Consider the following 72,089-nt stretch of genomic DNA (forward strand, 5'->3'; position numbering starts at 1 on the left):
TCCCTACAGCTTTCAAGACAACGCTCTCGAAGAATTCTTTTCACTTTTTGACCACCTCTTAATTTGGCAGGCCAATGCAACTGCAGTAATAACAGTGTGCTGCTGCCATTTAGTGGATCAATTTCAGTAGAATCCGGTTTCAATTGAAAATCCATGTTTCTGGCCAGTGGGTTTAAACCAGTGAAAATCAGTTGAAACTGAAACCCAGACATTCTATTTATCATACTTCTTATGATATGAGATGCTATCAATGTGCTTACTATGGCTTCCATAGTTAGGAAATCACCAAGAGTAATGCAGTTAAAAATGCAGGAAGGTAGGTAATGTTCAACGTAGGTCCTTGTTTTGGATCTCTCATCTATCAGACTTGGCTGGAAGGCAGCCATGGGGTCAGGCCCCTAAGAGCCCCTGTGGCCCCAACCAGGCCATAGTTATACCTGGGTTAGAATAACCAGACGACAATGGGGTCCCAATTACCTTGCTCCTACTAATCTGGAGCAAGGCTACCGCCTTTCTTGTATTATCTGCTCACCGAGTGACAAAGGGGAACAGCAGAGAAAAGACACACAACCTCCTGGAGCCTCAGCTAGGCTCAGAATTCTAAACACTGAGTTACATAAAGGAAAATATATGTATTTCAAACTTTATTTAAGTACAAAACTTCACCTATGACATAGGCATGATACATTTTGCACCACCCATGTAGGTGTGGTAAATGACCTGCATTTTGAATTCCGCCCAGACCTAAAAGCCAAGCCAATGTTACATACACATTAAAATCCAACTGAAGTGTAATGCCTAGCAGAAAACCTATTGTAAGTACACTACCCACAGCTTTACAAGGCGTGATTACAACTTTAAGAAGCGTTCCTTTAGGGAAAATGGGGTAGTCCTGGAAAATACAGTAGAATCCCCCAAGCCCTATTATTAAAACACTAGTACCTCTAACTTCGATACATCTTGGCTTCAGACGTGCAACTTATCATCATCTTAACATTTTTAGAGTGTGGCTAAACTCTACTACTTAATTTGAGAGCGAAACCTGATGACACAACCTGACTTTGAGCCAAAGGACAACCACATTTGGCTCTGAGAGAGTCCAGTTCTGCTTTTCGAACGGACTGGATCGGATCCAGAACAACTAGAGAGGCAGGAGCGGAGGACGCTGAGAGACCCGCTCCGCCGGAAAAACGCCGGATAAACGCCGAAAAAGGCTCTGAAAGCCCCAGCCGCCCAGCCACTTACACGCCAAACTCCGAGCATTGGGGGTCTGCACCGGCTCGCCAACAGCCGCAAATAGTTTTTTTAAAGCTGCACGGGTCGCTCTAACGCGCTTTAACGCAGCGGGACCCGTGAATCGTGCGGCTGACGCAGCGTGTGTCTTGGCAGCTGGAGTATGTGACTGTGGTAGTGGCAGAGGCAGGGGCAGGGAGGGGATCTGCAGAGGAATCGCAGAGGATCGGCAGCGGTGGAGCGGAAGTGTGCTGTGCAGGTGCGCTGTGTTTACCGGGCTTCTGGAGACCTACTGACTTGACGGAGTGAAGTTGTGAGATCCGGCAAGCCCGAGTGTCCAAGGTTGTGTGGTAGAAGTAGCTGGAGACTGTGGAGGACTGCCGCAGTGAGAGCTAAAAACTGAAGGTATTCTCCCACCAACCCCTTTTTTTCATTGAGGCAGGTTGTGGCAGCAGCGTTTGGGGTGTGGTTTTTGGAGCAAGCCAGTCTTCCACAGACTCCCTTTGAATTTATTAGAGGTCGTGACAGCACAAGCAGCGATTGGGGAGCAAGTAAGTCCACCGTGTTGGGATTGGCAGTAGTGAGTGTGAGTGTGTTTAACAGAGGCTGGTGGCCGTGCACGGCTTTGTACTGAAAACTCACTCAAAGTTACTCAAGGTTACTGCAGGATCCAAGGTACAGTGGGAGCAGCCTAACAGGTGATAAAAAGCTGTGAGTTACAGTTGTATTAGCTAAACGGAATTACAGCGCCGCTTGTTTGTTACACCGTAATATCTGTTGATCTTGCCCCAGTTATAATAGGAAACAAATTATTGGGGACTGGAGTAAGTAATCAAGGATTATGAGATCAGGAAAAACGCAACAAACACCTCAGAGGAAACCTAAAAAGAGACTGTTAAAAGCAGATCTAAATTCTACTGCAGACACAAAGAGAAGGAAAGAAAACTTTTCATCTCAAAAGGAAAAGTTGGTTTCTGTTTTAACACCAATAAGCAATTTTTTTAAATTTGGAGGAAAAAACGAGACCCAGAGATTTCAATTTCTTAAGGATCCAATGGCCGCAATCTATACCACAGATGGGGCTTATGGACTGCTGAGCCCAATAACACCAAAAACACAGGTTAATAAAAGCCAACAGTGGTCAGGATGCCCAAGTACAAACACTAACATAACACAACCCAGCACTGTAACAGAAATATCTGAACATATAAGAATGAGGGATCATGAAATAAATAAATGTAAAGATAACTTAACCAAGGTAAATAAAGATGTTAAAAGTGAGACGGCCAGAATGGATGTTCCACCAAATAAAGTTTTGATAACAACTATAGCGCAGGTGCACCCGTCCAAGGCCCAACTCAAAGATCAGCTCGAACAGCCTATTCAAAATAAAGATGGGAAATTTGAAGAATATCTAAAGGATAAAGGAGACCTCGGAGTAGCAAAAAATAAAGAATATAATAAAGTTCAATCCGATGAATGGTTTCGTTCCTTCTCCATATCAGACGATATGGACCTCATTAAATCATTGAACTTCAACATACAATTAAATGAGGATGTAGTTACTCAAGAAGGGGTTAAGTGTTCAGCTATAGGTACACCTCAGGTTCAAAAAATTGGGGAGGGGGGAGGAGGGAGGGGCAGCCTCCGCCCCAATAAAACAATTAGTATGTACCGACAAACAGGAGGAGAAAAACATCATGCTAAACTCTAGTCCTACGGGTAGTAAACCCTTCCGGTCACCCCCAATTACAATCTCTTGAGTGAGTGGAATCGATCTAATTTCAGAACTCCCGTCGCAATCGACTAACTCAGTAAAATGGAGTGACAATCTACTGAGATCTTTACAGCGAGTCATAGATGTATTACATTTCCAATCGGACAAACTTGACGTTCAAATTGAGTTAATGAATTTGATAGCAACTTATATTGCAGGGATTAACACCAAACTGGATTCATTAACCGGATTGTTCAGTAAGGACAATCAGAGTAAAGCTCCCTGTAGTGGATTCCTAGTTAACTCAAATTGTGGATGCAGCCAGATAATAGATAAATTGGCATCCCTTCCTGAAATACTAACGGAAATTCTACATGTCGTCAAGCCAACTGAAAAAATGGCTGATGAAGAACACTCAGATATGATTGATAGAAAAGACGTGAAGAATAACAAAATAATCGTAGAAGTAAAGTCTCAACGCCCCGAATATGATGGAAGTTGTAAAAAAGAAAAAATCAAGGAATCTACTCATCCAGGGGAAATGAAAATTGTCCAGGAAACAATATCTACACCTAACATATCAAATTGTGGATTAACAAAAAGACAACGAAAAAGAGCTCGTAAGGCCCGGCGATATGTGAGTAAGCAAATTAGCCAAGAACCCAAGCAAAACTATCCAATATTTTCACAATTGTATAGTCATAAAAGCAATCATCTTTGTAACAAAAAAACATCCGGGGCCATAGATGGAGCAACGTCTCTTTCGCAAGATCCAATTGCAAGTTTGAATAAATCCCTCCAAAGTAATATATCTTCATATATACAATCAAGTAATATACACTTACATGAAGATGTGAAACCAATAAAAAGTGATAAAGAGTGCTTTACTATTGCCAATAAGCAGGATTTTCCAGTAAATTTAAAATCTTCTGTGAGAGACAACATCATGGAACAAAAATAAGAAAAAATTAAGGGTCCTCCAAAAGAAGGATATAAACAAATAATTGTTAATGGGGATACAACGAATTTGAATTTACGGCTTGATGTTAAAACCGTACCTAATAGACAAGATGGTAAAACTAGAACCGTACACACTTTAACAACTACGTCAACAAAGTGCATGGACATTTTCAAGGACCAAAGCATGGTTAACACTCAAGATAAATTACAAGCAGATCAAAATAAACAAAAATCAGATAGGTGGTTAAAAAACAATTTGGAAAAACACACCGGCCTTTTGAGTGAATATACGGAAAACAAAGATTGGAATAATTTGAACATTTACATGGATAAAAAGGGACGAGTCTGCGAGTTTTCTAAAAACAAATCTATCCGACAAGACCTTACAAACATGGAAGTAGGTCAAAAAATCGACAAAACTGTACAATAATGGGTGATGGACAAGAAAATATACTAAAGCAGGAAAGGGAGACTGCGGATAACATTGTACAAATTAGAAACAGAGTCGGAAATACAAAGATAGAACAGAATAGTTCCATCCAAATGGGTATTCAACAAAGTAAACCAGGAGTATCAACAAATAAATTGATCTTCGAACCAGAATATCAAACAAAGGGAAGTTTGGACTCTTTAAATAGGGGAAACCTAATGAGATTATTTAAGGAGATACCAAAACTGTGTAATATCACAACAGCAGATCTCCTGTCAGTGGAATTTTTGCAAAAGGAAAAAGGATCAGAAAAAGAGATTACTCTGACAACTTGGTCCTCAAAGGAAGTAACAGCCCTGATTTTCTCTGAAAGGGAAAATGTTGATGCATGGGGTATTTATCTATAATATCCAAAATCTTTAAAATACCCGTTACCACTTTTACCTGATACAGCGATTGCGATTGTATCTGGTGAGGAGATTTGCCCTAAAACTTGCCTAAGGGGGGCTCGAAGTACTACTTCTAAAAGCACCGAGCAGGTAAATAACATACTAGAGACAACAAATCAGAACCGAGTTTGTTTAAACCAACCGTCAGAAGGAGTTTATGATTGGTCATGGGTGCCCTATTTCTTAAGCCAAAAACAATCCTGATGAATTTGACAAATCACATAGGTTAAATCCCTCAGTGATATACCCGGGTACGCCAAAGGAATACAAAATAAAAATCTGTTCATGGAATATCCACGGGTTTAATGAAACGGGCCAAGATCTGGATACTCAGTTGTTTTTACAAAGTTTTGACATCATTCTTTTACTGGAAACTTGGAACTTGATTCCTAAACCTATCATTGGATATGTAGAATTCCATGTTCTGGCAGAACAAATTTATAAATATGGGCATCCGAGAGGTGGGTTGTCCATCTTTGTAACAGAAAAATTAGATTGGCAAATGGAAGAACTCGATATGGGTGAAAGCTGGATACAGGTTGTGAAAACGGAAAGCAAGAACTCTGGAAATAAAATGCCCTGACAGCTGTTGATGTTAAACATATATGTTCACCCAAATAAAATGCTGAAAAAAGAAAAGTTTGTATGCCTGATCAACTTAATCAAGGTCTTACAGAAAAGTCATCAAAATTGTGAGTTGATAATCACAGGTGATTTCAATTCCAACTTAATATGGAACAAGTCAAATAAGAGTTTGCGTCAAAAGGAAACAGAGGCTAATGAATTTAAAAGCGATTTGGATACTTTGGGATTACATATTCTTAATGGGACAAGAAAGAAAGATCAACCAGCAAGGATCACTTTTTTAAGTGGGAAGAACCAATCAATTATTGGTCAGTAATGAACTTTCCACCTCAGTGGACTCATTTTTCATACAATCCCGCCCGGAAAGTGACCATTTGCCGCAAATTTTGATAATCAATGCTAAGCTGTTTGCAAAAGAGAAAATACCTGCTCTAACAGTAATCCCGGTAACATACAATCTGAGGAATTTAAAATGGCGTAGTACGAAGGATACACAAATAATGGATGCTGCTCAACAATTTATAACCAATGGTGGGGAGCAGTGTACTAAGTCACCAGAAGATTCTTGGGAACAATTAGGAAAGTTTCCTCTAAATAAATTTCCCGTCATCCCGGGACATCGAGGCCAACAAAATGAAATATATGAACCAAAGTTCGATATACAGCTGCGAAAACTGAAGTGGGAAATTACAAGAGAATCGAGAAAAGTATTTATGGCAGTAAGAGCTGGAAAATCCGTTATAAACAACAATATTAAAGAAATGAAGAAAAACTTTAAAGAGAAATGTAGAGTGGCAAAAAAAGAAACGTAAGGAAAAGATCTGGGAAAAATTACTCTGGGCCAGTAAATTACCTAACAGTTGTGACTTTGGGGGCATAATAAATAAGCTAACTAAGGGAACAGGAATGTCACAAAAAGCGGGAATAAGTGAGAAAAGCTAGGAATTACATATACACAATGTATATAATAATATAATTCATGAGGTGTTGAAGAAATCGGAACCTGGGCCAGACACTCCGCAGGAGGATAAAAATACAAAAATTGGCTTTGAACCCCTTTCAGGGAAAATATCACAACATGAAGAAATTTTAGTTCAGCTCAATAAGGCTCTATATGAAAATAGTTTACAGGATTATTGACAACAGAAGGAGCAGCAGGGCCTAACGGACTACCAAATGCAATCTTAAAACACCATGTAGAATTTTGGGCACATATTTTCACTCCACTCTTTAATTACTTGTGCATACAAAATAAGATCAATAATTCATGGAAAGGGAGCATTTTTCATCCTATATATAAAAACAGTAATCGCAATGAGCCTAGTAATTATAGGCTCATTGCCTTAACGAATGTTGATGCAAAACTCTATGCCTCCTGCTTATTATTACATCTACAGGACTGGATGGAGGGGAAATGTTTAATTCCCAAATATCTAACTGGTTTTATGCAAGGAATGGGCACAAGCACAAATCTGGCAGCGATTGCACTCCTTACAGAGAAAGTAATTTTAAGGAAATCGGGTCTATTTGTATGTTATATAGATTTAAAATCATCTTTTGACAGGGTTTCACGAGAACGACTATGGTCAAAATTGAAAGGATGGGGGATACCGCAATAACTAATAAAATCTATAATATCCCTCCATAGTGAAACCTGGGCCCGGGTGAAGCTGGGAGATGGTAGCATAGCATCAGCCAAGATAAATATAACAAATGGGCTGAAACAGGGGTGTGTCCTGGCCCCAAGCCTTTTTAATTTGTACCTTGCAGACCTAGATAACCACTTGTCAAAAGTAAATGGTCATTCTCCGAAATTGGCAGAGAATCACATACAGTATCTGCAATATGCAGATGATATAGTGGTCTTAAGCCAAACCCCTATTGGTTTGCAAAGAGTCATCGACCATCTGATTATCTACCTAGACCAACAGGGGCTGGAGCTAAACAGGAAAAAAACTAAGGTGGTGCATTTAGTTGGCCCAAGACCTAAAAGAAAATTCAATTGGTTTGCCAATTGTAAAGAAATAGAGGACGTTGGTAGCTATAAGTATCTGGGTATTAATTTAGGGCACTGCATATCTTTCAAAGATCAAAAAAGTGCAATAAGAGCAAAATCCCAAACTCTAATTTTTGCCTATAAACAGATCCAATTAAATTTGAGTTGCCCATCTTACAGTCATCTTTTAAAAACAATGGCAGCACAATTACTTCCTGTATTGGCTTACGGACTTGAAATATGGCATGGTCGGGAATCCGGAATTTTAAACGAATTACAAACAAAAGTGTACAAAGCCGTCTTTCATCTCCCAAGAGCAGCGTCCCCAGATCAGATTCACCGGGAATTTGGACTCCAAATCAGAAATTCCAGAGGCAATCTGTCCTTGTGAAATTATGTTGGAAATTTCCCTCTTCGGAACCCGGCACCCTGAATAATTTATGCTGGTCAGTAATAAAGGCCCAGTTTGATGAAAAAATCCTGTGTTCATGGGGTGAATACCTAAGAATAGCTCTCGAAGAACTGGGCATTCAAGAGGCATGGGACAGCAAGATGGAGAGGGTGGCGTTCAACAAAGTGTGTGCAACGGCTCCGCAAAACAATTATATTTTTTAGAAGACAAAAACACAATGGTAAAAAGGCGACATTCCTGGACAGTGATAAATTCATATGTAAATTTAAAACCTCAAGCCTACCTAGCAGCTCATTTTAATTTATTTCTGAAAAAGAAGTTTATGCTGTATCGGTTTGGGGGATACGAAACAAAGGATTTGCAACCAAGTTGGAAAGGGAAATACGATAATGCAACTTGCAGATTATGTGGATATCACAAGGAGTCCCTTTTGTCACATGATGTGTGTCTGTCCAGCAGTTGGTGAAGCAAGAAAAGTGCTCTTAAAAACCATCTTAACAGAGCTTAATATACGTACCTGCAGGCAGACTGTTACCTGTTGGGCAGGGGGGTCATCAAATATCTTAATCTGTAGAGGGGTAAAGTTTTTAAACATGATTGACTCACTTTTAAAAAAAGCGGACTATGAATCAGGAAATATGGTTACTAATGAACTGTAAAATCTCAAATTTATCCAGACACCATGATGCACTTTATCGTGAATACGGTTATTAGATGAGTGGAATCATTTTTTCCTTTTGTATTTATTAAGATTTAATGATATATATTTTATTGTGAAATTGTTTTTTAATATACTTTGTAGTAAATTTTAAAGTGTTACATTTTATGGTTGTAAAAAACAAAATAAAGATTTTCTTCTTCTACTTAATTTGTCTGCTGTCTAAGGGTTTCAAAACTGTTTTGCAAATATTTTTCAAGGTCTGACAGACATTTATCTGGCAGCAGGAATCATGCTGGGTTTTAAAACATTAGAATGAGCCACAGAAAGCATCTAATGGACCCCACGAACAACTTATCTGCCACGAGCGGAATAAGCATCAATTTAGATAAATCAAAAGTGTTGGGGCTCAATCAGAAAAAGAATGCACAGAGACACCGGTGGGAGTTGGGGGGACTTCCACTTGATACTGTTGAAGAGTACTGAAGAGTACAAGTACCTGGGCATAATACTGGACAGTAAATGCATGTTCTTGCTACAAAAAGCAGCCATGGCAAGAAGAGTGACTGCAACGGCGATTGCATTAAAAAGCATTAAACACAAAATAACTGGCCGAAGCCTCACTCCTTTGCTACAGGTAATTCGAGCTAGGCTCCTCCTCGCTATCACCTACAGGAGCGAGTGCCTAGGAGGAAGAGAGGCAGGCACTTTGGACAGTATGGTGGCCAGGGCAAGGGGAATAATATTCAACCTACCCAAACACACCTCGCCGGCACAAAAATGAACAGAATTTGCTCTAGGGAATCAACAAATAGCGCACAAGGGAGCCTTCGTTAAATGCTGGCACAAAATAAAGGGAGTTGACTCAGGGACTCTGAACGTGCACCTTTGGAACAAGCTTAAGATTAAAAAAAGGCAACACGGCCATGACCTACCTACAAGACTCAATAGACTGTCTGGCCCTACTAGATCTTTGGGAGAAAACTGGGTCCCACCAAAACTTTAAAGAACTAGGAAATAAAACAGTAATAATGATGTCCCTTGTGGAGGACAAAGCGACATTAAAGAAAAGGGCACACGGCTGGTTTGTCATACAGAGTTACTCCAGATGTTCCCCCAACCATACTTAGGTGCAGGCTTCACAAGAGCAATAAAGGAAAGATACCTGCATATGCGGCTGGGCATCCTGCCATCATTGCTGTATTTGCCCCAATGGAAATGACCACAGTCAACAACCCAGTGTCGATCATGTGGAGAATCAAAAGAGGACAAACTGCACTTACTATGCATATGTGGGAGACTAAATAAGGATTGAAGACTCACATTCAGCCGCGGCCGGTAGTGGGAGTACCTGCCGGGTGGTGACGTGGGGAGGAGGAGGGGCAGGGTGGGGGGTAGTAATGTATGGATTACGGACCTTAACAGGTAAGTAAACATATAAATAAATAAATAAAACGAATTTCGATGCAGTGTGCGCACGAAATACGTTTTATTTATTTATATGTTTACTTACCTGTTAAGGTCCGTAATCCATACAATACTACCCCCACCCTGCCCCTCCCCCTTCCCACATCACCGCCCGGCAGGTACTCCCACTACCGGCCGCAGCTGCTCACATTAAAACTGGCCCTGAAAAAAAAGGGGAATAGAGCATGCAGGCAGGTAGTGAAAGCATGCTTTGAGGGAAGGGATATCCAGCTAACCTGCTGCCTGGTCCAATTCGTGGGCACAGAAGGAATAAAGCTAAACACCAGCACTTATCTGACTAATTGGACACTACACCAGGCACCCACAATTCAGCCACTGCCGTGCCAGCACTAAAGAGAATCACCCCATTCGCTATTGAACTTGCACTCTGCTTGCACAAACAGCTGGGACCCCCACCCAAGACCTTGTGGCTCAAGAACACACTACACAGGAAAATAAAGTGAGGGTTCCACACACTGCCAACAGCCCTATCTCTCAACAGCACTGCAGCTTCAGACCCCTTAATTTTATTAATCCCTTTAAACAATTTTTAGAAATCCGTTCCAGCGAAAAGAAGGAACTGCAAACACTGGCACACAACTATGGGAGCTAATATGGAAAATGTGTATATATCTGTTTTATATATGCAATGGTTTTACCTAGATTCAAATAATGGTTTCATACATTTGGAGATAATTTAATACTGTTGTTTCATTGTTGCAATGGTTTTAAGTAATCACGAAAATAATGATTTACTTTCTTACTTTGAACTTTAAGAAGCGGTCCGTTAGGGAAAATGGGGTGGTCCCGGAAAATGCAGTGGAATCCCCCAAGCCCTATGATTAAAACACTAGGGGCTAGATGTAGGTAATTCTATTTTACCACTTCTTAAATACCGAATTTTACCGATTCGGTACTTAAGAAGTGGTAAAATAGAGGGGGGGTATGTAGGTGTTTCAGAATCGGTAAATACTGAATCGTTAAGATTCGGTATTTACCGATTCTGTAAATACCGAATCGGTAATGCCCATTGATTCCTATGGGCCTTGAAGCCCATAGGAATCAATGGGCAATACCGAATCGGTATTTACCGATTCGGTAAATACCGATTTCAGCAAGGGTGCAGGGCATGTCTGTCACATGGCTGGGTGTGCATGCACACATGTGCATGCACACCTGGATTCGATATTTTACCACCCAATTGGATTGGGTGGTAAAATACAGAATCTGTAAGGCTGTAGGGACTCTGAAGAGTCCCACCTACATCTGGCCGTTACCGAATCGGTAAAAATACCGATTCGGTATTTTACAGAATCGGTAAATTTACCGATTCGGTAAATTTACCGAATCTGTAAAAATGGCTCCCTACATACCAAATACCCATTTACCGGTCAGTAACGGCCGAAATCGGCCGATACCGGTCGGTAAATGGTCTCCTACATCTGGCCCTAGTACCTCTAAATTCGATACACCTAGGCTTCAGAAGTGCAACTTATCATTCTTGAACGTTGACAAAAACTTTAGAGTGTTCTTAAACCCTACTACTGAATTTGTCTGCTGTCTAAGCGTTTCAAAACTGCTTTACAAATATTTTTCAAGGTCTGACTGACATTTATCTGGCAGTAGGAAACGTGCTGGTTTTCAAAAAATAAGAATGAGCCACAGAAAGAACTCCGTGTCACCCAACAGTAAGCATCTCATGCACACATCAATATCCCCGAACATCTCATTCTTTTAACCCTTTAGCCTCCAGGTCTACTTAAACTAGACATGCACACAACCAAACAATTATTGGTAAAGACAGAATGTTTGGCCTTGGCAAGATGGTGTAATATTAATTTATGTATGTATTTATTTATGAATTATACTGCAAGCATGTGCCACAAACATAAAAAGAAAGAAAGAAAGCGTGGTGCAACCTACACTGATCACCTTATGATTACAATAAATCTTACATTTAAAGGCCAATCACTGATGTGCTGTTTTATAAAATGAGATTTCTTGAAATAATAACAGCCCTTTTAGGTGTGCCATGCATTTTTTTTTAACATTTGTGAAAAAACAGTGTTAAATCGCCAGCTAACCAAACACTCACATGAAGGCAGCTACAATGTTACTTAAACACTTTATAAGCAACCATAAAATGGAGATGCAAAATAAATCATTTTTTAACTGGGTATCCAAAGTGCAAGCAGAAGAAATTACCACCATTTAAATCCTAATAAAGAAATAAAATAAGCACACTTCAAACCAACTTTGTCACTGAAGAGAAAGACACGGTTTTAGGCAAATGGTAATCTGCGCACACTCCGTGCAGTCACTCAAAGTGAATAGAAACAGTTGGTTAATATGGCTGACACGCTGTGTGCTGAGGTAAATGGAAGCAAAATGTTATAGACAATTTAAATGACCAATGTATGAAGTTCACTGGCCAGAATGCCCACTATGTGTGCATATTATATATGAATGTTTGGGTAAAACAATTGGTGAAACAGTCAAAGCTGTCACAAAGGCAAGATCTAAAGACTGTGTGGCGTGTGTTTGTGTGAGAAATCATATTCAACCTGCAAGTGCAGTGCAATCCATCTCTTTGAGCATTGACAATTACCTACAGGAAATAATATATACAAAGAAGGAAATACCACGAGCTGCAAAGGATAATTGATGCACACAATGCAACTATCGCAATGTAATCTAAATCCTAGTTTCATCTGCTCTGGTTAGAGAAACTGTGCAGATCAGATGAACCATATAGGAATTTATTTGTCCTATGTTAACACACTGAAACACCAACAGTTTTTTCACAGTCTTCAGAGGAAAATGAACTGTCACACCTGTGCGTGAAAAATATCAACTTTACAATGCTGCTATTGTTGGCCTAGAAAACATACAGTTATGACAAGTTGGAACAGAATGCCAGCGACTATGATCAAGTAGGTATGTTACATTGCATTAATTGAAACCTGGCACACGTATAGGTATGCAAGGCAACTCAATGAGGCTTTGTTGAAAAAGGCAAATTACAGATTCCCTTTCCTGTATGCATTCCTCGGCTTGCATGTTTTTGTCTTCGCACTCCCACGCCTCGATTACAAGGATCCACAAACTCAACCAACCCCCACGTTCATCTGTCACAGAAATATTTCCCTTTGTACATCTTCAAAGAACTGGAAAAAACTGTCCTTGCCTAGACAGAGTAGTTGAAAAAGAAATGCTCTATTTCTTGCCTAGAAGCCCCAGGAAATACGAGGGGGACAAGTGGCCCCTCTGAGAGATGTTCCTTAATAGTCTGCATCACTCACTTCGCAAACAGGAGTTCACAGACGTTGTGTGCTGTCATAATTGGTATGCAGTGCCACACTCATATGGTTTAAAGGGTCAGGTCACGACAACTGATACTCCATTTTTTTATTTTTTGAGTTTTATATTGCGCGAACTCGACCGAAGGTATCAGAGCGCTTTACATGAGCACCGGTTGCATTACAGACGGTCACATACATTCTTGACAGGCACAGGGACATGATTTCCTCCGAACCACCACGGGGTGTTGAGCGTCCCTACCAAGACTCGAACCCGGTTCCCCAGCTGCGAGGTCGACCGTTCTGGCCGTTAGGCCACATCCCTTTTCTCTGTCTTCTTTTATGCCCTGTTTTAAGCGGTACTAAAAGTGTCACCATTGCTTTGGGAACAACCAAAGAGAGCTGTACTATCTCCACTCCCACAGTCCTATCGTGCTTAAATGCTCTCTCTAAAGTTTTCCGCGATTTTTTTCCCTCGAAACGTTGTTAGGCATACCAATGGCAGGCCTAAATAAGCCACGTTATTCAAATCCGTTAATTAGCTGTGACGGAGAAGGAATCTCCGTGGAAGCCATTTGCATGTGAAACATGCTTATGACAAGTAGAGCACGTTTCGAGAACGCTCGATTGCTTGCTGAAAAAAATACAATTTAGATGCCTTAGACTCCTACACACAGTGGCCTGAATTAGCTCGATTGTAAGACTCGTACAACAGAAGTGATGGTTTGATGCTCAAGCTCTTAAAATGAAAATAACAGCAGAAAGGTCAGAGTTGCAGCAGGTCTATTTTGGACTCTGGTGTCAATTTATGTTCAGTCAAAATTGGATTTTACATTATTTTGTTTGTTTTGTCAACATGCTGTCATTTTTGCATTTTTATTTTAATATATGTTCATTTGAAGTTTAAGGACGCATCATACATGAGACAAACCGGTTAGCAATAGGGAATTATATCCTCAGTTACAAACTCACAAAGCTGTACCTTGTACATAATGTTAAATAGCTCTCATCAAAGGAAAACTGAACTTCGAATCTGCTTCAGCCCTCCATCCCCAAACACATCCCACACAGCATCTGACAGTGCTGGCATACAAGTTCGTACTACTTATTTCTATTGTGCCTAAATCCATCTGAATACTGAACAAACAGTTATGTCCTTTACCTTTGCCATAGAACCTTTTAATAAAACATTCTTATTGCTCTTAATTTGGGGGGGAGTCAACTGTTGATTGTCCCCTTCCCTATATTGCTGAAGACAGTTGCGTAGTTGGGGGGGGGGGGTGGTCAGCCCTGGGGGGCACGAGTTTGAGGGGCGGAGGCCTCTTACCTGCTGTCTCGGGTGGCAATAGCAAGCACCTCCCACGCTCTTCACTGCAGGCGCCTCGGGGTTGCAAACGCAGGGACTGTCACGGGTGGCCAGAGGGCTAGCTACGCCACTGGCTGAAAAGGTAACCAGATGGTTAAGAGCTCATTCTTCTACTTATTAATGCGTGCTGATAGTCTTTCCACTGCCATCATCTCCCAAATTCTCCAGCACCTCCTCTGCCAGGTCAGACTTGCCCACTGCATCCATTGTCAGGCAACAGTCATTCTAGCTTCAAACTCCGGCAATGTGTCATTATTGCGCCACCAGATACGTCGGGGTTCCTGACATATCAATCAATCAATCAATCATGCCATTTGTATAGCGCACTACTCACCCGGGAGGGTCTCAAGGCGCTTGGGGGGAGGGGTATGCTACTGCTCGAACAGCCAGGTCTTGAGTTGTTTCCTGAAGGCGAGATGGTCCTGGGTCAGCCGAAGGTGGATGGGGAGGGAGTTCCAAGTCTTGGCAGCCAGGTAAGAGAAGGATCTTCCTCCGGCGGTGGCTCTTCGGATGCGTGGTACGGCTGCGAGGGCGAGGCTGGTGGACCGTAGCTGGCGGGTAGGCGTGTAGAAGGTCAGGCGGTCGTTGAGGTACTTGGGGCCCAGGTCGTGGAGAGACTTGTGTGCGTGGGTGAGGAGCCGGAACGTGATCCTCTTGTCGACGGGGAGCCAGTGCAGGTTCCTCAGGTGGCTGGAGATGTGACTGTGTCGGGGGACATCCAGGATGAGTCGGGCGGAGGCGTTCTGGATGCGCTGGAGTCTTTTCTGTAGCTTGGCTGTGGTTCCGGCGTAGAGGGCGTTTCCGTAGTCCAGTCGGCTGGTGAGGAGTGCCTGGGTGACAGTCTTCCTGGTCTCGGTCGGGGTCCAGCGGAAGATCTTGCGAAGCATACGCAGGGTGTTAAAGCACGATGAGGAGACGGCGTTGACTTGTCTGGTCATCGAGAGGGAGGGGTCCAGGATGAAGCCCAGGTTGCGTGCGTGGTCGGTTGGCTTGGGTGCGGTGCCCAGGGCTGGGGGCCACCAGGAGTCGTCCCAGGCGGAGGGCGAAGATCCCAGGATGAGGACTTCCGTCTTGTCCGAGTTCAGTTTCAGGCGGCTGTCCTTCATCCACTCGGCGATGTCTTTCATCCCTTCGTGTAGGCAGGTTCTGGCGGTGTCGGGGTCTCTGGTGAGGGAGAGGATCAGCTGGGTGTCGTCGGCGTAAGAGATGATGTTGAGGTTGTGCTGGCGTGCGATGGCTGCAAGAGGTTTCATGTAGATGTTGAAGAGGGTGGGGCTGAGTGAAGATCCTTGCGGGACGCCGCAGATGACTTCGGTGGCCTCGGAGCGAAACGGGGGGAGGCGGACTCTTTGTGTTCTTCCGGCGAGCAACGAGATGATCCACTCCAGTGCCTTCTCTTGGATACCGATGTTGCTGAGGCGCTGGACTAGGGTGCGGTGGCAGACCATGTCGAACGCAGCGGAGAGGTCCAGGAGGATGAGGGCCACTGTTTCCCCCTTGTCGATCAGGGTCCGGATGTCGTCGGTGGCTGCGATGAGGGCGGTCTCGGTGCTGTGGTTGGCTCTGAAGCCGGACTGCGAGGGGTCGAGGGATCCGTTCGTCTCGAGGAAGGCGGTCAGCTGTCTGTTGACGATCTTCTCGATGACTTTAGCAGGAAAAGGGAGGAGCGAGATGGGGCGGAAGTTTTTGAGATCGGTGGGGTCCGCTGTAGGTTTCTTCAGGAGGGCGCTGATCTCGGCGTGCTTCCAGCTCTCCGGGAAGGTGGCGGTGTTGAAGGAGGCGTTGATGATGTTCCGGAGTTGGGGTGCGATGGTGGAGTCGGCCTTGTTGAAGACGTGGTGTGGGCAGGGGTCGGTCGGTGATCCGGAGTGGATGGTGTTCATCGTTCGGGCTGTGTCTTCGGTGGTCACCGTGGTCCAGGTGCGAACGGTGGCATATCTGTTAATTCCTTGCGCCATGGAGCTCCATAATGTAAATACGGCACACCCATGGTGTCGCAAGGATGGCGCTATGAAAAGTGTTGCCTCCCTGTTTTTGCCCAGCAATGCACCACTTTTCATAAATGAGAGCCCAGAGAATGGCTGATTAAAGCAGCCTCTCTGTATTTCACTTGAATGTGCTGCCCCAAGCACTGCACACATTCACGGCTGCCTCGGGGCAGCTCATTCTTCATAAAAGGGCGCACTGTCCCTGTTTGCTCTCAGAACACCTTCTGAAACTTACGCCATAGCGCAAACAAGGAAAGTGCACCATATGCATAATACGTAACGGCACCATATGTTCAAGACCGTCTCTGTGTGGAGCTGGGCTTCTTACCTCTCTGTATTTGTGCTCTTACAGTGAGATGATTTTTGGGACCTACATGCCACTGATAGAACCTTTCCCTCTGCAGTATTATGTTGCAAACTGCATTTATAAAATAGCAGTAAAATATTAGTTTTGCCTGAATTACCTGTTGCAAAAGGGAAGCAAGACAGAAGCAGCGCCCAGAAATATGAACATTTTTGTTGATGTTCTCTGCAAACCATTACCACAGTCGTAGCAAAGCAAGCGTCTGAATATAAACAGACGACGGAAAGGAAGCATGCTGCGATTACATTGGCCCGCTGCGACTTACTGTCCCCACAGTAACTGGAGAATGTTTTGTTTCCCGAATTAAGTATCTCCACATGGCAGCAGGCAGGAAGTCACTCGGTGATCTCTGAACTCTTAAAATGAGCAGAAAGCAGCATGCCTGCTTTATGTAAAACGGCCATTCCAGCGAGGCAACTGTGACTTCATATTTCGCACCTGTACGAATCTAGTATTATTGTTTTATCAAAACATTTTTTGCATACCATAGACACAGTATGGATGGGAAATATGAATGCCTGGATTCATTACGTTTTTTTGTACAGTGTAGAGGGAGTGCGGGCAGCTGCATATACAGATATGAGATTGCGAAAACTGCCTTTGATTACAATATTGTGCACGTGTTTTCACGCCGGTTCACTTCCTTGTACAGTGTCCTACACTGAGGTAAACTCCACATTATCATTTACCACTGGATTGTACCACAGGATGTTTTTTTGGGCACTTCTCTATTCAAAGAATACAAACATGGCCAATCATAATCGATTTGACGATTATAAAGTACATTTAAATCATCAATAAGACATAGAGACATGGTACTATCTCGGCAACAGCAGTGTAAAGAGTCTGGGAAATTGACAGGGCAGATACAAACTAGGCTGCAACACCAGCCAGGGATTCCTTCACGCACAGTTTAGGTATAGTTCAGATAACACTGCAAGCTTCCCTCACTTACACAGCTAGGGAATTGTTTATAACAATCTCTGAAGCCTACACCCAAATAATGTATTTGTGGCTAATTAATGAGTGAAAATGAGGCTACAAGAGGCCGGCACATCTTATGCTCTCCCTCTGGATCTTTTTGAATCTGGTCAAATTGTTTTTAAATATATTTAATGGCATTATAAACAAAAAACATAACAGAAAAAAGAGCACACCAATGCCGTTGGCGGTACTCCAATAAAGTAACCTTCTAAAAGGCAAGAATTTCCACAGGGCTCCATAAGTTTTTCCCTCTTATTTAAGATATCAAGTCCAGTACATGAGACATGCCCATCCGTTGGATGCACCCAACTCCTTCTCCCGCTGTTCAAAGCATTACATTCCCATCTGGACCACTCAACCCACAACCATTCCAGAACCAAGTATAATATACCACATAGCTCCTAGTACAACACACCACATACCTTCCCCTGCAACACAAAACGTAACATGTTGCATTCCGCACAAAAATGTACTAAATTAAATCTAGTGTCAAAATGCTTTACATGAAGAAATACAACTTAAAATAAAATCTTCAAGATGGTCTGCTCCTGCTCACACACAAACTTTTCCTTCTGATAGTCTGCATTTTCTCACCATCAAGCGATCTCCCAGTGTAGGGTTCCTCAGACCTTTGCCGGCCCTCTTTGAAATATTCATCATATTCTAGCCTACTATTTGTGACTAGTTCACCTTGTACAGAATGCTTCCATTGTGCAACTCTATCCAAATTTCAGATACAATGACCCTCTGTTTTATTCACATTTTTAAACAGCTTGATGACCCTTTTAAGTTGACCAAATTTCTCTATCAACCATCCTTTTCTCTGGTATTTTTTATTTTTCCCAACCCTCAACATTTACTCTCGTACTCTTCACAGCCATCTACTTGTCAAAGTGTTCTTTTCTCTCAAAATCTCCTTTTCTCGCTCTATCTGCAATTCTCTCTCCATTCTCAATTCCTCATTCCCCAGCACTTAGTTTCCAGCAATTTAATTTTGATTACCCATGCGGTGCCAAACGTGTCATTAGGGCCCCTCTTCTTGAATAACAGAAAAGAGGTAACCTTGTTAAGGAGTGATGAGTTAACCTGCACATACAGACTTTCCTTTTAAGCTCCTCTATCTTCATAAAACAATTGGCCATCACATGCTGTATACAATCCTTGACCACCTTATTAAAACGCTCAATAATTCTATTGGCCAATGGATAATAAAAGGTTGTTGGTTTATGCTTAATGCCTATCTCATTCAAGAACTCCTCCATCACCTTAGACTTTAGCTGCACTCCATTGTCTATCAGTAGAGAGCCAGGAAACCATTCTCTTCCAAATATATCTTGCAAAAACAAGATAATGTAATGTGTTTCCACTGCGTTCACCACCTTCAACTCAGTCCGCAGAGAAAACATATCCATGCATGTGATGATAAACTTATACCACTCAATGCCCTAATCGTCTCACAATATATAATGGTATTTCAATCCAAGGGCCAGGTATGGTTTCTCTAATTACCATAGGTTGTGTTCTACCTTTTAAAAATGTTATCACTTTAACCACACTCCATACGATCACATACCATGTTTTCAATCAAAAGATCAGTGCCCGGCCACCAGTAATTTATTCTCACTCTTTCTATTGTTTTAGATATTCTTGGATGGCTCTCATGAGCACTACCAATCAATCTTATGTTCACTTTTCAGGTGGATTCAAACTGCCCCCTCTAATCAGCAAACCATCTTCCAGTGATGGTTCATCTCTCACCTACCAAAATCCTTTGACTTCACTACACACTTTACCTCATGCATTTGTTTATCATTTTCCTGTTCCTTCCTCCACTCATCCTCTTGAATTATGCCCCCCAAAATCCTATAGACAATCACGCTCACATCACAAAATTCATCTCCAAACACCTCACTCTTCTTCTTTCTTTTTTTAGGTCCTCATTACACCACCACATATCTTCACTCCTCAGGGAAGAGTGAAATCGCTCTGCTGTTTCGAATCGAGTGGGAGTTGGCTATATGATATTGCTGTAGAGGAAGAGTCTATCTAGTGCTATGGTTCACTCAGCAGAACAGTGCAGTAATCATTGGACCATTCAGTCTCTTTTTACTGTATCTCAAACGCATGCCATCTCACACCATTCCCCTTGTCACATGCCATGTCAGACTTACTTATGCGGTTGGCTGTGCTGACCCTGTCCTTACTCCGAGGCAGTTCAGACCCATTTCTTACATATTTATCTTCTCACTATTAATTTCAACATAAAAAGAAGGCCATTTTGCAATTTAATCCAATTATTTGTTGCTGACTCTATCCTGAATAAGATGAGGGAAAGGACTACCTCAACTTCTGTACCCACAATTTCTCCCATTAAAGGGCTAATTCCTGACACTCCTCAGCCATGTTTGCGGTCAGCTGTGGGTTTTGAGGTATGCAGGAATGGGGCACTCAAGCAGTGCGGTTTATAGTAGGGGGTGATGGATAAGATTGTATAATGATAGGACGGTGCTGCCAGTATAGAGGAGAAGCCTAAAATCTCTACAGGCGCCAGGCGAGAGAGGCCTTGGCACCATACAAATATACAACAAGTACTGGGCACACGTATGGTCAATAGTTCTGATAATGCAGTAGTCAAAGACAAAAGCGATTGACACCGGTGATGTGGTAAAACCAGCACGTTAGCTTTATGTAATTCTTTTCTTTCAGATTTTACAAACGCCAGCCGACACGTGTTTCATCAACAGGGCGATACCTGTGACTCATCAGGGCTGTAAATGGCGTGGCTCAGAATCCAAAGACCGGTGATATTTCCGACCCAGTCAAGGGTAGTTGTCGGGTCGTGGGTACGTAATGAAAAGTATCAGGAAGGAAACGCAGTCTGGTATGACTGTGTAGCGGCAACCTCAGTGTAACAGGTCACGGCGAGGTTGTGGTGCGGATCGATCCATCCGTACCCACGACCCGACAGCTACAGCAAGTTCTTCATCCAAATCTAGTTCTTGTCTTGTCCTCATCTGTAACCATGTCCCAATACCATAGAGATACTTCTTTTTTAATCTCGTTGTTCTCCCTGAACAAGGCTTCATGTTACCATTTCTCCCCTTACACATACTCTTTGCTAACCACTATGAGCACAGGTGGAAGAACTTAAACTTTGCCACCTGCCTACCTGTTTGCACAGAAAGATCGAGCCAGGAGATAGATATCTCCTCGTCTCTAAGTTCCCACCGGGTTTTAAAATATGCTCTCCGCAATGGGCAACTCAAACCATACACTGGTATGAGAGGCACTATAAAACAAATAAAGTACTTGTGAGAAAGGGGCAAAGGAGAGATGAGGGGCTCTGTTGGAAGGTGATAGTCATGGAACGATTGAAGGGCCCCAACAAAGATTGTGATATCCTGGTCCATTGAAAGTTCATCATTTACTGTGCTTTAAAAGCTAATACTACGGAATATATAATAACAAATGTGTCGTAAAATGCACCAGTTTTTTGTTCCTCAAATTTACTTGGGGAAGACCCCTCCAAATCCCCTTGTAGTGGTTTAGCTCACCTACTGCGCTCGCTCACTACGCAGTGTACAGGGGCTGGTTTGACAACATTTTGCCAGGGCCGCTTTGGATTTCCAGTCCAGCCCTAGGTGTCATAAAAATGCTTCCCTTGTGTAATGATGGACTCTTACTCAGAGTTGGTTCAGTAACTTCAGTCAATTTGATATATTTCAGGTAGCCGACTGTAAAGTGGCCTAATTCCTCTTTGAGCACCATTCTACCGCTTTTTGCAAGATTGAATATTTAAACTAGTTACTAGGTTTTAAGTGGTAGCAGGTTTTGCAATATATAGTACATAGGTCAGTTTGCAAAATAGGAATTGATTTGTGAAAAGTTGGTGCACAATTTGCAACCACTTTTAGTGAATCTATTCTTTGTACATATGGCTCTAAAGTTTTCACAAGCGTAGGCTTCTCCTATTAACACAAATGTGTGTATTTCGGTGCAAATTGAAACTAATTGGCTCCTAACTTGTAAGTGAGCTTTTTAAAAACTCATGTTGACCTTAAAACGATTTGGCAACCAAGGGACTTCAACACATAATCAATCATAAGGCTGAGAGTCTCAGGTCCTAACTAATAGGAAACAAGAACATTTAGATTAATCGTAATAAAATGCATATTATTAGCATCTAATCTGAAAATGTTTTGAATGGAGTTTAGTTTCGGAGTGAAACCTTACACCTGCATACATTTAGAACAAGAGGTAAAGTGGAGAGAGAGGGCTGAGAGAGAAAGAGAGAGAGAGAGAGAGAGAGAGAGAGAGAGAGAGAGAGAGGGAGAGATAAAGAGAGAGAGAGAGAGAAAGAGAAAGAAGGAGGAAAGTAACTTTCTGACAGGGAATATTCTGAATGAGAATATTCCTGAACGAATAAAAATATTGAACTCTTGATTGTAGTCTTTTCTCATCAAAAAGATTTAGATTTAGGCTTAGGTGACTGCAAACTGACAGCTATTTATATTGAGAAAAAGAGGTAAAGAGGAAGTGATACAAAGAGAGAGAGAGGAAGGATAGGGTGCTTGAGAGGAAATGGGAGGAGAAAAGGGATACTGTGAATGCTGTCATGCTCTAATTGGACCATGGTTTATTTTATACGAACATTTTCTGAAAGATTGCATTTGAAAAAAGGCTTCTCAATAAAAACAAAAGTTCATATTTGTACTATTTTCCCAATAATAAACATTGAGGACCTACTGCAGTACTATGAACAATTCTTACAAGAGATTTGTTTGAAACATCTAAGTACTGAACAGAGCTTCATGCACATGCAAATTCATGTAACTGTAGCACTTGAATCGATCCTCAACCTCAAAATAAGAGACCTTAACCAACAGGCACGGAGGAGCACACTTTTAATCTGGGTTAAAACAAAGGGGCTCATTACGATGGCGTAATGATCGCCACACCGAGACGGTGGTGGCGACCGTTACGCCATCGTTACCAGAAATACCTCGCCATATTATAACAACGCTGGGTATTGCGGCGGACGCAAAGTCCGTCTGCCACTTTTCCGCCAGTCAGCAATTGTTACGATTGCTAGGCCAGTAATATGGTGGCGGTGCCTAGCAGGCAAGGTCTGTCAGCCATATTATGATGTGGGTGGATAACAGACCTTTCGATGGAGGCGATGCAGTCACTAAAATGCTGGCGGGGATTGGCTTTGGGGGCCTGTTGTGGGCCCCCGGGGGGGGGGGGTGCACTTGGGCAGTACCCATGGTAACCCCTGCAGTTCCCTGCACCAGGTGTCAGGCACTGCATGGTGCCTGCCACGGGTGCAGGGAAATGCGGTGCATGCTCTTTTATCATTACAGACGGTGCTGCAGCCAGCAGCACCGTCCACAATGGTAAAAGGGTAGGATGCACCTGCCAGTATGGGCGGTGCATCCTAATTGGGCCGGTGGGACTGCTGCATGTCTGGTGTTCGTTTCCATCGCCGTTATGACTAGGTAGGCCATGACTAGGTGGGCGGACTAATGCCCGCCTGCCATCATAATGAACCCCAAAGTTATGAGAAGGAGGTAAAGTACAGCAAAAAGGAGAGTGAGGGAGAATTCAATTGTCTTTATCAATAGTTCCGGAAACACTGGAAAGGGAAAGAATACATCCTTTTCAGCTTAAAAGAAATCACTGATTGACCCAGGCCCAGAAAAAGGCCTCACGGCCCCACCTACAATTGATAGCTCCTCAGAGGAAGCATTTCCAAATGTATCATAATTAGGCCTGGGATTGAAATTCTGCTCTGCTCGCAGTTTGCAGAGTTTTTCCCCCTCTGTGCTCCACGTAACGCACGGAGTTCCCAATAATTCGGAGGAGCAGAGTTTTTTTTCTCGCTTGTGCTCATCAACGTGAAGTTGGCGAGCAAGAAAAATCTAACTCCACACCACCACCCGGGGAGATTTCTCAACACGGGCGGTCGTGGATGGTCGCTACCACTCGCATTGAGAAACCTTCCGGTCGCGTTGAGGAAGCTGCTACTCGAGTAGAACATCTATTCGAGCAGCAGGAACAAGTAGCTCTCTCTTGCGCTGCAAGTGGTGTGTTCGCTCTCATTTTACAGCATAGGACAACCACTCAGTGCTAAAAATCAGTGTGAATGGTGAGACATAACACACTCTGCCGCTTACAGAACTCTGTGTAGCATGGCACATTTTTTTGGTCACTTCAAGGAGTTCCGCATAGTGGAACTCTGCGAACTCCACCCAGGCCTATCTCCAAGTGACAAAACCTTTCATTAAAAGTAGTAAATATTGAATACCTGAACTGTTTCCTAAATGGTCATCAAGGTACAATGTATACCCTAACATTTCAGTATCCTTTTCTGCTATCTAGAGTTTTCCTCTTGTGCTAGTTAGAGTCTTAATAAATATTCTATTTAAAATATAATGAATACACCCTACAATCGTTTACATTTTTATTTTGATATGCTCCCTTTCATCAAAAATATTAGCATCTTTAATAATACTTGAAAGAAGCCACCCATTTGTTATACTCTCCCTTAAAGATCGAACTGACTCTTATTCTGCTGCCCTATGAATTTCCACATTCCTCACGCAACACATGCTTTTGAATTAATTATCAAACAGTGCATTCTTTCTCATTAAATCCACCTATATTTCTGTTGGTTCTGTCCGATTTTCAAACCTGTGCATCGCCACTCCCTCCTCACCCTGCTTCTTTCAAATCTCTTCATACCCTCTCTTTTTTTCTAACTTTAATTATACATTTGATTTCCTTTCATCACACCTTGGTTCTCTTTAAGTTTCATATCTTAGGTCCGCATTCTGAGTGCCCGTTTTTTTCCAATCCCTGTGTAAACTATTGTTTGTACAGAAATCGGAATTAGGGCCCAGATCTACGACCATATCATTTTGCGAGCCGAAAATTGCATTGTTTTGCAACTCGCATGTTGCGACTCGCAAATAGGAATTTAAAACAGTGTCTCAGACACTGTTTGCGATTCCTAAAGGGGTCGTCAATTACCTGCCTCATTAATATTCATGAGGCAGGTGAAATTTACGACCCCATTAGGAATGGCTAGCACTCTCAGGGATGGTGGCTTGCTGGGCTCAGTAGACCACCATGTCTGTGAATGCTTTTTAAATAAAGCAGTTTTTTTTTTTAAAGGCAGCCCGTTTTCCTCAAAGGAAAACGAGATGCATTTAAAAAAGAAAAATGAAATGTTTCTGTTTCATTTTTTAAGAGTAGGCAGTGGTCAGTTGGACCACTGGTCTTAAAAAATAATTTTGCACACACTCACAAAGGGGAAGGGGTCCCTTTCCCATTTGCGAGTGGCTTACCACCTACTTGAAGTAAGTGGTAAACTGCAAGTGTTTTGCGATCGCAATTGCCATCGCAAAACAATCATTCATTTAATTGATACTCACTATTAGGAAGGTACGGCCTTTTTCATGCCCCTTCCTAATAGCGAGTCGCAAACCCTATTTTGCCAGTTGGTAATAGGTTACTGACTCGCAAAATAGGGTTTGCACACGGGGCAGACCAATTTTGCGGTCCCAAACGGGCCGCTTACCCGTTTGTGACCACAAAATATTGTCGTACATCTGGCCCTAAGAGTTTTTTGGTAGTCACTACATGCCAAGGAAACCTCCTGAATTGTACTAGGGAAAAAATCCCTGTAAAAACTCATACATGCGGATTTTGGTGCACAAAGCATCATCAAAATCTGTATGTCTTGCCCCACAATAAAAGGCACAACTTGCAATAGGTGCTAATTATCACACCTTTTATAGTCTAGTCCCCGAATGTGCCGCTCGTAATGAGGGCCATAATGTGTATCCCAGGTTTGTGTCTCTCAAATCTATGATAAAGAGACGTCCACCCTAAAACACGTTCAATCTTTCTTTTTTCCCTTGTAAATGTAAAATCGTAAAACCTTTTTCTTAGTCTTGGTTTTGACTTATTGACATAACTGCTTTATATTCACCTTATGTTGATATTAAAATAAAAGTGACTTTGTGTGATTTAGCTCCTTCTTATATTTATGTTTTTTTTTTCAAATGTAAAAAATATTTAAAGGTTCGTGATTGTAAAAATACTTCTTGCCTTCAACTATATTTTTGCCTGGATTATATTCTTGTTAAATTAATATAGAATCCATAGAACTTAAGTATACATTTGTAGTGCGATTATCTCCTATGGATTGAACGCTTTACCTTGTACGAATTATATGAATTCATCCTTTCTTTTGTTACAACACTGATTGTTTGAAACTAATACTTGCAATAATGAGATTTAAAAAAATAAAACAATTTGCCTGTTCAGCCTTTCAATCAACTTAAGTACATTATTGTGCATTTTCATTATTCACTTTCTTTTTTTCCACATTATGAGTAATTACTCTGAACATCTGGTCTTTGTTTGGTATGTATTGTTAACAAGCTGTATTGAAGGATTAGTATTTTAAAGGCTTCTCTTTGACAATGCCCTTGTCTGTTCATAGTTTTAGGAGTGGCTTTTCGCTATTAAGGTAAATTGTTTTTTGATTTGCTAAATTCATTTTCGTCTCCTTACAAAGTAATGCATTTTCACCAATGATCTGACTTTGCGATGTGGCGAGCACAAGGTGAGTGGTTTTATTTAGTTAGTTATTTTATTTTTCTTATACCGTCGAGCCCCACCGCGCTTATCTGCACAGGCCATGACTGATTTTTACTGAAGCTCAGAGGAACTTTAGAAGCAAACTGTGATGTTAAAAGCACTCCAGGACTGTGGCTCCTTAACATTTGCCTGCAGGGCCTGGCTTTTACATGGCTATTGCATGTGTAATGGGATTGGGCTTTGCCACAGGAAAACACTCCTCGAAAGAGAAGGGTGTGCCATATGCCATGCCTGTCTTATTAACTGTTAAACACACAGCAGTATTGCTTCAGTGGAACAGTAAATACAGAGGCGGAGCCGAAATGCCATTTTGCCTCCCTCTATTTTAGTAAGGGTGTAATGTTAACAGATTTGTTTATGAAAAAAGGCATGGGCATAGGAGAAGGTAATTCTGTGAAGTGGTGGCAGGGATAGTCGTCAAGCATGCAGCTGATAATTGGCATAATCAGGGGCTTCAAAGGAAGTGGCATCACAAGGAGGTATTAAAAGTGCCCACAACAAATATAAAATTACTTATATACCTCTAATTAAATACAAAGGCCTAAAAAATGTTAAAATCGAATTCTACTTATCTACACGTGTACTGAATTATTACAATTATACCTAATTCTCACAAAAGCAATATCACTACCACATGCACCGTTGACTTTGTAGGTGTGCGATAGACGTGTACATAACATGCATTCCAATCTGATGCCATGGCACCAGGTAATGCCTAAGTACCAGTGTGTAAAAATACAGTGGCAGTGAAAGAAATTAGTTCAAAAATGAAAATGTGACATGCAGACCATGTTAGAATTGCACCTTAGAAATGCGTTTATACTCCTGCAGTAATGTTTTCACATAGAAAATGACATGCAGATAAAATGTGCCCATTTCATAACATGATAGAATCCTTAATAAAACTGCAAATAGCTATATTAATCCTTCCTATATAGAGGAAACAAGCTTATAAAATATACATGAAATATTACATTTAAAAAATGTTGTACTAAGCTATCATTCTTGAATGTGCACTTTTAGTTAGGCCTCAAAGCCTTTTCTTTCAACTTTTGATCACAGCTTAATAGACTTTTTTTATCAGAATATTTGCCTAGCACCCTCAACATGCTTAGAAAGTGCTGACTTCAGATTTATGCTTCATTCAATTCCGTCACCCCATGTTATGGCTAGTTTGCCTCCCAATATCTGACAAGCTTTGTCTTCACATTGAAACGTGTGGCGCATCTTTTAGCTTAGTTAATCAAAATAGCAATACCTAGGCAACTACGGGGTCCTGCTAGGGTATCAGGTACAAAAACACATTGATAATAAGAACACAGTTGTGGTATGTAATGGGGCAGTGTACAGGACAAATAAGTTAAAATAACAATTTCATATAATTCGGATTTATTTCACACATTTCGCAAAAAATATTTGAAAGTAAAAAGAACATATACATAGTTCATCAATAAACAAATTGATACATAAGGTTTCAACATGTATGACACAATTAAAAACAATTAACATAAGTAAAATTATACATTTATAAAAAACAACAACCAAGTGGATGAATGAGGAATCTCTACGCGCGTTTCGGCGTAACACACGCCGTCTTCGGGAGACCACTTGTGTGCATCTTTTAGCTTAGGCAAGAATTTTCTCATGAGAACTTTCCCCATGTATCACATTCTTGCGATAAAATGCAACACTATAGCAGCATCAATGTTTTCTGTGGGAATTGGGAGAAGAGACATAGAAAGTTGACGGCACCATTGGATAATCCGTTTTCATTGGATGGAAGAGGTGACGTCTAATAGAGTTTCGATACAATGTTGTATGATTTTATAATAATGAGTGTTCCTTGCTAGTTGAGGAAGAGTGACTGTGCGAGGATCCTGACCCAGACCTATCTCCCCTACCTTTCAACTCTTCTCTTGGAGAGATGATCTTTTGCTTTGTTATCGCAGCTACTGCTAAAGGTGACATGTCTTTTTATCTAGTGACCTTTTTTCTAATCACCGCTATGGCAGAGATCATTCTGTCATTGACGGTTGCACTGCAGCTGTAGGGAATTCATCTGAGTTTCCAGAACGACACTTTATGGGAGGTACTTCTTTATTCTCACTCTTAGGGCTAAATTATGACTTTGGTTGTATTAAAGCATTGGCAGCCATGCCGACTCCAAGACCGCCAAAGCCGTACTGACACCTCCCACCAGATTACACATTTTTTAGTGTCTGGTGGGTGGTTCTTTGGCGATCCCACTGCAGTACCTATCAAAAAGTCACTGCAATGGGAGCTTCACGGGCAGTTCCTGCACCTCATGGACTGGTGCAATCCATGCTGTGGAGAAACTGGGGTGTATGCACACAGGGGAGCACAACATGTGCCCCTGCATGCATCCCATGGTACTGAGGCAACAGAGGACCTGTAGGGACCCCTTTGTTACCTCCCTGTCACAGTTTTCAAGGCAAGCTCACCGGCATGAAAACCGTGGCAGAGAGGAAACTCATAATATGCTTGGCGGTGCTACAGCGGCACTGTCCGGAATATTGCGGCCTGAAGACCACAGCAACACCACCAGGGATCTCTGATCCCTGCCGGTTTTGATGGTCCCATGGTGGTCCGACCGCACAACATGTAATGGGGTGGTCAGACTACTGGTGCCCGCACTGCCACATAAGCACTAACTCTTTTACGAAAAAGGACTCTTAATGGGTTCTACATAGAATAGGTTAGATCCCTAAGCTAGTTTAGTGACTTTTATTCTTTATGGAACACTGTGTATTGATTTATGCTGTCACTAATCAATATTTTACTTATGTTTCTGTAAATCGACAAATATGAATAAAGATGACAAAACAATACTAATCTTTTAAGATAAACAAAGCTGTTGAACACTTAACCAACCTCTCTTCATTAACTGAACATTTAAAATCCTACTGTCGATGATATATGCATAGTTTATGTTTTTTCTAGCTCCAGTTACAACGGTGGCAAAGGTCAATTGACCTTTTCAAGAGTCATCATGATTTCCCAAGGATGACTTCTGTAAGTTTGGTAGCTGATCTTAAAACCATACTTGGTTAATTCTCTGACTCCCGCACAAGCATAACTATGCATAAATATACATGTAGTCAGATTATTGACCCCCAACCAAATAAAAACAGAAAAGATGACTGAAAACCAGACTACTTATTATTAGACAAATTATGTCTGCTCCTTTTAGACTAGCATGACCTGCATAAGTGATGTCTGATGCTGCTTCCAGGTAGAAGAAACGTAAGCTGATCGAACTAATAATGATCAATAAAGTATGGATTGTTACCGGAGAAGAGCAAACACTATTCTCAGTTGTGCCTACAAGTCAATAGGTCACAGATACCCAGAATGTGCTAGTGATAACATTGGGATGATGTATGATTTTATGAATGTGACAAACGAATAACAAATATTAAAAAATATCAATTATGCATTTATGCTAATTGCTAACAAATGACTTCCTACTCTCCTCTTTTCTTTATTTTGTAAAGCTTTTCAGAATATTCAGAATGGCATATATTGTAAAAGTTAAACAAAATGTCAGTAGAAAATGTTATGACCCCAATTTCTGAACGAAAAGAAACATCAAGTAGCTAAGGAACCTAGGTGCAACTATTGCTCACAACTAGTTATCCAATAAACTATTTCAATTGATTAATTTCAAAGGAAGACACAATCTTCTTTTGCAAAGTTTTAAAAAAAGTAAATATTTCCACGTGGTCTGATATGAGCCATGAGCATTTTCAAACAAATTCACCTCTCTGACATCATGACAGCAGAAAGACATTGCTCCATGAAAAAAAGAACTACTATACTGATGTACAATACACTAACATCAATTGGTAACATTTCTGTCATTACTCCACAGTGGTTCCTATTTAAATCACTCCTATCATATATTGTTGTGATTGTAACAAAAATGAGAAACTTTTCTACCAGTCATGTCTGCGTGAACCCTCAAAAAGGCTTTTCAACCATAGGTTTTCATTAAGAATAAACGCTCAACGCCATCAATTCTGTGAAAGAGTTCCACTTCGACACAGGCCAAGGAGAGGAAAAATTGATGAGGAGGGGAGGGATGATATGGCTAGAGCAGTGGAAACTATCCATGAACGCAAAGATTGTGCATACGACAGTGAAAGTTGTAAATGTGATTGGTTTATCTTTGAATTTGTTGATAAAATGTGTTTAGACTGCAGAAGCAAACTTGAATTTATGAAAATGAAAAGCACACCAGTTATGATCAAAACAAGAATACATTCTGCCAAGTCCTTTAACTCCTTTACAGGCAGCGTTGTAAACAGAGCGAGCAAGGAAGTGTGTAGAGTAGCTTGCACTGATTTTGCCAACAACCTTGACCTCCAGGCCAACCCTGATGTGAAGGAAACCCCAAAACATCCATGCGCCCATAAAATCACCAGTCAACACATTTTGCGTCATATTTACAAGCCCCTATCACCACCAAAACGTCATCTTTTCTGACTTTGTGGTGGTTATAGGGGCTCCGCCTTATTCACAAGGCTACGTTAAGCCACTTTACACAGCCTTGTGAATAAGGCCCCCTTTCACGCTATACTTAACAAGAAAAGGGTGGGTAATGGGTGTTGCAGTGAGCGTTCCACAGCAACACCCATTGATTTTGACACTGCTCCATATTTACAAGGGCAGCGTAAACATGGGGCAGTGCAAAAATTAAGACCAGGGAGAAACTGGTCTTAAGAAAGTGCAACAAGGAGAAATATTTCATTTCTCCTTGTTTTTGCTGTTTCTATGTGTACTGCATTGTGCAGCAAACATAGACAGAACAAAAAGCTATTGTTTATGCGCAGGAACAATCAATAAAAAATGGAGCATTAATCAGCACATATAGAAGTTTCAAAATGCCGTTTCAGATTGTTTATGTGCAGGAAGGGAGACCTTCCTACACATAAACAATCTTCCCCTACAATGCAGGCACCCTTGCACTATACATAGAGGGTGGATGAGAGGCAATATGAATTAATAACAGGTAAAGTGATTCAACGTATACAAGTTGAAAACCAATTGATAGTCGTTGGTTGAAGTCTTTGTGTATCTTTATTTCAAGTACGCTAGATCCTGTCGGTAGAGTTAAACAACCAATATTTCTTAAGTGGATGCAATAATTTGTGTGTAGATCACAGTGTAATGTGATTAAACCCATGTACGGAAACCGTCCTATACTCAGCGGGATGAGATGCTCTCATTGGTTGTTTAACTCTACCGCCTGGATGTAACTGGATCTCACTAACTAGGACACACAGGCGGTCCTTAGGGCTTGAGGCCTCTTCACTTCAACCTAAAGCCCCTAAACGGACATACCACGCTGACTACGCCCTATGATGTCCATTGCCCTGGCTCGACACATATGGCATCATTAATCGCCCTAAAGAAGCCCTTGTTTCGGCGAAATGCATTGGCTGTTTCAAAAAAACGCAAACCAAGCGTACTTGAAATAAAGATACACAGACTTCAACCGGTATGCGACGTTTACAACGAAACTATTACAACGCCGTTCCATTACGACGCGGTCATAACAACGAAAGTTGTTACAACGAATTGCGCTGGGGGCGCTCAAGGATAGTAAATCATTTAATTTACTATCCCAACACCTTCCCTACTATCCACGGGGACTGGTGTTGGAATAGTAAATTAAATTTTTTTAATTTGCGCCCCCCAACGCAAGTCGTTGTAATGACTTGCGTTGTTACAACCGCGTTGTAATGGAACGCGTTGTAAACGTGTGCGTCGTAATGACGTACATCCACTTCAACCAACAACTATCGATTGCTTTTCAACTTGTATACGCTGCATCACTTTACCTGTTATTAATTCATATTGACTCTCATCCACCCTCTATGCATGTTTCTATTTGTGATCAAGGGGCAGCTGATTATTTGAGGAGGGCAATATCCGTATACCACGTGACTGACCCAGGTAGTGCAGTTTCCTGTAACCCAGCTGCTTTCCATTTTTGTTGAACCCTTGCACTATAGGGAGCTAAATTTAGCATCTGCGAAGGTGGAAATGCAGGGATGCACCGTATCCTTGTGAATAGGGTGCAGCCCTGAGTTTTGGAAGTGGCGGATTGCACCCCCAGGGTGGCTATAACCATGCTCTGCCACGTCCTAGAAAATATGCCCTTTCATTTTCAATAGAAACATCAAAAGCTGGAACACGCACCATTTTCTGGTCAGCAATATTACTGATTGTATTGATACAGCATTTCTGTTTTTTCAGATCACAAATTTGTCTCAAAGGGCCTTGTTAAATGAGCTCAATTTGAAATATACAATCAACACCATTACTACTTTGAATGTTAAAGGACTCGAAGGGTCATATCAACTTTTTAAAACTTGCATGAAGAAGGTGGATTAAAAAAGCAACGTTTATAGACACCAAATTGCATTTTTTAATGTAAAAACTGTTAACTTTAACTTTTTCTTCAAGTAATTGGCAGTTTCTCTTTCTGGAAGCACCTCCTAGGATGGATCAAGGTAAACGTTCAATGGAGTTCCTGCTTTCAGGGCCGAACTGTGGGTTTATTCCTTGAGGCATTTCCGCGGTGGGCTTCAGGAAACTACTGCTGCCATCTTTACCACTTTCTCCAGCTCCCAAGGTAATTACAGGAGGCGCAAGAGATGTGAGAGAAGAAAGATGGAGGAGAGGAGAGCAAGAGAGAGAGCGAGAGGGAAAGGAAGGAGGGAGGATGGGCTGTTTTTCACATTTTTGCCAGGGCTGCTTTTGATTCCTAGTTTGGCCCTAATTGCTTCAGCTTTTAGAAAGGAGAGAGAGACACTAAACAAGGTTTTGGTCAAAATAAGCATTTTCCACTATCAACGGTGGTAAAACACCACCAGCTCTTTAAGTTCACAAGAGTACAGTGGAGTCATGCTTTAATTACTTATCGTTAATTGCATTACTCTGAGTCGTCTTCCCTTGCTTCTAAACTTTACAACTATGAGGCATTCCTGCTCCACCAGACACCCCTACCACGTGATATTTCTCCACCAATAAAAACTACCCTCCCCCTCCTCCCTCCTATAAATACCAGGTAACCCGGCACAACACCCATGAATGATTGGCATGGACTACCTAGGAGAGAGAGAAGGATATAATGAATCGGAGCAAGGGAAGAGGACTCAAAGTAATGCAATTGCCTGTAATTGAAGCATTACCTCATCATCCCTCCCTCACCTCCCTTCCTTACAACTATGAAATGTAAAAAGCCAAACACGACAACCAAAAATGGTAATGCACAAAATCACGTTTATTAAATGGTACAGAAAAAAAGCAATGAAAAAAAGCAATGGACCACTATTTAGACACCAAAGTGGGCAATACTTTAGACCCAAATAGATCATATCGGTCATCCTCTTGCACAATTCGTCAATGAGATGCAAACGTCAATGGGGAAGCCCAGATGGCAGCCCTGCAAATCTCAGCACTGGAAGCCCCTTGGACCTCAGCTCAGGAGGTACACATAGACCTCGTAGATCTACCCTGAACACCTAAGGGAGAAACCTGACCAGAAACCTTTTAGGCTAGAGAACTCCAAGTCCAAACCCACCAAATCAAAATAGAAGCGGAAGACCTCAGCCCCTTATTTATCAAAGCCAAAATTCGGAAATAGGGGATTGGAAAGCCGAAGAGAAGCAACCCTATCTGAATAAATCAGAAGCGCCCTCCTGACATCCCAACAATACAGCCGCATTTCCTCCTCAGAAGAAGGAGATTTGAAAAAGGAGGGCAAAATCAACTCCTCGTGCCTATGGAACTGGGAATCAACTTTAGGATGAAAGGAAAGGAGAGGCCTCAAAATAATCCTGTCATCAAAAATCCTACAAAAAGGATGCTTAAAAGGCAAAACTCCCAGTTCACTCTAATGCCTAAGGGAAGACATAGCCAACAAAAAGAACATCTTGAGGGACAACAATCGTAAATCCACTGAGTCCAGGGGCTCAAACGGAGGAGCCATCAATGCTTTCAAAATCAAAGAGCGATCCCAAGAAGGGAAGTGCTTAAAAGGAGAAGGAAGAACATTCTTCACCCCTTTGAGAAAACGCCCCAACAAGCCATTTGAATCAGGCAGATTGTTCCAAGAACTCCAAGAAGACTTATTAGCAGTCCAGTGAAACTTAAGGGAGGCAACCTTTACACCCAAAGATGCCCCATCCTGCAGAAACATCATCATCTCAAACAAGTCAGGCGAAGTAGGGCCCAATCCCTAACCCTTTCACCACTTACTGAAGTAACGTCAGGGACCTAAGTAAGATATATTGGTAGAGGAGTGCCTAGCAGCCTGCAGAGTTGGGGCCAAACTAGCCAAAATCCCCTTATGTAGCAGACCTAGCCATTCAACCTCCAGGCCGCTAATCTCATCCTGGAAAGAACATCCTGCTGCAACACTGGGAACAACAAGGGGAAGGGAGCCGGGGGTAACAACCACTCCTCCTCCTGCCTCATCTCCACAAGAAGAGGAAACCAAGATGTGCGGGCGAAGCTGGGCAATGAGAATGACTGACGGTCTCTCTCTCCTTAAGGACCCTGAGAAGGAACCTGAGAATATTCGGTAAAGGAGGTAAAGCGTGAGGAAGCTGCTGCAGCCACCTGCAGGAGAGAATGTCCACAGCCCGAGCCAGCCCCTCCCTGGTCCTTGGGCAAAACAGCAACACCTTGGCATTAAGAGAACTCGCAAAATGATCTATCACAGGGCACCCCACTGATCTGTAAGCTCCACAAACAGCTCCTGCTGGAGGCAAAGATCCACTGACAAAGGAATGGCTGTGCTGAGAGTGTCCTTCAGTGTATTGGGGACCCCCTGAATGGGGATCACAGACACTGCCAAAAGACTAGACTCCGCACAATGTAACAACTTGTCTAACACCCAAGCCAGAGAAAGAGACGTGGTCTCCCCTGTCTGTTCACATAAGCCACAGCTGTAACATTGTCCGTCCTGACTAGAACAACAGCACCCTTCAGGAACCGAGAGACAACCTTCAGAGGCAAGCAGATAGTCTCCAAATCCCTCCAATTCGAAGAGCTCCTCCTCTGAGGCTGGGACCATGAGCCTCTGATCTGACATACCCCCATCCAGGCCCCCCAACCCAACAGACTGTCATCTGTTGTGACAATCATTGGAGCAGGAGAGGAGAGAGGGATTCCCTTAAGGACATACTCCCTGACGAGCCACCATCCCAGGTCCAACTTGATCTGAGAGGAGAGTGGAATCTGAGAAGGCAGGGGATGAAGATTGGGAGATCAATGCACCAGGATGTGAGCCATCAGCGTCTGCAAATGAAAGTAAGTCCAGGAAACCAGCAACAATATTGCTGCCAATTCCCCCCGAACCTGACACCAACATGTTGCTCCCTGGGTGGGCCGTGCCAAAAGACCCAGAATGTGGGCCTGGATCTTTCCCACTCTCATAATTGGCAATGTGACCAAGCCCAAAATAATACGAAACCTTGTCCTAATAAATTTAAGGTCCTGGTCTGGGACAAGACAGGACTTTTCCGATTGACAAGAAAACCATGCACCTGCAAAATGGCCCTTCCTACCCCAGTGTGTTTGAGTGCCAACAGTCTTGTGGGAGCGTGAACCAACCAATTGTCCAGGTAAGGATGAAGGAAGATCCCTTGACGGTGAGCAAACACCACCAATGGGGCCAAAAGCTTTTTTAAGACCCTCTAGTGGACTTCAGACAGAATAGCAACATAGCAAATTGAAAGCACAACGCAGCAGAGCCGAGCAGACAGCAGTCAATGACTAGGCGAGGCGAGGCGAGGTGTGCTGCTGCCGGTGCCGGTTTTGAGTGTTGAGTGCTGAGCGGTACAAACAGTAGAGCAGCGGAGCAGCGGAGACCCGGAGTCCCGGATACGGTCACCCGTCTGGTGTGGGCTGGCAGACCGGAGTGGACTCAGAGTTGCAAGATAACCCGCAAAACCATGGAAACCGCTGCCCCCGTGAGCAGGTTCGTGCTGATAAACTGCGGAAGAACTCGACAAGACTGTGCCAAAGAAATAAAATAAATAAACAACCCCAGTTCACTGTGCAAAGGCTGGTGTACTTTTAGCAACCCTTACCAGGAGGCTCTCAAGAGGTACGGAGGTACAGAGGCACGAGCAATCCATCAATCTAGGTCCACTCAACTCGCTGCTTGTCCTGTTCCGGGTTGGGAAAAACTGCCTTTGAATTGAGCTACAGGGCCAGCTCCTTTACTTCTGGAGGCATTTTCTGGAAATCGGAGACCCACCTGCTGACACTCGGTCCCCCGTTAGGCCGCAGCTGTTGTCCCGCCGCTGCAGCTTCCAGTCCTGCGGCCGCCGAGCGGAACGGAGGACTACATTACCCAGGCTTCCCTGCGGCAAAGCCGCCACCGTCAACTGCGCGGGGCCGCGCGCGGGCTAAGCCCGGGCAAAGGGCGGGCCGTCTGTGGCCGTCTGGGACAGGACGAGGCAGAGCTGGGCCAACGCGCCAATATCCTATATCCTTTCCTATATCCTAAACCCGCCGACGGCTTGATGTAATGCGAGGGATTTGCAATTCAAAAGAGGACTGAGGACGTTTCACACAAGGTCTGGACTAAGACTATTGTTATATTGCATAGAGGTATTTGAAATTCTCTGCTAGTACTATTGTGATTTTCAAACGAGCTACACATATTAGGGGTATGGGGAAACAGAAGTCCATGGAAGAGGGAGGTGGGGATGTTAACCCCCCAAAACACAGAAAGGGAAGGAAAGCCAAAAAAGTGATTAGCCATGCCGCTGCAAATTTTGCAATTGACCGAATTAGTAATCTTGTTGATGACTGCAGGGAGATTCTTGTGGCCGACCAAGGGTACACTAATGGTGAGGATTCCAGAGAGAAGAGTAGAGCTGTATCACGATCTGCAACTGACATTATTGATCCCCCTGTAATCCCTGCTATGTTTCGGGCAAAAAGAAGAATTATGGATGGAAGTAACAAAGAAAGTAGTAGCTGGTTGAGGGACATGACATGCCTCCTATAGCTGCTACTGAGAATAGTTTATCTCCCTCTGCCCCTCCGATACCCTGTTCTAATAGATTTGCAGTTTTGGCTGTTATACATCACGAGCCCCCAATCGCACAATTGTTGCAGGCTGAAGGGTCATGCGCCGCCTCTGTGACACAATCTGTAGCCAGTTCGGTTACGGATTCTGATATTAATAGGGGAAAACTAGCACTTGAAGAAGTTAGTACTCTAACTAATCTGGTTACCCTTTTGCAAGATGAAATAGAATCAATGAAGTCACTAATTATAAACCTAACTAATATGCTTGGTAGCGTGCTAGAGGGGGGGTTGAACACTCTTCCTAACAAGATAACAACTACAGGTAACTCCTTCCCGACGAGACCACGCATAGCAAATAAGGTACCCCAATTGCAAGTAGGGGATAACTGCAGAGACTTAATCCAGGTACCAGTCACAGATGTTAGGGAAAGTTGTCACTCAGTCCAGAAAGCATCCACTGATGGGTTACCAATGGAAAGATGCAGGTCAATGGGCACTGATTTAGAACCAAGACAGAAACTTGGGACTTCTAATATAGGAGGAAGAAATACTACACCTAGGGTACCTGCCAGTATGATAGTATCAGATAATAACGCTCCCAGAAAGAGGGGGAATACATACGCCAATAATGTTTATTGCCCAAATAAAATATACATGACCAATGTCCCCAAATTAGCTAGAGGGACAAGTGGTAATAGAGAGTACGTAGATTCCCTAATTAATAAAGCAATTCACTGGCTGTGCTACGTTAGAGGCTGCCGTTCAGTGATTAGGGAAGATATTTTGGAGGCAAAAAGGTTAAGCTCCCCACACGATAAATATGACTCTAACGAGTTAACTTTGAACTCAGCATCCCTTGCTGAAAATCTTTTTGCCTTGGAGTTTAGAACTAGCGCACCAGCACACTCAATGATTCAGCTAAGGAAGTCGTATTCTCCACCTCAGGAGTGCACTCTTTACACACAGAGAAGCGTGGGTGGGAGACATGGCTCCGGGTTGGATAATAATGATTGACGTACACCAGACCTGAACCAAGGAATGGGTGGTAATATGGAGGCCAGCCTTGGTGAGAGAGTGACAGGGGTAATACTGACGGCTGGTGGTGAAATTATTGGTGCAGACTTTCCTGCAAATTGGAATACGAAGATAAGTGAGGAAAGTAAGGAGAATCCTCCGACTTACTCGAATCTAGGACCTATTGTTAGAGTAGAGAGGGAATCATGTACAATCCCTGCCATTGCCACATCCTCAACCCCGATTAGCAGCAATAGACCTGGAGTGGGCAAGCTAATCTCATGGAACATTTCTGGCTTGCGTTCCAGACAGCAGTCTCCGGAATGGTTAACATTCATCAATGAATTTGATGTGTGCATCTTCCAGGAGACTTTGCTGTGTGAACCGCATTTTGCCCAGGGATATTTAAATTACTTTGTCCCGGCAATTAAAGGACCCAAGGGACGACCGATGGGAGGCTTGGTCATCTGGGTCCGGCAGAGTTTATCACTCCATATCAAAGAGGTAGCCACCAAAAGTAAGGACATCCAACTCATCAGAGCCGACTTGGGTCCCTTGGGTTGGCTTGATATTTACAATGTTTATGCTAGGGGTAACAAGGGAGAGAGGTCACAAGTTATAGCGGCTTTGGATTCCCTCCTAGAAACTAACTCTGCAGATAATAACATAGTTGTAGCTGGTGATCTAAATCGAACTTTCTAGCCTTTGGTTACCTATGATCATTATCCTGGGGATGAGGAGGATAGGCAATGGGGTGTTCCCAAATTGAATTTGAAACCTGTTACTCGATGGTCTGAGGATGTTATAAGTATAAATGCGATCAGCTATGAAAGGGGACTAAGGGCATTAAACGGGAGAACTGAGAGCGATAAGATAGGGGCAACTACTTTTGATAATGGGCGTTACAGCAGCAGAATTGATTATGTCCTCTGTAGCATGAAATTGTGGAAACTGGTTGGTGACATGGAGGTCAAATGGCGAATTGAAAGTGATCATAATTCGCTGTGTGTGGTGCATAAATGGTGGAAATCTGAACAAGTAGAATCGAACTTGGATGTGGAATGTCCCCCTATAAGTGTCCCCTCAAATGAAACGCGCGCGGCTCAAATGGGCGCATGTCATGGCCAACCAACAGGGCTTGGATAGTATTGGTGAAGAGGCCGATAAAGCCACACTGGCCATTGAGCAAATGAATATATCTGATGTAGGTTTGGTTGAAGTAACTAAAATTCATGACTGCCTCTTTTCGAGTATTAGGGATCACTTTTTAAAACCGGTCAAGAGGACTACTAGTGCAACCCCCAAGCCGTCTAAGTGGTACAATATTGAATGTAGGAACGCTAGATTTGCCCTTGAGGAAAAAGGGTCAGGCAGATCAGGTCGATTACCCCTTCTCAAGGTTTGCCCGGCGTTAGCCGCCTCTCACCCAACTCTCGGTTACTAAATAAAGAGGCAGGCGCTGGAGACTGGAAGGCAGGAAACAGATGTTTTATTCCGACGGAGCAGAACACGTCAAATCAGACAACAGGGTATCTTCTCGAGGTGCTCTAGCCGCATCTCTGAGGCCTGGCCTCTTATACACAGGTTTATGGCTTTATTACATTTATGACATCCGTGGTATTGCTTTGAAGTTCACAAAGGCATCTTTGGAATCCCCGGTTCAGGCCCGTTCTCACACATATCTACAGTAGAGGTCCCCACCCAAATCACAGCATGATGGCTATCGCGCAGCTGGACATTCCGCTGGGAACAGGGATGTGGGCGATCCGTCTGATCTAGGGGGGGTGAAGGCATTGATTAATCCCCGCTCCTTTGATGTGGGGCGAGGTCCTACTGTAGGGGGCAATAAACTGCATCTGCTGAGCTAAGTGATGGCCTGGGGTCAGGCCGGACAATCGGGCAGGGAGGAAGAGGTTATCAAAAAGGGTCTGTTCTATGAATGAGATGAAAGAGTGAGGGGGTTCAGCACAGGATGTGGCTCGGAGGCAGGGTCGCGCTGGAGGTGCGTTTATGACCCAAGCAGGAGAGAACGGGGGTTGTCGGGGATGCTGGCGAGGCTGGGGAGTGAGGGAGAGAGAGAGACGCTGGCTATCGGGAGTGGGCAAAGAGACCATGGCAATCAAAATGGTTGCCGCTTACGCGCACGTATGGATCTGAAAGGGACAAGATGGCGCCGATAATGTTTACGCCACAATCCAGATTTGAACAGTCCTCCCTTTTCAACATATCTAGCCAACTTGTCAATTTATGTCTATCCCCATTAGATTACGTATTTCGATATCATATAAAGCGTTCATACGTTCAGTGTCGAAATTCGGAGTCTTAGGGCACATGCAGTTAGCGATGAGTGAGCACAAAGGTGGCAAGCATTGAATACCTAGGCAACACCCACACAGTACCACGACCGGTATCAATATAAATGTAAACAACCTCCATCCCCAGTCCTTCAAAGTACCCCAAAACCAGCTCCCAAGCGACCATCCTTCTTGCTCCTGGTGAACCTCTGAGGAAAGTCTGTGGAGGTGCTCGATTGCTTTGTAAACTGAGGGCGAGTTATCTGGCACGTAGGTGCAACAGCTGGATCCGATGATGCGGCATGCTCCTCCACGGTCAGCTAGAACCACATCTAGAACAAGGCGGTTCTGAAGAGCCACCAGGCGGACTGCCTGAAGCTCGGCCGTATTGTTAGTGAGGATGCCAGCCGTGATGTTCATGGTCGTTTCTACTGCCTGGGTCAGGTGTCGGATGGCGCGGCTGTTTGCCATTGGGCCCCACAGAGGAACAAGTCCCTTCACTGCATCCAGGAACTGTGCTCCGGTGGAGTCAGCTTGTTCAATGTCTCTTGCGCGCTTCTGCCGGTGATGGTTTGCTGGGGCCACGTACGTTGGAGGGAGAATGAAGGCGATGTAGCAAGTACCCCCCCAACCTTTTGGAAGCCACGTGTAAGCTTTGGTGCCACAAACAAAGTACATATTCGGAGTAGCAACAAAGGAGGGGGGATCAATTGAGTCCAATGTTCTGGTGATGTGGCAGGAACTGTGGCCCACCAGCTGTGTTCCCAGGCCTTCGAGGCACACGAGGCCCGTGACATTGATAACAGACAGAGCCACAGTCAGAGTGGCAGCAGTTCGTTTCCGTAGGTAGGAGAAGGTGGGTCTGGCTGGGTTATGGAACACCTGCATTTCAACTCGTTCCTTGGCAGGGATGTCCATCTGGAAGGAGGGACCAGAGGTCAAAGGACAAAAGGGAGCAGATGTTCTTCCGGTTTTGTTCAGCCAGAACCCATGGTAGAAGTGTGACACTGTTTGACCAGAAGTGGCGTTGTCCTTGTAGCTCTCTTGCAAGAGAATCAACCAGGCAAGGCAGGAGCCGTGAACTGAGAACGGGGAAGGGATGAAAGGGATGGAGTGTTCGGTGGCATGCGGGAGCAACCCGCAGATCCAGCAGTTGGTGGCGTTGGCGGCAAGGTTGTGTTGGTGCAACAGTTGCACGAAGTAATTGTTCCAGAACTCCTTACGCCTTTCTCGGAGCTGAGGCGAAAGGGAGATCAGGTGATGCTCTTTCATGGTGGTTGGCTGTGCAGTGGTCAGCAATATCTGATGAGCGGGTGCGCTCTCTTCCACGATCCAGAAGGAAGTCATGAGGAGGAGGCAAAAGTGGAGGACAATGAAAAGGGCAATTGTCTTCAATTTGTGTATACTGTCAGTCTTTGGGTTCCGGTAGTGGGTATTTCCGGTTGCTTCCATCATCTTCTTATCTGGCGCTTCCATCATCTTCGAGGTGCTCGGTAGTGGGCAGAACCGCAGACTTCGTTTAGCTTCTCTCCGGGTAACCCTTGGTTGTGTTTAGGCTACCGTTCTGAGATTCAACTCAGTCTGTGGTCTACTTAGCCGAAGCTCCCTCCTTTCGACGCATGAAATACCCTTCCCTGGATGGCACAGTGGGATCAGAGATTTTTGCAAGTTCGAGTGCCTCGGTATCAGGATAACAGTTCAGTGATGGCCGGTCTTTGTTCAGCAGTTCTTCTTGGGTGCTGACGTTTTCTGTCGTGGCCAAGGTCGAGGAGACCTTCTTACAGTGGTGTGCGTGCAGCCAGTGTCGTTTCCCCTCCACTCGAAGAGCCGTCCGGGTGGTGATCAGTACTTGCCAGGGGCCCGTCCACCGGGGTTCCAGACTCTTCGCCCTTTGGAAATTTCGGATCAGCACATAATCCCCCGGTTGGATATCGTGACCCGGACCCCTGGAAGCATCGGGGATGGCCTGCTGCACCTGCTGATGAATGACAGACAACGTTTTAGTCAATTTGCACAAGTAATCAGACAGTAGGACGTCCGGGACGTCGTGAATGGAGGTCGGTTTAGGGGCAGTCCAGAGGTTCATCGGTCGCCCAAATACAACCTCGTAGGGGGTCAAATGGTGCTTAGTGGGAGTGGAGCGCATCGATAGCAATGCCAGTGGGAGGGCATCTGGCCATTTAAGTCCTGTGGTGGCCACTATCTTCGACAGTTTTAGTTTCAGTGTGGCGTTGTGTCGCTCAACTAAGCCAGCGGATTGGGGGTGAAAGACTGCATGAAACCTCTGTTTTACCCCCAACCCTTTCAAGATTAGTTGGATAACTTCAGCTATGAAGTGGGGGCCGTTGTCGCTCCATAGAATTCGACAAAGACCGTAGCGAGGGAAAAACTCTTTCAGCAGTACTTTGGCAGTGGTCATGGCAGTGTTATCACGGGTTGGATAGGCTTCTACCCATTTGCTGAAAGCACACACAATGACTAATACATATTTCAGGCTTTGGCATCTTTCTAGTTGGATGTAGTCCATCTGGAGGACCTCAAAAGGATGGTCGGGGACCCCAAACCCTCCCCGGGGTACCACAGTTCCTTTCCCAGGGTTATGTTGCAGGCAGATAAGGCATTGCTGGACCAGGCGTCTGGCTGAGTCGGGGATTTTGTCATTGTGCCAGACCTTGGAGATGAGTTCGATCATGGGGGCGGATCCTATGTGTGCAGGGGAGTGAGCCATAGTCAGTATGGGGATCAGGTATGAATTGGGTAGCAACCATTTGTTAGTGTCCTTTGTCCGCCAGCAGCCTTCATCGTCTTTCATTCCCACCAGTGTCCATTCAGTCAATTCGTGTGGTGAGCTGGCCATCTGGATGTCCCTAATCGTTTCCCTAGCGTCAGTCCATTTTTCTGCTTGTGACCTGGTCACATACATGTGTGTCGTCGTCCTATTCTCAGCTGTGGTACGGGCGGTGATGTCGGCCAGCGCGTTTCCCTGTCCGATTAAGTCTGTCACCTTCCTGTGTGCCTGGCATTTGATTACAACTAATCGTTTGGGGAGGAGAACTGCCTCAATCAGGGCGGAGACTAGATCTCCGTGGAGGATGGGCGTGCCGTGGGACGTCAGGAATCCCCTTTCTCTCCACAAGAGTCCAAAATGATGAACCATTCCGAAGGCGTACTGGCTGTCCGTGTAAATGTTTGCTGTAGTCCCTGTTGCTATAATACATGCTCGTGTGAGGGCAATCAGTTCTGCCGCCTGTGCGGATCGTTGCGTGATGCGGGCGGTTTCAACTACAGTTCGGGCTGTGGTAACTGCATAGGCAGCTGAGGTGGTGCCGTCGGGGAGTTTTATGCAAGAGCCGTCTACCCATAGCTCTCCATCAGGGTCTGTGAAGGCGGTGTCTCGGAGGTCAACTCTACTCCTAGTCTGTTCGTCTGTGAGGGTCACACAGTCATGTATAGGGGGGACATTTGGGTCGTTTTCGGGCAGAGGCAACAAGGTGGCTGGGTTCAGTGTGGTGCATCTTTTCAGCGTGATGTGGGGTGCAAGTAGAGTCAGTTCGTATCCGGTCAGTCGTGCGCTAGTCAGGTGTTGTGTCTTAGTCTGGTTTAGGAGGGTGTCAACAGCATGGGCACCAATACCGTGAGGGAATTCGAGAGTACGATCCCCTCACTTTGTCGGATAGAGACAGCAGCGGCAGCTACGGCTCGAAGGCAGGCAGGCAAGGCTCCCGCTACGGGGTCAAGGGTGGCAGAGAAATAGGCACATGGTCGTTGCTTGGGGCCAATAGTTTGAGTCAGGACAGACAAAGCGCACCCCTCCCTTTCGTGAGTGTAGAGAGAGAAGGGCTTGGTGTAATCAGGGGTTCCTAGGACTGGTGCAGAACAAAGGGCGTCTCGAAGTTCTTTGAAGGAAGATTGGCATTCGGGGGTCCAAGGGAGTGGGAAGGGGACATCTTTGGCTAGTAGGGAAAGTAGAGGCTTTACAATGAGGCTGAAATTTGGCAACCACTGCCGGCAGAAGGAGGTGAGGCCTACCAGGGAGCGGACTTGTTTCTGGGTCTTTGGGACAGGGGTTTCAAGAATGGCCTGAATTCGATCGGGTGTAAGCTTTCTCCCGTCTTTGGACAAGAGGTGGCCTAGGTAGGTGACCTGGGGTTGGCAGAATTGCAACTTCTTCTTGGAGACCTTGTGGCCATTTTCTGCAAGGAAGTGCAAGAGTTGGATGGTGGCTGTGACTGCAAGTGGAGTGGTGTCGGCCGCCAAAAGGATGTCATCGACGTACTGTATCAACACCACTCCCTCCGGTAGCTGAACGGCGTCCAGCTGTCTCTTGAGGGCCTGGCTATAGATGCTGGGACTTTCTGTGTAACCTTGGGGAGCTCTACAGAATCTATATGAGCGGGATTTTAACGTGAAGCCAAAAAGGTAGCGGCTGTCTGGGTGGATGGGGATGGAGAAGAAAGCGTTCTTGAGGTCTATTACAGTGAAGGTGGTGGCGGTGGAAGGAATCAGGGTCAGAATGGTGGCGATATCTGAGACTACGGGGTGCTGAGGTACAACTACCTTGTTGACCTCTCGAAGGTCGATGATGAAGCGGTACGCTTTCTCATCTCCCTCGCCCTGCTTCTTCACAATGGGTAGGATAGGGCTGTTGCAAATATTGCTGACTACTTCCTCTACCACTCCTGCCTCTACCAGGGACTGGATTATCATTACCAATGCCTTCTCACCTTCGGGTGATATCCGATACTGTGGAAGTTTTGGGAGTATCGCATCTTGGCGAACAGTTATGTGCACGGGGTCGATCATCATTCGTCCTACATCAGCGTCAGTTTTAGCCCACAGATACAGAGGCAGAGAGTCAAGTAAGGATGCGTCAGCGTCAGAGATGGAGAACATGTGTCGTGCGGAATGAGGTCTGAGCAAAGTCGGGTTGTCGTACAGAATGACTCGAACTCCGTCCTGTGAACACCTGATGGTAGCTCGGAAATGCTTCAGTAAGTCAAGTCCCATAATGGCATCGGGGGTGTTGGAGGAAAGCAGAAACGTCGTGTCAGTGGGGTTACTGTCCAAGTCGAAGGAGACCGGTGCGGATAAGGGGTTAGTGGAGGGCGTTCCATCAAAGCCTATTGATGTTATGCGTGAGCCAGACAAGGGTGCCCTTGGAATCAGTCGTTTAGATAACGCACTACGTGTCGCGCCAGTGTCTACCAGAAATGGAGACTTCGTACCTAGGAACTTAGCGGTGACGTAAGGACCTTGCTGGTCAACATAGAGCTCGACTGGATCCCTCCCTTGCCCTAGGCAGTCCTATGCGAAGTCGCGGGCATCGTCACAGTCAGTCTGCTGGCATTGGTTCTGTCGGGGGTGGTCAAAAGTGTTCGGTCTGCCTGATCTGTCATTTCTGGCGTCGTTTGTGTGCCCTCATCCCTGTCCTTTATTTTTCGGCCCACCCGCTACGTCTTTTGCGTCCCTATTTTTGTACATTTCTAGCAGGACCGGGCACTGGGACTTCCAATGCCCATATCCTTTGCAAAACGCACACTGGTTCTCATCGAGGTCTGTTCGTGGAGCGCCTGGTGCGGGTGTGCGGTCTCTAGGGGGTGGATTTCTATGAGCGTTCGACTGGTAGTTTCCTCTATACTGTTCCCTTCCTGTCGTCACTCCTTGCAATTGAGCAATCATCACTCGTTCTTTCAAATCCTTTTTCTTTTTCTCAGTCGCCCTATCGTTCTCGTTCTTTTGCTGTTCGTAGTATTGAGCCATCTGAAGGATAGCCGCGGGTTTGGAGGCAGCCCAACTACTTTCACTAGTCTGCAGTTTTTGCGAGACTTCTGGTGTCAGGCCTTTTACAAAGTTCTGGACGAACAAGTGATGTCCGGTCGCAGAGGTCATGTCCTGGCCGCTGTAATCGGAGAACACCGTTTCGAACCGGGAGAAATATTCTGAGGCGTCTTCCTGTGGTTTCTGGCAGCAGGCCGTTACTACCGACCAGTCCACCTTCTTTTCTGGTACTATGGTTTTCAGTTTTAGTACTATTTTGTCTGGTAGGTCTAGAATCGATTTCAAGGGTTTCTGTCCGGGCTCTCGCTGGTTGTCTATGCCATCGAGTTGTGACCAGGTATGTCCAAACAGCTCAAGGTGGTCGACTTTCCGGATTTGCTTCCACACATCAGCTGGCAGACATAGCCCGAAAAACAAGTCGATGTCCGCTAGGGTCATAATCGTCGAACCCAAGGCGGTATCTAATTCTGTGTAGAAGGCAGTGGAGTTCTTTCGTAGATCGGGCAAGGACTTTCGGAAAGTCAGGATGTCTTGCCGATCCCAGGGTTGGTAGACCCAGTTGTACACTACCCTCCCTTTCGCATCTTGGTGGTTAATATCGTCGTGTGTTCCCTGTCCTCGTGAGGGGACCCAATAAGGTGCCGCTTCTCTTATTGGCATCATGGTGTCAGTTCTCTCGGTTTGAGGCTCAGTTGCTGCTGGGGTCATGGTGTCGGCCTCTAATCTCTGTTCAGTGAGGTGGCGGAAGACTTCAAGCGTGCGCGAGAAGAGGTCCGTCACATCACCCTCGCCCTGTTCTCCAATGTCGACTTTTCTATACAGAGTCGTTAGGCTTTCAGGACCTTTGTTACGATACCGGTCTTCATAGGCGTTAAGGGTGTGGTAACAGAAACGTGCAACAAAGTGTCGTTTGTGGTTATCAGCATATGTATTGCATATATCTGTCACGTAATCTTCGCTTTCCTTCCGTTCTACTAGCGTCTTTGCGATCTTATCAATCCCTGCTCGTTCATCCTTATTCAATCGATGGAGCCTAGCAGAGTCTTTCTTCTTAGTTTCGGGCTCATCTAATGTTGCTGCTTGCGCTGCGCTGAGTACAAGGGGCTCGGCCGGCGCGGAGGCCGTGAGGACCGAGGCTCGGGCACTGCTCTCATCTGTGCTAGGGGGTTGTGTGCGTTGCACTAGAGGTTGGGAAGGGGCGTATGGAGGGGGCATGTAGATGATCGGGGGACCTAGCAGTAGATCATCGTCCGTTCGCTGCTTCGAAGGTAGCTCAGGGTAAAGCGTAGAGGGTGTTCTAACGGGACATTGGCTCGATGTCTCGGATTCTCGCTTCAGTCTAGCTCCCTCTCTTTCCTTTATCTCTTCTTTCAACTTGCTCGCAGCTAAATGAGCCGCTTTTCGCAATTCTTCCTCTAGTCTGACTTCGTTTCTTTTCTTTCGCTGTTCCGTCTCCTTGCGCCACATGCCGAAACTATCAAGCATAGTGGGCGTTGTTTTATTGTTACAAAGGGCTGTTTCCAGCACGCTTATTTTTGCGTCATCGAAGGATCCTATCAGTGGCCACTGACTTTCCTGATCCTTTTTAGTATATTTATGCCATAACTTACTATAAGCTACGGCGACTAGTCCATACTTTAAAAACATATACTTATTAGGGGTGCCTTCCAGAGGAGCTGGATGATCCAAATTTAATAAGCGGTCCGGGCTGAACCAACTACTGGACAATGGGGAGAAGATAGCCATGACGGGTTACAATGGGGACAAAAGTCTGCACTACCTATCCTTTCACTGCTTACAAAGACTAGACGGAATATCTCTATTCCACGTTATTTGTCAGCAGAAAATACCTCCAAAGAACTAAATGTCGAACAATTAATGTCCGTTCAATCAAACAATCAGTGGCGAGAAAGAAATAGGCACGACGGGTTACAACGGGGGCAAAGGCCTGCGTTACCTATTCTTCACTATCTGCAAAGGAGGACAGAATACTTTTATCCTTCCCCGTTTGTAGACAGAGAATTCTCGAGAAAACAATCCTCAAACAAACAATGTTCGGGCAAACAATCAATCAGTGGGGGAGAAAAATAGGCACGACGGATTACAACGGGGTCAAAAGCCTGCGTTACCTACCCTTCACTACCTGCAAAGGAAGAGAGAATACTTTCTATTTCTCTCCGTTTGCAGACAGAGAATCTCCAAGAGAACCAACAATTCGGAGAGTAATACTAGTATTTTCTAATCAATCAATCAAATATTTCACAGTTTGTCGTGTTACACGACCTTACCCGGACCGTATGGACAGTTTCCTGTCTTCCGATTCCAGCGCCCGATCGTCCTCTATCTTCTGTCGTGGCACTCCTGATGGTTCCCAGTCAGGACCGTAGATCACTCGAGAGAGGTCTGTTCGGAACTAGTGAAGTTCGGATGATCGGCTGCCAGACGAGGGTCTATCGGGCAGGTGCACTTCCCGATCATTGCAGTCGTTCACTCCGTCGTCAGGACCTCTCCCACTGGATCCACGTGTTGCTGATGGGCCCCACGTTTGGGACGCCAATTGAGGAAAAAGGGTCAGGCAGATCAGGTCGATTACCCCTTCTCAAGGTTTGCCCGGCATTAGCCGCCTCTCACCTAACTCTCGGTTACCAAATAAAGAGGCAGGCGCTGGAGACTGGAAGGCAGGAAACAGAAGTTTTATTCCGACGGAGCAGAACACGTCAAATCAGACAACAGGGTATCTTCTCGAGGTGCTCCAGCCGCATCTCTGAGGCCTGGCCTCTTATACACAGGTTTATGGCTTTATTACATTTATGACATCCGTGGTATTGCTTTGAAGTTCACAAAGGCATCTTTGGAATCCCCGGTTCAGGCCCGTTCTCACACATATCTACAGTAGAGGTCCCCACCCAAATCACAGCATGATGGCTATCGCGCAGCTGGACATTCCGCTGGGAACAGGGATGTGGGCGATCGGTCGGATCTAGGGGGGGTGAAGGCATTGATTAATCCCCGCTCCTTTGATGTGGGGCGAGGTCCTACTGTAGGGGGCAATAAACTGCATCTGCTGAGCTAAGTGATGGCCTGGGGTCAGGCCGGATAATCGGGCAGGGAGGAAGAGGTTATCAAAAAGGGTCTGTTCTATAAATGAGATGAAAGAGTGAGGGGGTTCAGCACGGGATGTGGCTCGGAGGCAGGGTCGCGCTGGAGGTGCGTTTATGACCCAAGCAGGAGAGACCGGGGGTTGTCGGGGATGCTTGCGAGGCTGGGGAGTGAGGGAGAGAGAGAGACGCTGGCTATCGGGAGTGGGCAGAGAGACAATGGCAATCAAAATGGTTGCCGCTTACGCGCACGTATGGATCTGAAAGGGACAAGATGGCGCTGATAATGTTTACGCCACAATCCAGATTTTAACACCCTAGGCACTGCTATCAAGGGGAGGCATATGGAGACCATTCATATCGCCAGAAAGGAGTATAGGAGGTGTATAATAAAAGCCAAGAAACTGTGGGACGAGCTCCATTGGCAAGATCTAAAGGAAGCCAGTGATAGAAAAGATTCCAGGCAATTTTGGAATATCGTCAAGTGGGGTAGGGGGTGTATCTGACCCTCCAAAAAATAATATATCACAGGAGGACTGGGTGAATTATTTCAAACCTCAGTACGCCCAAAATCAGCTCGATAACATGATGGAGGACAGTCTTTTATAAGGGAAATCTTTTTAACATTAATGAAGTTATAATGCGTCTTAGTACAGTGGCTAGTGGTAGAGCACTGGGTTTAGATGGGGTACCGGCTGACGTTTTTCTTCATGACAAAGAACGCTGGGGCAAGTATATTGTTCTCCTCGCTAATGCAGTGGCCCAGGGTGCTCCTGTACCGGTATCATGGCAGGGCGCTGTGATAACCCCTGTATTCAAGAAAGGCGACAAATCACAGCCTGGAAATTACAGGCCCATAAGCCTTATCGATACTATCCAAAAGGTGGTTGGGAGGATGGTTGTTAACAGGATACTTGATTGGGCCGAGGAGAATAGTGCTCTGTCGCCCTTCCAGGCGGGGTTTCGAAAGTTTACCAGCACGGTGGATCAGGTCTTTCGCTTCACTCTACTGCAATGGAAGACTGTGTTACTGGGCAAAGGCAGCTTGTACGCGGCATTTGTCGATTTGCGTGCTGCCTTTGACCTAGTTCCTAGGTCTCAGTTGTGGCTAGTTCTGAAGAACCTGGGCCTACCCGTAGAACTGCTAACATTGCTGATGAGGCTGCATGAAGCAAACTTTGCTAAGATACAGTGGGGTGGGCAGGGAATGGTTACCTCAGACTTCCCAGTGCAGTGTGGTGTCCGCCAAGGGTGCTCGATGGCTCCCACAGTTTTTACGCTGTATATTAATGGTGTTGTTGCTCACATGCTATCTGTAAATACGGATGCTCCATCCTTGGCTGGCATCAAGACACCTATTTTAATGTTTGCAGATGATACTCTGATTTTATCTAAGACCCCAAATGGCCTGCAGCATGCCCTATCTATTTTTGAAAAATTATGTGGGGACCATGGCTTGGAAGTTAATGTGGCCAAAACCAAGCTCATGGTTTTTAATCCTCATCGTAGTTTTAAAAATAAACTTACCATGAATGGCCGCCCACTAGAGGTGGTTAACGCCTTTGCGTATCTAGGGATTCACGTCGCAAAGGACCTTAGATGGGCCCAACACATAGACATTGCGGTACTAAGGCATAGGCAAACTGCAGGAGCCCTTAGTATAGAACACAGAAAAACTTTATCTAAGCCAATAAAGTCAGCACTTCAGGTCTATGAGGCTAAGGTTCTCAGCTCAGCGCTTTATGGTGCTGAGCTGTGGGGTTTTGAGAAATTGAAGCCACTGTTATTTTTGGAAAACAAGTTTTTCCGATCTATTACTGGTCTTCCTGCAAGTACCCCCTTGCTGCCACTTAAGTACGATCTTGGCAGGAAGGCTATTGTAGATTCAGCTAGGCTTCGACCAATTTTACATTGGCGGGGGCTCTGGACTACTCCAGAACTTTCACACTATGTGGTAGCATTCCTAGACATTATCAAGTCTGATGTGTCTCATAGAGTTAGCTGGTTGAGTGAACTCAGGGAAACGCTGGTTGGTCTAGGTATGCAAATGCTGTGGGAATATCCGGAGACAGCACTATTCCCATCAAAAAAAGTCCTAAAGGATATTTATTGGGAAAAGGTGGCCTACCGTAATTGGAGCGCTACCAGCACCTCGACTATGGCTGGAGGTTTTTTAGAAGCAAAGCCTAACCCCAGCTTAGAGCTTTATTGGGATGCTATTACCATACCAAGGGATAGGAAGCTCCTCTTCCAACTTAGAGCAGGTGCCCTACCCCTTAGATCTTTGACTGGTAGGTGGGGTAATCTGTCTACTAGTAACTGTCCTGCATGTGGAGTACATAAGGAAACAATTGGCCATTTTTTATTTGCTTGCTCGGCCTATGTAATACCAAGACGTATCTGATTAACTCCACTGTGTAAGTCCATAGTAGCACTGAAGCCTTAAGAATCCTATGCACTAGCACTTTACTGCCTATATCAATAGCTACTGCTAAATATTTAGGATGGGCATGGATGGTTAGACAGAAGCTTTTAGATCACTGATTCTGTCCTTGTCGGAAGTTGTCGCAAAGGATCACTGATTTGGTTAGACAATGTATTAAATGAGTATCTGCATTTTATATGTAATTTTTACAAAGCAATTACACTCTGTTTTTAAATTATCTGCTTGTAAATTAAATTTTAATTCATTTTTTTTATCGATTGTAAATTACTGAAACATAAAGGAATTTCTATGCTTTTATGAGTGAACCTCGAATAAAGCTAAATTTGATTGATTGAAAGTGCTCGTCCCCTATTGCAAATCACTGAAACCTCTAATGATATTGTGCTACGGGAAGTCATAAAGTCTCGGATGTTGACCAAGGGAATAATGGAGTGTAAGGTCACCATCTTGAAATGAACAGTCCTGACCCACCCTTTCACTTTCTTCAGATCCACAACTGGCCTGAAACCCCCAGACACCTTCTGAACTAAAAAAAGAATCGAATAGCAACTCTTTTCTCTCTCCGCCATGGGAACTGGAACAATTGCCCTCTTTACTACAAGGGCCTGAACGTCCTACAAAAGAGTTCGGAGTACGGATAGTGCCCCATAGGGGAGGTCGGTTGACAAAGTCGATAAGATAGCCACACCTGACAATGTTCAAGGCCCATCGAACCTTCACATCCTGTCTCCAGGATAAGCAAAGTCTGCTGCCTCCAGCAATCAATGACCTCATGCAATAGTTGTCAGGACTCCCGCGTGAAGAAACTTTGTTCCCTGCCGAGGCAGATGACATTTTGGCAGTAATTTCCTCTGGCAATCCAAAAATGGCCTCAGAAGTTTCCTGAAGGAATGAAAGGAAGAAAAGAAAGAAGGCTGATCCTAAAAGCACTGAGAGGAATAAGGTTTTCCCTTGTATGGCTGAGCATATTTATGATCCTTGAACGCCTCGGTTGTCCTGCTGTCCAAATAAATCTCGAACACCGATTTACTCTCAAACGGGATCTTTTGCAGAGTAGACTTCTCAAAATAGTCTGCCTTCCAATCCCTCATTCACAAATTCCTCCGAGCCAACACCATGGAACCATTCGCCATGGCCAAGAATTCAAAACATCTGAAGGTATGATGGCCAGAAACTTGGCCTGTTGTTGCATGTGTACAAGCAATTCAGAACAATCCGTCTCCTGAATTGCAGGCAGTTGACAGTTTCTCAAAGTCTGAAACAAGAGGCTGATCCACATACGCTGAAAAAATCCAAGTTTTCAGAGGCAGTTTCACAGCAGAGAATGCCTTCTTAAGTGCCCCTTCAATATTTTGTCTGTAGCATCAGGAGGAGAACAATCTTCAGGATTTATGGCAGAACGACCAATTAAAATGGCTAGAATGGCGTCCACCTTAACTTTGTGTGGAATAGAGTATTCACCCACCTCAGGCGCATCCAACTTCTGCAGGAACCTAGGAACCGAGGAGCAATCCAGATTTTGCCATTCACCATTAATCAAGTCCTTATTTCTGCCATGAAATGCCATAGCAAAACCCGGGGGGTTAACATATTCAGGAAACAAGCCTTCCACCATCTCAGATGATGGGAAAGGCGAAAAACCCAAATTCTCCCAGATGTGCTGCAGAATGACTGGGACATCTTCTCTATGCACAAACTTCCTTGTAGAGGTGGTGGGATGGTCAGTCTCTGAAGCCAATAAATCCCCAGCGGGGAAAACCCCACAACACCCACATCAAGATGTGAGCCTTTTCATCTTGGTTTAACTCTGTCATCCAATTCCCTGGCCACAGCTGCTTCAATCATACCCTGGACTTCAGTGACAGATAGCAAAGCTGAAGGCTTAGCTGGGCCCCTGGACTTGCTCCTTTGAGCAAGTTTAGGCTCATCTTCCTTAGCAGAAGACAAAACATGACTTTGCATGGAAGCTTGCTTCCTCCCCATCATAACAATAATGACCAACAAACAAGCTGCAGCCTTCAAATAGGCAGAAAACACCACAAGGAACCAATCCATAAAAAAGAGACAAAACAACCAGTCATAGTACCAAGGAGGATACATACAGAATTGTATCCAAAGTAAGAAAAAATGACCTCATGCGAGGCCTATACTGTAATGGAGAAAGAAAGTGCCAACAGATGAACGCGCCATCCCCCAATTGCTGCAGCCTCCCTGGCTGCCCGCCGGCCCGAATGCACAGCCCAGCCACCACGAGCCAGCAAACACTGTCTTCCGGCTTGCAACAGGCGCGCTTGCAAGGAGGGCACTGTGTCTCCCCAGCACATTGCATCATGGCCTCCACGCCAATCGTGCCAGCCCTCAGTACCCGATAAGCATTAGCTCGTGCATCGTCGACCTCCCGTGAACGTAGAAGTGACAGAAAAAAAAAGAAACGAACATGACTGCACCACCACAAACGGCCAGTAGTGGGAATGCACTTCTTAGCTAACAGAAAAATAAAACAGGAAGAAGGGTAGTTTTGATTGGTGGACAAAAATAACGTGGTATGAGTATGTGGTGAGGAAGGAATGCCTCATAGTTGTAATGAAGGGAAGTGAGGGAAGGATGATGAGGTAATGTGTGTTGCAAGGATCCATATCTTACTTGCAGGTTACAAGTTCCTATCCAAGTAAAATAGCTGAGAGTGTTATGTGCCTGCTGTAAATAAATGCATGTATCCTGCAATGCATATATTTTAACCTTGGCAGGTTTAACCTCAACTGGGCTCACTAAGTTTAATTTATACATAATACCCATAATACCCATACCCAATGTGCATAATGAGAAACCAGTGTTGTAAATGTGAAGAATATTGTCTAGGAATCCACAAATTAAGTTAAGGCACTACTCTGTTTCTCCTCTCTCTCTCTTCACCCCTCTCTCTCTCTCTCTCTCTCTCTGTCTCTCCTATTTCTCTCTTTTCTTACCTCTTTGTGTCTTGATTTCTCTCTGCTTATCTTTCTTTGTCTCTACCTATCTTTCTCTCTCCCTGACAATCACTGTCTCTCTCTCTCTCTCTATTTCTAAGTCAAATCCTGTCTTTCTCTTTGTCAACATCTCTCTCCCATCTCTCCTCATTTCTTTTGTCTTTCGCTGTCCTCTCAACCTCTTGCTGTCTCTCTCCCCATCTGTCTGCCTTTTTTATAATATGTTCCTATCTTTCTCTTGCTCAGTCAATTCTTCCCTCTCTTTATCTGTCTCTTCATGCCTCTCACTGTCTCTCTTCCAATCTTACCCTGTTGCCTTCTCCTGGGCCATTTGGAATGTCTCGGATGTGCTACAAAGATGTGTGCTATCAGGTAACAGTGAAGAGAAGAACTTAAGCTCTGAGATGCTATGAATGTCCTGGCCCGTAGAAATGCTAGCCTTAGGATGCTCAGTGCTTTATTTTTCTGTTAGAAGTACATTGAAATGCATCAGCTTTGGCTTAATGCCGCTTGCTATGTCAAGTGCTCGGCTGCATCTCTGGGGACAGTATAAACTTACAAGGGAAGTGGTGGAGTGAGGCGTTAGCCTTCCTAGCTTAACGCCTCACTGCACCTCTTCAGAAACGCAGGGCTGCACTATATTTACAAGAATATGGTGCAGCCCTGCATTTCCCCCTGTGCTGGCACAACACTTAGCAGCCTAGCGCCAATGAAGGCACCCTTGCACTATGTATCTGCGTGCAAGGGAAGATTGTTTATGTGCAGGAAGGTCACCTTTCCTGCACATAAACGATCTTTAAATGCCATTTTGTAATTTCTATGTGTGCTGCTTAATGCAGCACACATAGAAGTTGCAAAACTGCAATTTAAAAAAAAAGATTCTTTATGTGCAGGAAGGGGGACCTTCCTGTAAATAAACAATTATTGGCCTTTTGCTGTTTTCATGTGTGCTGCACAACTCAGCACACATGAAAACAGCAAAAACAAGAAAAAATTAAACATTTCTCCTTGTTGCACCAGGGTAAGACCAGGTTTACCCATGTCTTAATTCTGGCGCTGCCTTCTATTTATGCCACTCTTGTCGGAATCAATGGGTGTTGCGATGGAATGCCCGCAGCAACACCCATTGCCTTCCCTTTTCATGCTACGCATAGCGTGAAAGGGAGCCTTATTTGCAAGGCAGCGTTTAGCCTTTTAAGGATTGAACGTCTTTTATGGACTAACCCTTTTACCTAGTTCGAGGCCTGGGTGCAGAAGGAGGGTTTCCCTGAACAATAGTGTTCTATGACTTCATCTCTCGATTGACACAGCATGAATGAATATTCATTAGGTAACTTGGAAACCAGGCAGGGGCTATACACCACCTTCCTAATATCTACGCACAAGGTTCATCACATACGTCATTCTCATACCCAACAATGGCTAACATAAGAACAAGGAACAAAAGGACTCTATATACCTTTCTGTATAAATACAGCACCTCTTGTTAGCAGTAGTTAAAGGGAACCGAGATTTCCAGGCCGACACACTGACCAGAGACGCTGAGACTCCTGAATGCAGATGCTCCAGCTGACAGTGGTCTAAATATCCCTTGCTGGGTGACCTACTCGAGACCAGGATGGGGTCCTACACTCTGTTGCTTAGGTAATGGGGTTAGACTAAACCTTGAGGGAATCTTGGCTTCACACCCACTCACATGTAAGGTACGCTTAGGAACATCTAGATAGGCATCGTAGGAGTATGCGCGCATTCTTTTATCATGCATTTTATATCCATGTATGTGTTCATGACTATTGCAAAATGGTAGAACTGTACTATCCTTTTATATTCACTGTACTGCTAATCATTTATCTCTGCTACTGCCTAATGATTGTTGCAGCTCACATATTTAACACGAGAATGACAACTGTTCAATATACTCTTATTGAAACGCCCAGGCTGTTTATTCTGTGTGTCTCTGAGATAAACTAAAGGCGCACGAGTGACTGAGTGAAAAGTAGTACATTGTTTCCACTATCTGAGGGATCAGAGTTGTCATGTTCTAAGGTTGCCAGAAACTAATCTTTCCCCGATAAGATGAGACACTACTGGCACTGTGAGCTATCTTAAATGCAAATAGGCTAACATTTCTCGATGGGGGTGTACGGAACCAGTCAACCACCAATCCCACAGTTTATGTTATCCAAACGTGCAGGTCCTGCGTGGGTACTATGGGAACTACACGACATGGCATCACCAATGTTGGTATGGCACTTATTTAACAGTATAATCTGAGTAGTTCAGTTGTGCTAATTCTCAGAGAACCCTACACACAAAACGCCAGAGACATCTGGAGGGGGTGAGCACAAACCCCGCCACAGCTGAGTAGGCGAAATACCCTATTTATTGGCTGCTGGTTAATCAATCTTGAAGGACATAGTGTTTCTAAAATGCGCATAACACCTTATCCTAGTTCCCTTGAATAAATGTCTTTGTTTAAAAAATGACTGAGACTGGTGCCGAAAATAACGCAGTTGTGGATCTGCACCTCTCAGGAGAAGAAGAGGTGGATGGAATTCTGATTCCACCTAAATTCAGACGCAATATCACCCTGAAACTACTAGAAAATGGTTTATAGTCTAGGGTTGACTTAGTAGCTTTTGTGATTGAGGCACACAAATCAAACAAACAGAGGTATTCTATTCATGGGTTACATTCCCAGAAGCAGATGCTAGAACACAAACATTTCACTCTTACACAGAGGGAGATGCACCAACGGAAAATGGTCCTTGCGAGGACATAGAAATTCCACTCACTTACTAGGAACATTTTTACTGGTTTAAAGGCGCCCTACCCCACTTAAGAAACAGAGTAAGATTAGGCCCGCTCAGAGGAGACGGGCAACATGGCCTATATAAGCTGACTAGACACCAGATCCTGACATTATTACAATGCCACAACCAGACTTACTCATATAACACAAAGATTTAATTAGACTCTACAGAAACTTGACGCAATACGTCATGAAGACTTTTACAGTCCAGTCAACAACAGTTGCAACAAATGGTACTCAATCCCAGGGTTCAGCAACTAAAATAACTCACCAAACATTACACGCGGTAATGGGCAAAATGTCCACGAAACATGAACAAATACTATTCTGGGTAGCTCAGAAAATAACTCAGCTCGAGGCTGTATTCCCAAATACAACCCATTTGAAAAACACGGAATGTTAACAATCTGCTTGCCCATAAGGATAACACCACAGTTAGAGGATTATACAACTTAGGGTACAGTCTTTGCTGCCATATATGCCATAACTCACTGTATTCCTACATTAGCCGTGATACCCGATGTATTGAGACAAATACAAAACGAGTACGGAGCAGAGCCTGCTCTGAACTTAGGGTTGACGTTATTAAATAACTATGACCAGGTATCAGCCATAATACTTGCTAATATTATAGGGGAAGCAGCGTCAGTGGCAATCCGCCAACGCCTAAGGGAGTTCGATCCATTGGATCAACAACACAAACTACCCAAAATAATTGAAACTGCACATGCAGAATTAGGCAGAGACAGTTTGGGTGGGAAAGCTTTAAAAACACAACTGATGGGCAGTCCTGAAAAGAACACTACTAAGCAGACACCTACGTATTCTAAAAAGAAGTGGGATAATAAAAAACAACAAAACTAAACAGAAAAGAGAACTCAATCCTGAGGTAGATCCCTTCCACAGGAGCCTTCTGAAAAGATGTATAAACTCAGGAATAGAGACAATATTAGGAAACCTGACAGGTATCAGGATACTGATACATGTGTTCCTCTCGCTCCTTTCAGGACTCGACAAAAACCTTAGAGAGAGAAGGATGGTCAGAACACAAGGAAGAGCGTACAAAGTCCAGAGACAAGCAGCACGCTCAAGACTATGCTTCCAAAAAAGAAGATAAACAAAAATCAAAACCTCAATTTAAGAAAAAGAAAGTTGCAGGTCTGAAGATCAGACATGCCCGGAATACTGAGGACGCAGCTTCTAAACAGAGAATGGGCTCTGACGATGCTAGACAGTGCTGCAGAAGTAACAATAGCTCACCAAAACCTGATCGATTTTCTGGTGACAGCGGATTTGAATGATTACATCACAGTGGACGCACCAGACACAAGGGTGAGCGTCCCACATAATTACATGCGATAACACTTCAAATGGAGGGGGACAAGCCCAGGAAAGTTAAGGGTCTCTTGGGAAAATCTGTCATCTGGGTATGACATCCTATTAGCAGAACAAGATTGTCCTCCAGCATTCGTTATGGAGTGCCCTAGGGGGGAAAACAAATTTTTTCAGCATTCTCCGACCTTGTTCCCATACATCTTAAACATGCATAGTCACGGGAGTGGGTCGTATCCCTAGTTCCAGCATTATATAAAAATCATGCAGGATGGGATGAGGAGTCAACCCACCATGTGATCCCATTACAATTTTCACCAAATGCTCAGAGGCAATACCCTATAAAGCAAGAAGCTAAAAAACAGGACAGGGACATCCTGGGGCGGTGATCGAAAATTGCACCGCAACAATGAACAATCCATTGTTTCCCGTATTGAAACCAGATAATTCATATTGCCTAGTTTTAGATTACAGACATTTAAACACTTGCACGAAGACATTCACTGTCCAAAATACACACAGTGCCTCATTGATGAATAACATTTTGCTGAAAAAATACAAAACAACACTTGGGGCCCGATGTAGGTAGTCATTTACCAGTCGGTAACGGCCGAATTCGGCCGTTACCGACCGGTAAATGCCTTTTCCAATGTAGGGGGCATGTATTTACAGATTTGGTATTTTTACCGAATCTGTATTTACCGAATCGGTAAAATTACCGAATTTGTAAATACAGACTCAGTAAAAATACCGAATCTGTAAATGCAGATGTAGGTGGTGCTTTAAACAGTGCCACAGGCCCCTCAGAATTCGTTATTTACCATGTAATACTATTGCATGGTAAATAACGAATTCAGGTGTACATGCACATCTGTGCATGTACACCTGTGCCATGTGACACACAGACATGCCCTTAGGGCATGTCTGTGTGCCACATGGCACACAAGCCTGACATTGGGGTGCTACAGGGTGTCAAGGTGATACCCCGTTCCCCCTGGCATGATTCGGTATTTACCGATTCGGTAATTACCAAATCGGTATTTGCCATTAAATCCTATGGGCTTCAAGGCCTATAGGAATCAATGGCAAATACTGAATCGGTATTTACCGAATCGGTAAATACCGAATCATACAGATTCGGTAATTTAAAAAGAAAAATTACCTACATCTGCCTACTTCATATTTACCTACTCTTAAATACCGAATCGGTATGATTCGGTATTTAAGAGTAGGTAAATCGAAATTACCTACATCGGGCCCTAAATATCTTAAATCGATTTTTCTGCCAAAATATAGCGCCGGAAGCAGGTGTTTGACCTCATTCTCAACGTTAGTGTCCTAGTGGCAATTTTGTTGACTCCCCCAGGGGTATAAAAACAGCCCGGGGGTATTCTCAGCAGGAGTAACTGAGTTACTCCAACATTTTGATGAGGAAGCATTGTCCTAGGTGGAGGATATTTATCTAACGGACGATGACTTACTGAGGCACTTGACCAGGTTGAGCACCATTATTATGGGATTCACCTCTTGGGGCTACTAATTTAACTTTAAAAAATCAAAAATAGCCCACTTCAGTGTCCTGTGTCTAGGACTCAAGCTTTCAAATGAAGGGAAAAGCCTGCCATCTAACTTTTGAGAAAAGTGTGCGCTGCTCCAATCTCCAGAAACATTAAAAAAAACTTACAATTGATACTGGGATTCCTAAATTTCGGCAGAACATACATTTTGGATTACGCAGAAAGAGTAAAATCTTTCTACGTCTTAATAAAACCTGACTTTTCAGTCAAACATTGGACACAGGAACATTCCAACATCCTACATTCATTACAAGAAGACATGATTGCTTCCAAACACTTACAGACACGTGTAAATGTACGCAACTTGGTGAATCGTGTAATAGTGGGTCAATGTGGGTACACTTATTTAAACTTCAATGAAGGTGAAACGGTACAGATCGCATACAAATCACACCTGTACACAAACGCAGAAATGTGTTTTACTTCAACAGAAAAAATCCTGACAGCAGTTCAGACCGCTGTAGCAAGAGAAAGACCACTGGCTCAGGGGAAACGCATAATTGTTGCAACTCCGGTAACGGCTTTAGAGGCTGTTACAAAGGCTAGCATCCCAAGTGCAAATCCTTACTTCCGAGATGGATACAATGGGCTAATTCTCTTACTGCAATGTACGTTGAATACAGATTTGTTCCTAGTCCAACAACACAAGCGTTTCTGCAATACGAACAAGAATATCCTCTACCAAATGAACTCTTGCCTCTAGATCAGTATGAATATATTATTTACACTGACGGATCTGCTCAACCAGCCATAGGGAGTAAGCAATAATATAGCGTGGCATGTGCTATTGTTAAAGGTCGCATGCAGGATGGAGATTTCTATCCAAGTTGCACTAAAAAGCAATCTCTAGGAGACTGCACGGCCCAGTTGGCAAAACTAAAAGCATTGAAACTGGCACTCGTAAATACGGATCACGTATTCCCCACACTAATTGTGTGTGATTCCTTTTACTTTGTACAGTCGTACAATGAGTACTTACATCATTGGGAACTAAACGGGTTTAAAGATGCGAAAGATGGCACAATTAAGCATAAAATGCTATGGGAACAGGTAGTTGAGTTGAAAAACGTACTACTACGGGCTCACGTGATACACACATTGAGTCATCAGCATGATGGTGTTCACGTTGAAGGGATTTCATTGGCTAATTAAGCCGCAAAGGGGGCTGTACATACGGCTTTCGAAACTGCAATCACTCACTCTAAAACGAGAATAGACAGTGATATAATGGTGGCTGTCATTGCTTCACACAAGGGCAGTTCAGCAGTACCTAAAAAATTTCCACTCGAGTACTCCTACAAGTTAGATGCACAAAACACTCCATATGATCAGATTCCTGGAGTAGGGGGATAGAGTAATACCAAATATGGATCGTAGGCAAGATTTATTACTAGCAGCACATGAGGGTTTGGGCTCTGTGCACACAGGGGTTACAGCGACTATTTCTTTATTGAAACAGCACTACTGGTGGCCAGGTCTAACCAAACAAAGTAAAGACTATGGGCCAGATGTTGGTAAATTCAATTTACCGAGTCCTTAATAATGATTTTTACCAAATCGCTGTTAAGGACTCTTTGAATTGAATGTAGGTAGGAATCGTAAAATGTTTTGTGTTTCCTTAATATTCCTTAATTAACAATCGCAAATTAAGATTTGCAATCAAGGAATGCCATCCCATTCATTTCTATAGGCCAAGAGGCCCATAGGAATGAATAGGATTTGCGCCGGCAAATTTCGAGTAACCAAGAGGCACTCACAAATTCCGGGCGCAATTTCAAGGGTGCAAGGGTTCCAAGAGCACACCCTGTTGCACCCCAGAAATGTGCATGTGTGGAAATGTGGCACACATACATGCCCTAAAGGCATGAATGTGTGCCACATGGCATTTAAAAAAAAGCAAAAAAGTGCTTTTTTAAAGGAAATCACTAATTACCACCAACTTGAAGTTGGTGGTAATTGGTGATTCCTTAAGGCTAAAGTGCACTTTCTTTTGTGCTACTTACATTGCAATCACAGATTCCTTATTTTGTGAGTAGGTTTAATCTTACCTACATCGCTCAAAGCCGAATTTCGATCGCAAAGGCTGAAATTCAGCGAATTTCGGCATTTGCGGTCGCTATTTGGCTTCCTACATGTGGCCCTATGTCTTGAAATGTGACATCTATCAGAAGATGAAGGGGTCCACCATAACACGCCTGGCACAGACACCACTATTAAAATCAGACAAACCTCTCACATGTATGTATTTGGAACACCGCGGCCCCTTACAATCTGATGAGGCTAAAAAATATATCATGGTTGAAATGAATTCATGCTCAAGATTCCTATGGGTATGGCCTCAGCGCTCGGCTGACGCTAGAACTCTTATAAAAGATTTGCGAGTCTTTATAGGGACATACAGAGTCGGCATGTTACATTCTGACTGTGCCCGTCGTTTAGCTCTTGGGCTTACAAAGAGGCAATGGAAAGTATGGGTGTAGCATTGCGGTACTCCTTTCTGTACCATCCTGAGGGAAATTTGGTTGTGGAAAGGAAAAACCGGGACTTAAGGCAATCTTTAACAGCTAGGGCATTAGGCAAGGGCAGTAGTTGGGTCAATCACTTATATGGGGTACAGACAGGCCTTAACAACCAGCCAAGAAATTCTCTAGGGCAGTGTTTCCCAAACTGTGGTCCGTGGACCCCCAGGGGTCCGTGACACATTCCCAGGGGGTCCGTAGGCAACAGTTTTAAAAGCACAGAAACATTTCTTGTATAATTAGCAGCTTTCCAGCAACAATAAAAGTGTCAAGAGAATGCCAGTGATTAATGTACTTGCTGGAGAGCAAGGAGAGTTTTGTTCAGTGGGAGCTGTGATTTAACTAATGTAGCACAGAGGGTTAATGTGCCTACTGCAAAGAACGTGTAACATGCATCTTAAAAAGCGGTATTTTATGTTCCTAGGTTAGTGGTTACTGCTTTTGTCACAGAGTTTCTTTTGTTACTGTGCACTTCATAAGTGACAATCGTAATCTAGCATTACGATTGTCACTTATGAAGTGCACAGTAACAAAAGAAACTCTGTGACAAAAGCAGTAACCACTAACCTAGGAACATAAAAGAGGAACCTATAAACTGTCATCAAAGAGCTGCTTGCAAACTGCATGGTACCAGTTAGTAACTTATATTGTGTCCCAGTTATTCATTATCCTGATGCTGCTAAAAAGATATATTTGGGTGGAAATACATTTGTAATGTTAAAGTCAATGTTAGCCACTGTGTTATGTTCTGAATCCTGAGTGTGTGCTTTTCCAGACCAAACACTCTTTAAACATTTTATATACACACTGATTTACATGTATGATTCAATGTCTCTATATGTGTGTAATGTAAAGTGCTCTGACATCCTACAATGGTATGAGAGATGCTATAAAACAAATGAAATACATGTGACAGAGGGGCTATTACTTCAATATAAAATACTAAGGGCCAGATGTACGATCTGTTTTTATATGCGCGAATGGGTTCGCGAACCCGTTTGCGCATGCAAAAACCCATTGGGCCATGTACATAGCCTATTTCGCGAGTCGCAATTTGTTTGCGACTCTCTAAATAGGTTTTGCATCTTGCTATTTGGAAGGGGCATTCCCTTCCAAATAGCGAGTCTCAAAACCATGTACAAGTGTTTTGCGGTCGCAAAACAGTCACAATTACCACCTACTTCAAGTAGATGGTAATGCATTCGCGAATGGGAAGGACCCCTTCCCCTTTGCAAATGCATGCAAAATTATTTTTTAAGGGCAGGCAGTGGTCCCAGGGACCTCTGCCTGCCCTTAGAAAATGAAACGAAAACATTTAATTTTCTTTTTTTTTTTAAATGCATGGTAAACAGGCTGCATTTTTTAAAAAAAACTGCTTTATTTAAAAGCATTCCGATACATGGTGGCCTGCAGAGCCCAGCAGGCCACCATTGCTGGGAGGGCTGGCATTCCCAATGGGCTCGCAAATTGCGAGAGGCTCATTAATATTAATGAACCTCACAATTTGCGACCCCATTGGGAATCCCAAACAGTGTTAAACACACTGTTGTACATTTCATTTAGCGACTCGCAATTTGCCACTCGCAATGTTTCACCAATTGCGAGGTGCTAAATGAAATGGTCGTACATCAGGCCCCAAAATCCTTAGTACTTTGAGTATCTGTTTTGTGTGCACACATGTGTATTTTTTTCGAATTACTGTTTTAATGTTCAAAATTTAACTCATACAAATTGCTTGGGGGTCCCCGGCTTCCAGTGGTGACCCAATGGGGGTCCTCAGCAGTCAAAAGTTTGGGAACCACTGCTCTAGGGGATGTCACTCCATATGAGGTCATATTTGGGATGAGAATGTTGGAACCTGATCTTGATTGTGAAGGTGCAGTGGCGGATAAGAAAACATTTGATATCCATGATCGTTTGCCTGTTTTACAGGATCTAACTGAATCCAGGGAAAGACAAAGTAATGTCCTTTCAAAACAAACCACCACTAGGGAATTCAAGGCAGTAACAGCAAGACCTGCCTGGTTCTAAAAAAACGGGGATCTGGTCAGAGAAAAAATAGCAGACAAAAAAGAATTTGGACCATCATACAGAACAGCTGTACCTGTCCTAGCAGTACAATGAACAAGAACGGTACTGTTGTCACCTCTTGCCAGAAAAAAGGAGAAAAGGTTTGTCTCAATTGACTTAATCAAACCACACTATGTGGCTGATACTAAACAGTAGGCCTCGTGGACTCCACAGTAGCAGATGCCCTCCTCTTGCTACAATCCCATAAGTTCAAACTGAAAGACTCATCAGGTTTGAAGAGCCACCTGTTCGGAATGATGGACTATGCAACAATGCTATGGAACTCTTTCCTCTTGAACCCGAACTTCAAAATCAAACTCAAAGCAACACCCAGGTTGCAATTAGACCAAACACAGATGTCTACATCAACATGCCTCGACAAGAGCAAAATACAATTTCAACAAATCCTGATGCACTTCCAACAACTCATAGGGCTGCTTCTGGCTACTTCATGAACTTTGATACGTTTTCTTTGGATCCAAGGGAACTGGAAACAAGGCCAGCTGAATAATCACTCAAGCAACAAATCAAGAACTTTCTTCACTTTCTCAAAAAGACATACCTGATATCGCCTTGGGTAGAAGTCTGGGTAATTACTGGGATACTGTATTTTCTTTTTTGTTTAGGCTTAGTTATAACTTTTAGCATGCTTATTAATGGAAGGTACCTCCAGCAAAGCTTTACAGCCCAAAAGGTCAACTTGAATTTAAAGCCACATCAATCATCACACCGTGAACAGAAAGACTTGCAATCAGTGAACATTAGAGAAGTTCCTGTACTGGACGGTATAGTTTGGGACAAGGTTGATTTCAATATATTCGGCCCGACTGAACTTTTAAAAATATCTCATGTATTTAAAATATCATTAAGTTATACCTCCAGAACTTTTTCTGATAATTGGGACACTGTAACTGTTAATAACATGTTGTCTGATTTAGAAAAAACTGCAGAATTTCTGGTTACTGAAATTAATTCAGACTGTGACACATTGTGCTGTTACCTACATTATGGTCATCATTTTTTACACAAATCTATTTCACTTAGAAATGTTTTTGAATACCATCTGTGGGAGCATTGCCCTACACCACCAAAGAGTAGTTAATATACCTTTGCACAGAAATGTTCATACTTTCAGGGTTTAACACCACAGACCCGACCTCATATTATTATAAGGTTACACCAACATCGGCACTGAAAAATATGCTGACTAAAACCAAACAGATTTACTCTGCTTCCTTTATTGCCCGATTGTCTGAACAAGGGTTTGACTGATGGAAAGACACAATAGACTCAAAATCATTCTGATGTTCTAGAGACTGGCAAGTCCAGGGAACGGAAGTGCTATTTAGAGCATGCTTCATTCCACAGCAGATGATATTTCTAAACAAAACTGTGCAACAGACATCCTGTCTTGGATTAGCCAAGATAAAAGACCTTCACACACCTTGGTTTCCAACACCATCACAGGAGTGGCAACATTTGACTACAAAGGAAGAGGCAACAGTAGATGACATTTTACAGTACAATAGATCACACCCTAATTGGAAAGAATGGGTGGTTTGGCTTTTAGACACAAACATATGTCATAAAAGATTCTTGGGAATTACCAAAGGATACAATATCCACAGGCCAGACCCACGTTATGTACAACAAGAACACCATGGGGTAGTGACATCCTATAGTGTTAGGAAGCTGTGCCTTGATTGGCTAGAAACCTCAACACTCACAGAAGTGAAAAAACACTTATCTTTAGTCTCACAAGACATGGATTTTAGGGATTTTTTATAAGGTCCCAGAAAGACATGTCAGAAATGTTTCATAAATGCTAGCATGTACGCTGCCTACAATGAAATCTGGAAAATATCCCAACAAGAGGTTGCAGAAAGAATACGGGTAATAGACCGTATTAACTTTGAAAAAGCATTAGCTGTGGTAGACAATGGGTTAACAACTTTGTCCTCCAGAATACATTCTTTAGGCAACATTGTGTCTTCTGCGATAGACATCGTAGAACAAGATTTGGCCATGTTCCAACACGGGCAATCTCAATTATGTTCTATTATGTTATTGAGCTGGATGGCTGGAATCATTGCGTGCAAGCTTTGTGCCTTGGCATTTTATAAACAGAGCATCTCTGTTTTCTGAATATAATCTAACAGATAAACAGGTTGAAATGGCACAAAGGGGAGCTAAATATACAATGCTGCGTATTGAGAAACTGTACAGACTACCATTTACAGTAGCGGAAGCTCCATCTGTTGAATGGCTTATCCATGGCCACATAACTATACCAGTCACTACTTTTCAGTTTCAATATTGCCTTGAGGAGAGGCTGGCGGGCAAATATGAAAAAATGGGTAAGGATTACATTAAGGAATCCTGAGATTTACCATATAGATTTCGATGCTGGAGTGGATATCGAAAATAAGCATGGGCGTAAAATCCGCTCCGCTCGCGTATTTTTCGGATTTTCGGCAAATTCGCAATCCGCGAACTCTCGCGAATTTCGTCGGAAATCCGTGAATCCACTCGCGGCGGATTTTTTGCTTGGTTGCGGCGCGCGGCGTGGTGCACGGCGTTCACTTTCCGTCATTAAGCGTTTGCCGAGTTGTTTTTCTCGATCATATTTTAAGAGTGCCGCGCCATTTTGGATCTTGCTGCGTGATCCCACGGGAGTTTGGCGCCCGCGAATACGTAATCGCGGCTTGCCACCTTGCACAGCACACCTCGCGAGAGTTCGCAATTGCGAACACGTAGTTGCGGCGGAAAGGAACAATCTCGCACTCGCGAAATAGAGATTTTGCAATTCTGCACAAGAAATCCACCAGCAAACAGGATAAACCTTCAGAAAATGATGATTTTTATCAGAATCACTCCTCAAGTTGACATTTGCATGGCCTTTTTTTTTGCAAGGAGTCCATTTTTGGGGGGGGAGGGAAGGAAGTGCCCCACAGTCTCCAACTTCCTGTTCCTGTCCAGCAGGCTCCTCCCAGTGCTTTGTCCATGTCCTGGTCACTTTCATTTGGATCTGGAGCTGGAAGGATTACTTTTTGTGGGTGCTGCTGGATATTTGGATTTGAGGCCTTTTTGACTTTCTTTGGATCACTTTTGGATTAGAAATAAACTTTCACAAGTAAGTTTGTTTGGGGCATTACAGTTGCTGCAACTACAATTTTGGAACTTTTTCAGAACATTAAATAAATTAAATTGTGGGTAGCCACAGTATCCAGTAGGACCAGGGTTGGTTATGGGTGCATGATGCAACTGTTTTGTTGAATTTAAACACCATTGAGGCCATGGATGGGCTGGGATTGTGCTGATTTTTGTTGTTTCTGTCGTTTTTTTGGGGCTGCTGGTGGGGCCCTTTGACCAGGGGTGGTGAGTGTTGCATGGGCCTAGTCTTTCTGTGGGGTGTCTTCTTGAATTTAAACATCATTGAGGTCATGGATGGGCTGGGATTGTGCTTATTTTATTGTTTTTTGTCGTTTTTTTGGGGCTGCTGGTGTGGCCTTTTGCCCAGGGGTGGTGGTGCATGGACTGAGTGTGCATGTGGTGTGGTCTCACTCTCTTTAATGTAAACATCATGGATGGCATTGGATTGTGGTGATTTCTGGCTGTTTTCTGTTTTTTGGGGGTGTACTGTTGATGTGGACTGACCATGAGGGTGGTGGTGGTGGCCATCTTGAGTGCTGGCTGGTACAGGCAACATGTGCTTGGGGTGCAAGGGGCCATTTTGAAGAGAGGCAGTGTCTGAGGCCTGCACTTACTTTGCCTACTTTTCATCCATTATGCCCAGGGGTAGTGAGTGTTGCATGGGCCTAGTGTTTCTGAGGGGTGTCTTCTTGAATTTAAACACCATTTAGGCCATGGATGGGCTGGGATTGTGCTGATTTTATTGTTTTTTGTCGTTTTTTTGGGGCTGCTGGTGGGGCCCTTTGCCCAGGGGTGGTGAGTGTTGCATGGGCCTAGTCTTTCTGTGGGGTGTCCTCTTGAATTTAAACACCATTGAGGCCATGGATGGGCTGGGATTGTGCTGTTTTTTGTTGTTTTTGTCTTTTTTTTGGGGCTGCTGGTGTGGCCTTTTGCCTAGGGGTAGTGGTGCATGGACTGAGTGTGCCTGTAGTGTGGTCTCACTCTCTTTAATGTAAACATCCTGGATGGCATTGTATTGTGGTGATTTTTGGATGTTTTTCTGTTTTTTGGGGTGTACTGTTGATGTGGACTGGCTTGGGGTGTAAGGGGCCATTTTGAAGAGAGGCAGTGTCTGAGGCCTGCACTTATTTTGCCTACTTTTCATCCATTATGCCCAGGGGTAGTGAGTGTTGCATGGGCCTAGTCTTTCTGTGGGGTGTCTTCTTGAATTTAAACACCATTGAGGCCATGGATGGGCTGGGATTGTGCTGAATTTTGTCGTTTTTGTCGTTTTTTGGGGCTGCTGGTGGGGCCCTTTGACCAGGGGTGGTGAGTGTTGCATGGGCCTAGTCTTTCTGTGGGGTGTCCTCTTGAAGTTAAACACCATTGAGGCCATGGATGGGCTGGGATTGTGCTGTTTTTTGTGTTTTTTGTCGTTTTTTTGGGGCTGCTGGTGTGGCCTTTTGCCAAGGGGTAGTGATGCATGGACTGAGTGTGCCTGTGGGGTCTCACTCTCTTGAATGTAAACATCCTTGATGGCATTGGAGTGTGGTGATTTTTGGCTGTTTTTCTGTTTTTTTGGGGTGTACTGTTGATGTGGACTGGCTTGGGGTGTAAGGGGCCATTTTGAAGAGAGGCAGTGTCTGAGGCCTGCACTTATTTTGCCTACTTTTCATCCATTATGCTAGGGGTAGTGAGTGTTGCATACTTGCATGGCCCTAGTCTTTCTGTGGGGTGTCTTCAATGTAAACATCATGGATGGCATGGGATTGTGCTGATTTTTCTGTGTTTTGTCGATTTTTTGGGGTGTATAACTGAACTGATGTTCCTCTGTCTTCCATTGCTTTTAGGTGCACAAGACTCAAGAGAACCACCAGTGCCAGGAAGAAGTCCTGCAGCGGTGTGTGTGTGCAGCATAACGTCACGCGACGTCACGTCTGGACACAGACAACTCTGCAACTCGTGCAACTGCTGCCTGCTGTTCTGACCTGCTCTGAAGAAGATGGCCCCAAAAAAAGTTACCCGTAGCTCCTCTAGCAAGAAAGGTGCCAGTAAGGAGCAGAAGAAGCAAGTTACCAAGGAGACTGGTGTGCCGGCCGCCCCTTTTTTTGGGAGTAAAAAAAAAAGTATGCCTGCAGCAGCAGCGGGATCTGCTGGGGACCAAGCTGGGAGCAGCACCCCCGCTCCATTGGGCTCAGTGCCACCACCACCACCACGCCAACTTAAGTCCAAGCCCTTGAGTGCTGCAGAGGCAGCCAGTATAGTTGTTTAATCACCATCGACCAGTGATGTTGGCTCATCGCAAGAAAGCAGCAGCAATGTCCCTCAATCAACACAGGTTGTTGTAGCTCATCTGACGAGTGTTGAACAACCACAGTCGCAACAACTATCACATGTGCAAGTACAAGCCCAAGTACATGTGGAAGGAGAGGCAGCGCAAGGAGATGCGCAAGCAGAGGTGCATGGAGGGTCACAAGTGCCCACAATAGTTGTTCCTCCCGAAGTAGGGGCACATCAGGAAATCGACAATCAAGGCGAGGTATCATTTGAGGAAGACACTCCTCCTGATGATCATTCATTGTCTTCCACACCCCTAGCAAGGAAGAGATCAAGGGTGGTGTCTACATCTTCTTCAAGCACACCTCCTTCTGATGATACGGATCAAAATTGGGAACCAGCACCACTGCCGTCTGAGAGTGAGGCACACCATGATCTGACAGCACACCCCATGAGAGGCGTAAAAGGAAGCTCGTCCAAAGTCTCAGAGTTATGGAGTGTGATGATGAGGCTCAGCAAGAAGTGGCGGATACTGCTGCTGATGAAGACTCTGACAACGACGACCCAGTCATCATAAAGGTAACTGCAGCCCCAGCGGGCATGCAGCAAACAGACATTTTGACCCTAGCCCGAAAAGCTGCTGAGCGTGATGATGATGATGTTGTCGACGAGGAGGCAGTGGAAACACCACCACAATCATTGGAGTTAAGTAGTACACCAACTCGTACCGCTTCCATATTTCTTTCTGGCAAGAAGGGACCTCCATCCACCTCGACCTTAATTAGTGGCGGTGAAAGTGCACAACGTACAAAAGTTGGGCAATCCAGATCCTCCACTTCATCTGGCATTAGCAGCATGACCACCACCACCAGTATCGCCGCCTCCTCCAGGCCCCACAGACACTTCAAGTCACCAGTTTGGGACTTCTTTACTGTTTGCCCAAAAAGGGAAAAGTTTGCCATTTGTACCCTTTGTAAGGTTGCAGTTAGTCGTGGTAAGTCAGGTACCAACTATGGTACCGGAGGCCAGAGAGGTCATCTTAAGAGACAGCACACTGTCCAATGGTTTGCGCACCTAAAGGCGATCAAGGAAGCCTGAATTGGAAGTCAAGAAAACG

This window comes from Lissotriton helveticus, chromosome 3_1, assembly GCF_964261635.1.
Source record: "Lissotriton helveticus chromosome 3_1, aLisHel1.1, whole genome shotgun sequence".
Lineage (NCBI taxonomy): Eukaryota > Metazoa > Chordata > Amphibia > Caudata > Salamandridae > Lissotriton > Lissotriton helveticus.